General features: G+C 37.9%; 1 non-coding gene across 1 annotated transcript; it reads left to right on the plus strand.

Annotated features, from left to right (window-relative positions):
• The first annotated feature begins 44,760 nt into the window (after window positions 1-44,760).
• LOC129076259 (U2 spliceosomal RNA) lies at window positions 44,761-44,951 on the plus strand. The gene has a single exon (XR_008529726.1). It is a non-coding gene; the product is annotated as a U2 spliceosomal RNA (small nuclear RNA).
• Window positions 44,952-72,089: the final 27,138 nt, after the last annotated feature.

Raw genomic sequence — 72,089 nt, forward strand, 5'->3', positions numbered from 1 at the left:
GAATGGTATTTTTTTTTCTGATTTCTTCTTCTTCTATTGCATTGCTGGTATACAAAAATGCCTTTGATTTCTGAATGTTGACTTTCTATCCTGCTGTTTTGCCAAATTCACTTAATAGGTTAAGGAGTTTTTTGGTAGAGTCTACAGGGTTCTCTATGTACATTATCATGTCATCTGCAAACAAAGATAGCTTTACTTCCTCCTTTCCTATTTGGATGCCTTGTATCTCTTTCTTTTGTCTGACCTCTGTGGCTAGGATTTCCAATACGATGTTGAAAAGAAGCGGTGAGAGCGGACATCCTTGGCATTTTCCCGATCTTAGTGGGAAAGCTTTCAGTTTTTGCCCGTTGTGTATGATATTGGCTGTAGGTTTTTCATATATGGCCTTTATTATGTTGAGGAATGCCCCATTTATTCCCATTTTGCTGAGTGTTTTGATCATAAATGGGTGCTGTACCTTATCAAATGCTTTTTCTGCATCTATCAAGATGATCATGTGGTTTTTGTCTTTCTTTTATTTATGTGATGTATCACGTTTACTGATTTGCGTATATTGAACCATCCCTGCATGCCTGGGATGAATCCCACTTGATCATGGTGGATAATCTTTTGAATGTATTGCTGGATGTGGTTTGCCAATATTTTGTTGAGGATTTTGGCATTTATGTTCATCAGCGAAAGTGACCTGTAGTTTTCTTTCTTTGTAGGGTCTTTATCTGGTTTTGGGATCAGGGTGATGCTGGCCTCATAGAAAGAGTCTGGGAGGCTTCCTTCCTCTTGTAATTTTTGGAATAGTCTGAGAAGGACAGGCGTTAGCTCTTCCTTCAATGTTTTGTGAAATTCTCCTGTGAAACTGTCTGGCCCTGGGCTTTTGTGTACCGGGAGTTTCTTGATGACTGCTTCAATTTCCCCAGCTGTTATCGTTCTGTTCAAGCTCTGTTTCTTCCTCCTTCAGTGTTGGAAGATTATACTTTTCTAAAAATTTGTCCATTTCATCAAGATTTTCAAATTTCTTGGCATATAATTTTTCACAGTAGTTTCTGACGATCCTTTGTATTTCTGTGGTATCAGTTGTTATTTCTCCTCTTTTATTTCTGATATTATTAATTTGGGTCCTCTCCCTTTTTTTCTTGATGAGTCTGCTTAAAGGCTTGTCAATTTTATTTATCTTTTCAAAGAACCAGCTTCTGGATTGGTTGATCCTTTGAATTGTTCTTTTTGTCTCTATGTCATTCAGTTCTGCTCTAATCTTGACTATTCCCTTCCTTCTAATTGCTCTGGGATTTATTTGTTGTTGTTTCTCCAGTTGAAGTTGTAGTGTTAGGTCTTTTATTTGAAATGTTTCTATCTTTTTTAGGTAAGCCTGTATTGCTATGAACTTCCCTCTCAGGACTGCCTCTGCTATGTCCCATAGGTTTTGGACTGTTGTCTGTTCATTTTCATTTGTTTCCAGAAATTTTTTGATTGCTTCTCTTATCTCATTATTGACCCATTCATTGTTTAATAGTCTGATGTTCAGTCTACATGAGTTTGCAAGTTTTTCAAGTTTCTCTTTGAGGTTGATTTCTAGTTTCAAGTTCTTGTGGTCTGAGAGAAAGTTTGGTATTATTTCAATTTTCCTGAATTTGCTGAGGTTTGCTTGTGGTCTATCTTTGAAAAACTGCCATGAGCATTTGAAAAGAATGTGTATTTTTCTTCTTTGGGATGTAAGGTTCTATATATGCCAGTTAAGTCTCTTTGATTCAGTGTGTCATTCAGCACCACAATATGTTTATTAATGTTTTGTTTGGAAGATCTGTCCATTTTTGACAGTGGGGTGTTGAAATCCCCTACTATCAGTGTGTTGCTGTCTATATCTTTTTTGAAGCCATCCAACAATTTCCTGATAAACTTGGAGGCTCCTATATTGGGAGCATATTAGTTTACAATGTTGATGTCTTCTTGATAGATTCTTCCTTTAAGTATTATGAAGTGCTCCTCTGGGTCTCTTTTTATGGCCTTTGTTTTGAAATCTTCTTTGTCTGATACAGGTATGGCAACCCCTGCCTTTTTCTCATGCCCATTTGCTTGGAATATTTTTTCCATCCCTTTACTTTCAATCTGTGTAGGTCTCTTGCTCTGAGGTGGGTCTCTTGTAGGCAGCATATGTGTGTAGCCCTTTTTTCTTGATTAATGAGAAAACACCAACTAATAGTCATCTCACTGAAGAGTTTCATTTTACTTATTTCAATTTCTTGCACTAGATGTAGAAAAATACACTTCTTATTCTTAAGCATAATAGACATGTTGTTCCATCAGGCAGTGAAAAATAATCTCCAAAGGGTAGCAAGCCTATTTAGCATAAGATTGACTTATCTTTTTATTTAATGAAGCCCAATTAAATATGTTTCCTCAAGAGAAGGGCCATCTTCAGCCTCCTGCTTGATTGTTTTTTATTTACTATCAATCAGGTAATCAATGAATATTTATTAAGTCCTTATAATGGGCCCAATGCTATTTTAGGTGCTTGGAGTATTCAGAAGAGAAACATAGAACTTCGTGATTATCATAAAATCCTGATAGTCTGTAGTTTCTCCAAAGTATGTATCATTTGGATTGAGATCGGACATATTTTATGAATTTTAAAATATTTATGGAGACCTATGGATAGAGTATGAATAGAATTTTACAGGCAGAGAGAAGGAGGGGAGAAGAGCATGAATGCTGATTTGGAACCAGACAACGGGTGAAGTGATATTTTCCTCTTCATTTTACTTAAACTTTATTAATGCCTTCCTATTAAAAAGATCTCTTAAAAGTAGGTCACATGAGCAAATTGAATTTTCTCTTGATTACTACTGATTGGGCAAGACCACGTTCAGCTCATGTGTGGGACAAATGTGGAGTCTGCCCATCTTATGCTCTATTGTTTCAATTTCCCCTAGTCTATAATTGCTTTTGTCTGTTTTGGGGTCAATTGCTTATACTTGGTACAGATTTTAAAGTTGTTCTGAACTTTCTCTTCTATTCCTCATCTTTCTGTATTCTTCCAGTACACTTATTTTTATAAAATTTTATAAAACACTTACTCTAAACCAGGCTGTGTGCTAAGTGTTGTAAGTAAATATCAGAGATTATAATACATAGCCCCTCATAGTTCATTGTGCCACGGGGACAGTGAAAATCACATTAATAACTCTCAATCAAGACTACTGGTCAATGTCATCAGGAATACTAAATCATATTATTGTAAGTAATATGAGTTCTGTCTTCTTTAGATGGACACATGGTATTTTATTTCACCCATGCATTTTGTAGACCTCAATTATGCCAAATATTTTGGGGAAATAAAGTGTGTGTGTGTGTTCTGGTTGGCTATTGCATGGTCTCTAGTCTCTCCTATCAGCAGCCAATTAATCTATGGAAGGGCTGGAATGTCTTTGAATAATGAGCTGAAACCATGAATTCTGGTGTATTCTCTTTCAAAGGGCTTTGATGGTAGGGGATGGGTAGGAGGGAGGAAGTTAAGACAAAGCTGTTCTTCTTGGCCAAGGGCCATCTCTTTCACACCACACCTGAGATCGGTGGGAAGAATAGCAAATAATCTGAGTCATTGGCACCAATGTTCAAACAGGCCTTCCCATGAAAAAACTGTACTTTTTTCCTTGCAGAACTGAGGAGGATTAATCTCATTAGAATAAGTAGTTTCTTAATTCATCAAAAGTAGACTCTTCTGTGCTGACATTTAAGTCATAATAAAAATGAGATAAAATATTAAGCAGGAGATAGAATCTGGCTGTGTTGTGTTGATAACAGCCTTATGCAATGGATGGTGTGTGTCTTCAGAAAACAAGACCTGTAAACACGCCACACACTTGACATCATGACAATGAGGGAACTTTCAGAATATACCCCAGTCAGGAAAACTGACCCAGTTCTCTACCAGTCTCTTCAAACTAGTAAGTGTTACTTCATATTAGTGTCTACTAAGATATTGACAATACCCATAATGAAAGGGAATGTTTACAGTGGTGTATAGTTTATACAGTCACTTACTATTTGTATAAATGAAGAGAAGAGCCTGTGGAACAGTGGTGGAAAAAAGGTTGGCTGTGTTGTAGTGAAAAAATCCACTACCTGCTGAGTAAGTGTAGAGACAACAAGAGGCAATAAGCATGTTTTAGGATGACCTATTTTTTTCTGTTCTATTTGCAGATGGAATCTCTGTCACAGTGGTTCTCAATAAGAAGGTAAAGGGAATCACAATAGACCACCCCAAACTATATCACTTTGCATGAAGTATATTTTCAGCCGAAGGCAATTAAGAAGCAGCAAATTCAGGAAAAGCTCTTTGCCCACCACTATCTGCCCAAATGAGAGATATAATTTCCCTTAGTGAAGGTATTCCTTCTCCCCTATTCCATATTAGGACAACCCTTATCACTGGAGACAGAAAATTCTCACTGACATGTTTCTGTCCAAAAAACATTACTAAAACAACCCTTATCTACCATTAGTTTCTTCCATATATTTACCTCCCCACAATTTACCATGCCTAGAAGACCAATCCCTTTTCCTTTGTCTTGTTATTTCTTCACAATTTTTAGGGCCCAGGTACAGAAACTAAAAGAGTAAATAAAAAGACTGTTTCCTCCCCTACATGGGCAGGGAAGTGGTGTTGGAAATACAATTGACCCTTAAACAACTTGAATTTGAACTGCATGGGTCCACTTATACAAGGATTTCTTTCAGTAAATATCTTTAGTGTTTTCAGTCCGCAGTTGGGAGTCTTCAGATACAGAGGGCCAACTGTATGCACTGATCTGTGCCGTTTTATATTGCAGACTTGAGTACCTGCTGGGTTCCTAGACCAAATACCCTGCAGATACTGAGTGACAATTGTACTTAAGATACTTTTTGAAAAAGCCATGCATCCCTGAGTTTCCATGCATTGAGAACCATTGCTGTAAGAAAAACTCAAACCTTAGGGGTCAATTAGAGTTCTTTTGAGTGTCCAGAATCAATTGTTTCTGCTTGATGATTTACCCTGATTCTGCCACAGTGCTAGTGAACCAGACACTTTTTATCAGTTTTAGTTTAGCCAATACTGCACTTCACAACTTTATTTCAACAATTGGATATCTTTCTAGTTTCTTGACATATATTCTTGAAAAGACAGCTTCCCCCGAACCTACATTCTTCTAAAGGAGTGGTCCTCTAAATTCAAAGTAGTTTGGAATTAGGGGTACTCTGCCAGATAAAATAGAGGATGCCCTGTTATACTGATATTTAAGGTAAACCACAAATAATTTCAGTATAAGTATGTTGCATGCAATATTTGGAACATGTTCTAATAAAAATGATTTGTTTTTCATTTGAATATCAAACTGAATTGGACTTCCTGTATTTTTATTTCTAAATGTGACACTCCAACTTGAGAAATTTGTTAAAAATGTATATTTTTGGGTCCCACTCCCAGAATTCTAATTTGACATTATTGTGGTAGCAAATTTTTAACAAGTACATTCAGATAGGTATCTAAAGAATACATTTTATGAAGCCCTCACCTAATACTACAGACCTCTTTGCAGCCCTTGTTCCCTATTACTTCTGTAGCCTGGGGTCTTCCCCCAGAATGGTAGTCCTGTACCTGGGCTCTGCTCCAATTCCAGATAGCCCAAGCACTCAGTGCATATGTGCCTAGGCAAGGAAGCAAATCAATAGTGAAACATTTCTCAAGGCCCATAGCTCCAGTGAATAGAGAGGAATGGTGTGAATAATTTAAAATATTTTCACTTGATAATAATAATTATAAAATCAACAAGAATAATATGTTGTTAGACACATAGTAAATTATATATATATGTGTGTATATATATATATATAATCTCAATAAGGAAAGTACTGTTATTATATCCATTAAAAAAAAACCCTGAAGTACAGAGACTTTAAGTGATATATTCAAGGTCACATAGCAAGTAAGTGGCAGAGACAAGCAGTTTGATTTATTTGCAGTCATTAAATCAAATCCTTGGACGGCAGTGTTCAGTACAGTCCTATAAAATTGTGAAGTGAGAAGTTTGTTTTTCTTAATTCCTACCTCTATTGTGGCCACCTTATTTCCAGCCTCTAAGCATTTTTCTATATTCTCTAATTTCCTCCTCATCTCCTCATGTGCAGCAACCTAACTCAGCTCTGTTGGTTTCCCAAGCATCACTAAAATCCCAGGGCATAGTTATTAATAAGACACTTCTTTCTTTTCAAACTACTGCAACAATAGCTACTTTGCTGTGTGTGAGACAGAGAAGGAGACAGAGGTGGGTAGAGAGGGGGAGAGAGAAGGAGAGGTGGGTAGAGAGGGGGAGAGAGAAGGAGAGAGCGGGGGTGGTGGGGGGGGAGAGAGAGAGAGAGAGAGAGAGAGAGAGAGAGAGAGAGAGACTGTGTTCCTGTCCAGGACAAGATGGGAGACAGTACTTTCTTGGTAAATATAAGTAATTCCAAGGAAAACTGATGGTCAGTTTCTATTGTCAGAGTGAATCACATCCAACAGTTCATATAAGTGGAGTAAACAAGAGGCTTCACTCACAAAAAAATTGGAGGTAAAATTACCTATTGATTATAGAATCAAACCTGATGTTATTGGGCTAAAATATGTATCTCCTCTTTGGTCCCTGAAAACAGCCCCTGACTTAGAGGGTCTCTTTAGCTGCCCCTTTAACTAAATCAAACACTTCCTGCCTGTGAACTAATTAACACCTAAGCTCAGCTGAGTGTAATTGGCCTAGAATACAGAGCTGTGTTCAGTGTCTCTTGGGCTGGTTGCACAATAAGAGTTCAATGAAAGTTGCAGAACTACTTGTCAGCAGCAAGCTGAGAGGCTAAGAAATGCAGCTACTAATGAAATATGAAGGGTGGTAGAGTAGTAGAATGATTTTTAAAAAGAGCAACAGAAAAAATAAGTTGGTGAAGCTAAGCAGATTCGGTTTTTGAGTGTGGGTGTTCCACAGGAGACTGCTGGAAGTAATTCGTTTATTGATTCACCACCTCATCTAAAGGTTCCTGGGGGTTATATCTGTCCCTCTAGGCTGTCCATAGCCAATGACTGATTGGAGCAGTGGTACAAAATTCCTACCCCTTTGTCTCTAGGTAGGACATGCCCTTCAGAGCTATTTATACACACCAGGAACCATTTATATGATAAGTCTAGATTTCATCTGAAATCACATGTTTGCCCTTTCCTATCCTGTTTCTCTAATTCCCTCACATATTTCTCCTGAGAACATTCTTCAGTATGCACAATAAACCATTCTGGGGAATGAATCCTAAGGCAATGTCTAATGTCCACACTTTTGGCTGGCCAATTTCAACATATATTCTTTTTTGTACTTAAATGTCACAATAACAAAAACTTCCACATAACATAATTCAACTTTTTCCTGATATAAATGAAAAGATGCAAAGGGTGGCATTTCAAGTTCTGATAAATTACTACATCCAGTTCTTATGCCAGGATCTTAGGGTGACATATATTCACCCTCTGATTCCATCAAAACCCCATCTTGGTATTTTGTAAACTAGAGTTGATGTTGTAAAGTTAACCACCATATATAAGTAGAATGGGAAGGGGAAATGGCATATGTCACAATAAGAAACAAACTATAGGGACTTCTGGCCAAGATGGAGGCATAGGTAAATATTCTTTGCTCCCTTGAACAACAAAAAGGACAAGAGCAAATTGAAAAACAAAAATCAACCAGAAGTGCCAAAAATTCAAACAGTATGGAAGCCCAACAACCAAGGAGTTGGTTTTTTTTTTTAAATCATGTTTATTCTATTACAGTAGTCTCAATTTTTCACCCTTTGCTCTCCTCCACCCTTCCCACCACCCCCCACAGACAATTCCCACACTGTTCTCCATGTCCATGAGTCATTCATACATGTTCTTTATCTAGTCCCTTCCCCTTCTTATTTTTATTGTTCAAATACATTTGTCTCCATTTACCTGCCACCACTCTCCCCTGCCTCACCCACCTCCCTCCCTCAATCCCTCCCCACATTGGCTCCATCCATGTGTCCTTCATACATGTTCCTTGATTTGACCCTTCCTTTCTCCACTACCCCACTCCCTCCTTCTCTCTTGTTTCTGTTGTTTTTTTTTTTTTTTCAATGTCACTGGTAATATTTTCCTTGCTTATTTGTTTGTTGGTTAGGTTCCACTTATAGGTGAGATCATATGGCATTTGTCGTTCACCCTCTGGCTTATTTCACTTAGCATAATGCTCTCCAGTTCCATTGATGCTGTCGGGAAGTGTAGTAGCTCTTTCCGCTGCGTAGTATTCCATTGTGTAAATGCACCATAGGTTTTGATGCACTCATTTATTGATGGGCACTTAGATTGCTTCCAGCACTTGGCTATTGTAAATTGTACTGCCATGAACATTGGGGTGCAAAGGTTCTTTTGAATTTGTGTTTTGGGATGGATTCTTAGGGTATAAGCTCAGCAGTGGAATCACTGGGTCAAAATACAGTTCCATTTTTAGCTATTTGAGGAAATTCCAAACTGTTTTCCAGAGTGGCTGCACCAGTATGCATTCCCACCAACAGTGTACTAGGATTCCCTTTTCTCCACAACCTTGCCAGCACTCATTGTTTGTTGATCTGTTTATGACGGCCATTCTGACTGGTGTGAAGTGGTATTTCATTTTGGTTATAATTTGCATCTCTCTGATGGCTGGTGATGAAGAGCATCCTTTCATATGTCTCTGGGCCCTGAGTATGTCATCCTTGGAGAAGTGTCTGTTCAGGTCTTTTGCCCATTTTTTAATTGGGTTGTTTGTCTTCCTGGAGTGGAGTCGTGCAAGTTCCTTATATATTTTGGAGATCAAACTCCTGTCCAAAGTATCATTGGCAAACTATATTTTCCCATATAATTGGCTCCCTTTTCATTTTGCTGATGTTTTCTTCAGCTGTGCAGAAGTTTCTTCTTTTGATGAAGTCCCATTTGTTTATTCTTTCTTTTATGTGACTTGCTCTAGGGGACATATCGGTGAAAATATTGCTGCATGGGATACCTAAAAGTTTCCTGCCTATGTTCCCCTCCAGGACTTTTATGGTATTGTGACTTATATTTAAGTCTTTTATCCATCTTGAGTTGGTTTTTTGTATGGTGTCAGTTGGTGGTCGAATTTCAATTTTTTGCATGTAGCCATCCAGCTCTCCCAACACCATTTGTTGAAGAGTCTATTTTTTTGTTCATTTTATGCTTCTGCACCCCTCAAACAACCAAGTAGTTGAAGAAGAAATATTCATCCAGACTGGTTGGAGGGATGGATACAGGCAGCTGAAGCAGAGAGGACACGTGTCAAGGCGAAGGGTTGGGCAGGCAAGGCATTGGCTGTCAGACTGCATTGTCCCACATTTGTGAATGGCTAAGTTTGGAGGAACAACTGGGGAGCAAGATAGACTGGGCAATCCAGGGTTCCTGCATGGGAAACTAAGGCCTCAATACTTCTGGCTGTAAAAACCTGTGCAATTTGTGACAGGAGAAATTCCAGCCTCACAGGAGAGTTCATCTGAGAGACCCACAGGGTCCTAGAATGTACACAAACCCACCCACATGGAAATCAGCACCAGAAGGGCCTGATTTACCTGGAAGTAGCAGTGGAACTGACTAAAAGCAGGTTGAGAGCTGAGCAAGTGGTATTGTTACTTCTCTGATACCCTCCCCCACATACAGTGCCACAATGCAGAAAAGTTGGTTGCCCCACCTTGATGAATATCTAAGGCTCCATCTATTAGAACATAACAGGAGTGCCAAGACAAAGAACAGATCAAAACTCCAGAAAAAGAACTAAGCAACAAGGTGATAGCCAACCTATCAGATGCAGAGTTCAAAACACTGGTAGTCAGGATGCTCACAGAAATGATTGACTATGGATACAAAATAAAATAAGTGAAGGCTATGCAACATGAAATAACAAAAATATATAGGGAAGCAACAGGAAAGGGAAGGAAACCAGTACTCAAATCAGCAATTTGGAACAGAAGGAAGAAATAAACACATTCAAACAGAACAGAATGAAGAAACCTAAATTCAAAAAAATGAGGAGAGACTTAGAAACCTCTGAGACAACTTTAAACATTCCAACATCCAAATCATAAGGGTGCCAGAAGGACAAGAGGAAAAGCAAGAAATTTAAAACTTTTTTGAAAAAAATAATGAAGGAAAACTCCTGCAATCTGAAAGAAATAGACTTCCAGGAAGTCCAGGAAACACAGAGTCTCAAAGAAATTGGACACAAGGAGGAACACACCAAGACACATCATAATTAAATTACTCAAGATTAAAGATAAGGAGAAAATCTTAAAAACAGCAAGAGAAAAGGATACAGTTACCTACAAAGGAGTTCCCATAAGACTATCAGCTGATTTCTCCAAAGAAATTTGCAGGAAAGAAGGGGCTAGAAAGAAGTATTCAAAAGCATTAAAGGTAAGGACCTACTCCAAGATTATTCTATCCAGCAAAACTATCATTTAAAATGGAAAGGCAGAGAAAGTGCTTCTCAGATAAGGTAAAGTTAAAGGAGTTCATCATAACCAAGTCCTTATTATATGAAATGTTAAAGATACTTATCTAAGAAAAAGAAGATCTATGAACAGTAAAATGACAACAAACTCGCAACTATCAGCAACTGAACCTAAAAACAAAAAGTAAAAGAAACTAAGCAAACAAACAACTAAAACAGAAACAGAATCATAGTAATCAAGATCACATAGAGGATTATTGGCAGGAAAGGGGAGGAGGGAGAATGGGATGAAAATGTACAGGGAATAAGAAACATAAATTGTAAGTATAAAATAGACATGAGGGTGTTGAGAATAGTTAGGAAATCGAGAAGCCAAATATGTATGACCCGTGGACATGAACTAAGGAGTGGGGATTGCTGGTGGGAGGGAGAATTCAAGGAAAAGGGGGATAAAGGGGAGACAAAATGGGACAAATGTAATAGCATAATCAATAAAATATACTTAAGAAAGAATCTATAGGAAAATATTACAGTCCTCTTTCTGCAATTTTTCTTCTACTACTCAGTCCATATATCCTTTGCCTTTAATCAGTATCTAAGCTGATCAGGGTCTTATATCTCAGGCACAACCTAAACCTTCATTCCTGATGTATCACAGTCCTTTGTGGTCATGCCTGTAGGTGGTTACCCAAGTCTTTTAACTTTACCTCTAGAATGACAGCAGAAGGAGGTGCCTTGAAGGATTCTCTGGGTACCAGACATACTCCTCCCTCACCTCTTCACTCTATAATGGCAACCCATGTCACATGACTGAGTCTGAAATCCCCATCTTGGTTGTTGCTCCAGCGGAATGAGCATCCCCAAATAGACAGGTACATGTCTCTTATTCTTGGTAAGAGACACATTATTGTGTCTGGGGAGAAGAGGCATCTCTCCTTTTAGTACCTAAATGTCTAAACAGGCAAAAAAATACAATTTTGAGAGTGGCTATTAGATGTAATATTTAGAATAACCACTCCAAATTTCACCCCCTTGCTTCCTAAAATATTGGACATAAAATAAATAGCATTGTCTATGGGCCACTTGTTCAGAGAATTTGCCACATTCTATAGGATGGCACCTCCAACTTTCAGATGTTGACTCCTGGAGACTCTAATTGAATTTTTAATAGACCATTACACTGTTCTTCCAGGATTACTGCTTTGGGTTTATGCTGTTTGTGGTAATATCAGTGAGTTCTGTGAGTATTTGTTCATTGCCTTCCTTATTTCTCTGTAAAATGAGTTTCTTGCAAGGGATACAATGGCAGTGAAAAGAACATTCATTATGTCAGTCAGTGGTGGTGCTGGAAGAAGCATTGCAGGCCAGAAAAGAAAATCCATGTCAGAGTAAGTATCATTTCCCATGAGGACAAATGGTTCCCTCCTCCACAATGGAGGGCATCCAAACTAATTAACATGCTACCAAATGTCTATGGGAATTGGGGCCCAACTGGGGCCTTAGCATGGGCCTCTGCTGTTGGAAGTTTGGACCTTCAGCAGAGACAGTAGCCAAATCAGTCTTGGTGGGGAGAATTCCATGTGCTTCATGCCATGATAACCCCTGTATCATTACTCATGGGCACCTTATGGTTGAGCTCATGAGTTAGCACTGGGGGTCTAGGAAACAAGGTTGACTGACATCCATAATTGGGACATTTTGTTTACTTGATTATAGAGACATTTCTTTAGAGTGGTGGCCTTTCGGTGAGTCATCATATGGGACATAAATATTCTCATGAAATGGTAAAAATATTAGTCCTGTAAAGCTGAAATGATATTGGGAATCAGTGGTATACAATGAAATAATTTTTAAAAAACCTCCAAATAAATTTTAAAATATGGTTCATAGATCTATACTAATCCCCTTAAGAATAACAAAGTCAGGAAGTATTTGAGTGATGATTAATGATTGGGGCCTGACTGATGAGTTTAGGCCTCTGAAGAGAAGAAAGCTTTGAGAGGAGGTTCATCAGCAAAGAGGTAGAAAGAGCCTCGAACTTAGAATCTAAAAACTATGAATTTGACTTTCAGCTCTGTCATTTATGAGCTATGTGACCATAGGGAACGTGCCTGTCTTGGTTTTATCTTCCTTGTCTATAGAATAGGGTTAATAAGAGTTTCTTTTCCAACTTCATGCAATGTTAAGGTCTAAAATGAGATAATGCATTTGGAAACATTTATTAAACTATGATGTGAAATTCAAATATAAAATGAATTCTTATGTTATAAGGAGGACTTCCATGAACACTGTTTAACTTGGAGAGGAAAGAAAAAGGACCAGGCCAGATGCTGTGTCTCCCTTGGGACATGGACTAGGCTAGTACAGGCCCATGATTTCTAATTTCTTTAACCCTTAGTTTTATAACAAGAAGCCCATGGAGATGTCAGAAGAACCATAATCTGGAAGAGTCCATCTGAGAGAAGGCTTAAAGTCCATTTATGGCTGTGACTTTTTTTTTTGGTAAACATATTTTTTATTTATTTTTAATTTATATATCATGTTTATTCTATTGCAGTTGTTTCAATTTTTCCCCCTTTACCTATCCACCTATCCCACCCCCACCCCCTGCTCCCACAGTCAATTCCTACTCTGTCGTCCATGCCCATGGGTCATTCATACACATTCTTTGTCTAGTCCCTTCCCATTCTTTCCATGATTGTCCTCTTTCCATGATTGACCTCTTTCCCCATCCCCTCTGCTCAGTTTCAGTCTGTGCCATGTTTCCATGCCTGTGGTTTATTTTGATCATTATATCAAAATAGATGTTATTAGTTTTTTTTTAATCTATCTCAGTAAATGGAGGAAAAAATATGTATGCAAGCAGATAATGAGGAAGCCACAGAGAGTGTTTATTGCCCCTGGAGTTAAAAGAATTACCTTTTATAAAAAAGGTGATATCCTGAAACAACCCTTTTGTTTTCTCTACCTCAAATCTTAGAATATGTGTATGTCTCCTGACTACAGTGTGAGGTCAGTTATGAGCCTGCTTTCTTGGACTCATGTGGATGATCAACTTAAATAACCCACAAAATATAGTTCACCTTGGGGCTGTGAATGTGTAAGTAATTCAAACCCTGCACGTACCCCCACAAAAAATTAAAAACCCACAGTGCTATCCTATTATAGTGCAATGTGTATAAGTAGAATGGAAAGCAAAAGGTTCCAGGGAACAATGGAAATGAATGATCCTAGAGAAGAAGGGAGGCTGGATTAGAGGTGTTTAGACTATGGATGGGGTAAGGGAAAACATTACCTTTGGCTAAGACTACAGGGTTTGCTGCTATGATGGTACCTATAGGTAGTATTCCTTTCTAAAAACTACCTATATATAACTGTTAGTTACAGGTAATAATTCTTTATGTAATGCTTCATTCTACACAAATGCAAAGTGTGTGGGGCAGACACTTGTTTTGCTACTTTACTGAGTGTCTCTGACATGCTTTTCTCAAGGTCTTGGCCTCACAGAAGCTTACAGTGAAAGGAGCAGGCGACATTGTTACACATCTAAGATAACCACAGGGCAAAACAATGGGAGCTATTGAGTCAAAGTCCTCCATGTCCCTAACTTCAACACCTGCTTTTATATTCTTTGTTCCTTTTTTCCAAAAGAAAAGTCATATAATTATCAAGTGGTAGAGCCAGCATTCACCTGCAGGCTGCCCAGTTCCAGAGACTGAGTTTAGTGATGGCACAGTCTCTGCTTAGTAAAAAGTCTTCGGGTTATTTTCTCAAAATAGACCATCCCCGATTACCCATGTCTAACAAGCACCATTCATCCCCTTCACCTATACCTGAGTACTGGGGTGTTCTCATCATTTTTTAGACCTCTCCTGAAATTACATGGCAGGAAACCAGTATCAGGTATATCTAACTAAAGGCCGTTGGAGGTCAGCCCTGCAGGTTTTGTGTGTGTGGAATATTGAATTCTCAGTTATATCCCCTCTAATTCTATGTCCCACATCCTGGAGAATCATGAGGCATAGGGCATGAAGCAAACCACAGAGCTCCTGGGGATTTTGTCATTAGTTGTCAGGGCTGGAAGCTTTAATGTGTCTTCCAATAGACTAATAGGAGGTGATGAGGGCACTAAATTATTTTAAAAGACACTGAGGTATTTTTCTGACTGTCATTTGTACTGAGGCTAGTGTGCCTGCCATTTCAATATGCAAGGATTTGTTCAGCAAGTACCCTGCCGAGCAATGTGGTAGATGTTATGAGAGAAAAATCATTCCTGGCCCTCGCAGCTTTCAGTGTAGTTGAGAAGCCATGATACACACCTAATAGATCATTACAAAACACTTTGTCAATTTTGTCAATAATTACATATAATCTAGTACTAGTATAAAAGGTACTATGGAAAGTCAAAACAAAGAAATAATAGTAATAACAATAATACCACCTACTATTTATTGAGCACGAAAATTTGTGGCAGATATGTTCTAAATACTTAAAATTATTAACTCTTTTAATACTCCCAACAACTTTATTAAACATGATACTAGCTTTAGCACAGTATCAAAGATAAAGGAACAAGCACAGAGCAGAGAGGGAACTTCACCATGGTCACAACGTAGCAGGCAAGTAGCAGCACTTGCAGTTAAACCCAGGTGGTGCAGAACCATTGTTACCTAATGATCTATTCTGTCACCAGTTCAGTGAGAGTTGAAATAGACTTCATAAATGATGTGGGACTGTCTCCCAGCTCCAAAATCTGCAGTATACCAAGGCTTGAAGGATGGTATAAGTTTGGAAGATTAGGGAATATACTGAGTTTTAAAATAATACAATCATATTGCTTATAACCACTATCTTTTCAATGAATCCACACTAGAAAGTTTTCTTTGGCAATGCAGTGGATTGTTTGCATATGAAGAGTCATACTGAGACACTGTGATATAATAAGAAAAACATGGGCTTTGGAGTCAAACAAACCTGGGTTTGGGTCCTAAATCTGTCTTTATTAGCTGTATAACCTTGGAGTAATACTTAACATTTCTAAGTTAAAAACAAAATCACTGTGATTTTAACCAGCTCTTTTTTATTCCATAATTTGTAGGTGTCATGAGCTTTTTACCAGCATTACCTCATTTAAAACTCATGGGAACCGCACAAGCTATGAATTAGTATCCTGATTTTACAGATGAGGAAACTGTCCTAAGTCAAATTATTAGTAAGTAGTAAAACAAGGATCCCAGTCTTGATTTGTGGTTATGCCACTGTGAGATCCTGATATTTTTACTCAGCTAGATTGCCAGAGATAACTCAGTAAACATAGTAAACTGAGTAAACAGAGTTACTCAGTTTAATTTAGCAGAATATTGAAAAATATTATTAGTTGACACCAAATACTTTGCTGTTTTACTGCAATTTTACACAAATTAAAAGAAGACCATAAATAGCTGAATGGATAAGAAAGCAAGACCCATGTATATGCCATCTCAAAGAGACTCACCTCAGAATGAAAGATACATACAGACTAAAAGTAAAGGGATGGAAAAAGATATTTCATGTAAATGGAAAGAAAAAAAACTGGGGTAGCTGTACTTATATCTGACATAATAGACTTTAAAACAAAGAATATAGGAAGAGTAAAAGAAGGACACTACATAATGATGAAGGGAACAATCCAACAATAAGAAATAATGCTAGTAAACATTTATGCACCCAACATAGGAGCACCTAAATATGTAAAGCAAATTTTGATGGACATAAAGGAAGAGATTGAAAGAAATACAGTCTTAGTAGGGGATTTTAACATCCATTGACATCAATGGATAGATCCTCCAGGCAGAAAATCAACAAGGACAGAGTGGCCTTAAATGAAAGATTAGATCAAATAGATTTAATTGCTAACTTCAGAGCATTTCACACCAAAGCAACAGAATATAACTGTTTTCAAGTGCACATGGAACATTTTATAGAATATACCATACATTAGGACACAAAACAAGTCTCAATAAATTTGAGAAGATTGAAAACTATCAAACATATTCTCTGAACCATTGTTTTGAATTCAGTATATGATAGTTCCCTTGCCTCTATTTCATTTAGCTCTCTCTGTGGGGAGTCCCCTTTTCCACTCATTTGGGGGGGAACTTATTTTTCTTCCCATTTTTGTGAGAGTCTGTTAAGTACTTTTGTCCTTTTCTTTCTGGGCCTGTCTCTGATGATGTCAGTTGTTGAGCCTATATGACCTTGGGTTGTTTATTTGAGGCTTCCAGGAGTCTACTGTCTGTGTCTGTCTCCTGCTTGGAGCAGCTCTGTGACCCCTTCGGTCAGGGCTGGGCTATTTTTTGGGATCTCTCTGCATTCTCACACCGGCTCCTTGAGTGGGGCTCCTGGCGCGGCAGGATCCCTCACCTGCCTGGGCTCGCATGTGCTTGCCCAGACCAGGGGGCTTATTCGTGACCTCGCATACTCATCTGGCCCCCCTGGCTGGCGAGCTCCACGGCACTGGTCAGTTTAGGGTCTCCTATTGTGTGTTTTCCCCGCTTTTGGCTCTTTGGATGCGTTGCTTGCCCTCACCAAATGGGGACTATGGAAATGAGAAGAAGTCAGCTCCAGGACTCTTCGATTAATCCTGTCGCCGGTCTCTCCTCCAGGGACTCTGGACAGCGCTACTAATTTCGTGGGCCGCTCCGCAATCCCGGGTGGGTGGGTCAATTTATGCCTGCCCTTACTGCTCTGTGCACTCCCTCACAGGCTGTATTGGTGCCAATCTGTGGGAGGCCTTGCCGGCTGGTGCAAGCGTTCGCCAGCCCGCGCAAGTCACACACACACGCTCACCAACCCTCCCCGGTTACTTGGCAAAGTGTGCACACCTGCACTGGGTGTTTTTGGGGTGTCTATGTGTGCTTTTTGGCTTCTAGCTCTTTGGTGGTGTGGCCTCTTCCTGCGCAATGAAGACTACGGGAAGGAGGAGTCGGGACTCCCTGGTTCCTCCTCCCGTTCTTTCCCCAATGCCTCCATTTCTAGTCTCTCCTCAGGGGTCTCTGGGCAGTTCTGTGACCCCTTCGGCCTAGGATCCACCACCTGTGTGGCCTGCGTTTCAATCGCAGGCAGTCTGGTTCCTGCACGCCCCTCTTCTGCCTCTTTGGGGGCACGCCCTTCCAGCCCACAATGGAGACTACTGAACGGGGAGGGAGTCAGGGCTCCCTGGTTCCTCCTCCCGTTCTTTCCCTAATGCCTTCATTTCCAGACTCTCCTCAGGGGCCTCCAGGCAGTTCTGTGACCCCTTCCGCCAAGGATCCACCCCCTGTGTGGACTGTGTTTCAATCGCAGGCAGCCTGGTTCATGCGCGCCCCGCTTCTGCCTCTTTGGGGTCGCACCTTTCCAGACCACAATGGAGACTACAGAACGGGGAAGGAGTCGGGACTCCCCGGTTCCTCCTCCCATTCTTTCCCCAACGCCTCTGTCTCCAGTCTCTCCTCAAGGCTCTCCTAGCCAGTCTGCACTCAGCCCCCACAGCTCACAGGCATACAAGCAGTGTACGGAGTGCACAAAAGGCAGGTTAATTGATTCCCTTATGCCTGAGTGAGATGGGAGCTGCAGAGTGGGAGGTGCGTTATCACCCGGGCTCCACCGGCCACCGTGTCAGTTCTCTTCACAAAGTTTTCCTCACCAGTCTTTTCCCAGGCACCAGCCCACCCTGCTGCCACCTCCACCCAGAGATCAAGGAGGGCGGCTGCCACTACAATTTTTGCGTTGGCTCTTTAAATGTCTCTTTGCATCCCCAGCCACCTGTCTCTGGCAGAGAGAGCCCCTAAGCTTTCCGGGGTTGCGTTTTGTTTGTATTTTCTTGGTTTTAGCTGGTGTAGTTTAGGGGTCCCTGTTTATGATTCAGACCCCGTTCTTCTTCGGGGAAGCTAACTGGCTGTTTCAATGCCCCTCTGGTGCTAGTGCCCTTGGGCACTCAGTCCACCCTCTCTCAACTTCGCGACAGCATGGATGGAACTGGAAAGCATTATGCTAAGTGAAATAAGCCAAGGGGCGAAAGACAAATACCATATGATCTCACCTATAAGCGGAACCTAACCAACAATACAAAGATGCAAGGAAAATAAGATCAGCAACACTGAAAGGAAAAGAAATCAACAGAGACAAGAAGGAAGGAGGGGGGCGGGGAAAAGGAAGGGAAGGGGAAAATCAAGGATCATATAGCAAGGACTCATGGACAAAACCAAAGGGGAAGAGCTGAGGGAGGGAAGAAGGGAGGAGGCAAGGGAAAGTGGTGGGGGGTAGGCAGAGACAAATGTATTTGAAAAAATAAATTAAAATAAAATTAAAAAAAAACATATTCTCTGACGATAATATTATGAAACTAGAAATAAACCGCAAGAATAAAACTGAAAACGTACAAAGACATGGAAGCTGAATAACATGTTACTAAACAATAAAAGGGTTAACAGGGAGATCAAGGAAGAAATCAAAAGATACTTTGAAATGAATGAAAATGAGAACAAAACAACACAAATTCTGTGGGACACAAAGAAAGCAGTCTTAAGAGGGAAATTCATAGCATTACAGACCTATCTCAACGAACAAGAAAATGCTCAAATAAAAAACCTAACTTTAAATTTAAAGGAACTTGAAAAAAATATCAAACAAAGCCCTAAGTGAGTAGAAGGAAGGGAAAAAATAAAGATCAGAGCAGAAATAAACAAAATAGAGTAAAAAATTACAAAAGATCAATGAATTCAAGAGCTGGTTCTTTGAAAAGGTAAACAAGGTTGACAAACTCTTAACCAGGCTCATCAAGAAAAAAAGAGAGCTTTTCCACACAGCCGCAGACAGAGTCACATTGGAGATGAGTGTTGTATGGGCCAGGCGGCAGCACCTGCGGACTCGCCTCCACACTGTTCGAGGTGCAACAAAGTCTATGAGTTGAAGATGAATGAAAGTTGTTATAATGAATTTTTTCCAAAAGCTTAATCATAGAGGATGACTAACCCCCTAGGAGTACAACTGCATGTAGCAAGCATATAGGTAGCAGCAAATGAATGAATGTTCAAGTTCTTGGCTGTGGTATATAAAAATTCTTCATTGCCTCACGTATGGCATGCGACATTTTGGAGGGGAAAACAAAGAATTGGTCAAGAAGACATGAATTGAAGCAAATGATAAAAATAAATATTTTATTTCACATTGATCAACTTACAATAAGTTATGTAGAAGATTAAAGAAAGAAAAAAAGAGAGAGGACCCAAATAATTACAAGCAGAAATGAAAGAGGAGAATTAAGGACTGATGCTATTGCAATAAAATATTACAAACAACTATATGCTAAAAATTGGACAATCTGGATGATAGGAATAAATTCCTAGAACATAGTCTTACAAAACAAAATCAGGAAGAATCAGAAAATCTGAATACACGCATTACATCTAGTGAAATTGAAGCAGTAATCCAAAAAAATCTCAAGAAACAAAAGCTCTGGACTGGCAGCTTCACAGGTGAGTTATACCAAACATTTAGAAAAGATCTAATGCCTCCCCTTCTCAAACTATTCCAAAATATTCAAGAGGAATAATTCCAAGCTCATTTTATGAGGCCATTTTTATCCTAATTCCAAAATGAGATAAGACAGTACAAATAAAGAAAAGTATAGGCCAATGTCCCTGATGAACTTAGATGCTAAAATGCTCAACAAAATATTAACAAAAAGCAGATCCAACACTACATTAAAAAGATCATACACCATGGTCAAGTGGGATTTATTCCTGGGATATAAATGTGGTACAATATTTGCAAATAAATAAAAGTGATAAACCATATAAACAAAGTGAAGGGCAAAATACACACGATCATATCAATTATGCAAAAAAGGCATTTGATAAAATTCAGAATCCATTTTTGAAAAAAACTCTGAGCAAAATGAGAATAGAATAGACATACTTCAACATAATAAAGGTCATATATGACAAACCCAAGCCAACGTTATTCTCAATGGACAAAAAACACAAGTGTTTTTCTTAAGATCAGGAACAAGAGAAAGATGTCTGGTTTCACCACTCTTATTCAACATATTACTATAAGTTCTAGCCACAGCAATCAGAGAAGAAGAAATAAAAGGCATCCAAGTTCAAAAAGAAGAACTAAAACACTTATTATTTGCAGATGCATGATACTGTATATAGAGAACCCTAAAGATTTCAACAACAAAAAAGGTTAGAACTGATAAATAAAATCAGTAAATTAGCAAAACACAAGTTAATATCCAGAAATCAGTTGAATTTTTATATGCCAATAATGTACTATCAAAAAGGAAAGTTAAGGAAACAATCTCATTCATAATTGCTTCAAAAAGTATTAACCTAGAGATAAATTTAAAAAAAAACATAAAAGAACTGTACTCAGAAAATTATAAGACACTGAAGAAAGAATTTGAAGGAGATACAAAAAAGTGGAACCATATGCTGTATTCATGGAGAGGAAAAAGTAACATCATTGAAATGCTCATACTACTCAAAGCAATCTACAAATTCAATTTAGTTCCTATCAAGAATAAGTGATGTAGCCCTGGCAGGTGTAGCTCAGTGGATGGAGTGCCAGCCAGCGAACCAAAGGGTTGCTGGTTTGATTACCAGTCAAGGCCCATGCCTGGATTGTAGGCCAGGTCCCCAGTGCAAATCTCTGTGAGAGGCAACCAAACATTGGTATTTCCCTCCCTCCCATCCCCGCTTTCTAAGAATAAATAAATGAAATATTTAAAAAATAAATAAGTGGTATATTTCACAGAGCTGGACGAAATATTTCAAAAATTTAAATGGAGCCACAGAGGACCCTAAATAGCAACAGTAACCCTGAGAAAGAAAAAAACGTTGTGGGAGACTTCAAGTCAGCAGAGGAGTTAATGGAACTCACACTGAACTCCTCCCAGGACAAATCTACAATTACAACTAAATTCTGGAGAAATCACCAGGAAAACAGCTGAACAATAGCAAGGAAGGAGACTCAGACCCTCAGATGGACAGAGGAATCAGCTTTAGCACAACCTAACTGATAAGGAGTGCAGTAGAAACTTGAGAAGGCAGGCTGGGCACCCATGGGTAGCAGTGCCAGAGGGGTATTTAATGGCCAGCTCGATGTCCCTGAGAAGACTGGGGTCTGAAGAATAGGTAGGGATGTCCAGCTTACACCATCAGAGCCCAAAAATTACACAGGTAACAGACAGGTGCAAAAAGTGGCACGGTTTGTCTCTACCAGAGACAGGTGGCTGGAGATGCAAAGAGCTGATTAAAGGGCTAATGCATAAATTTGTATTGGCAGCAACATAGTCAAGGCTCTGGCAAAGGTGGAAGCAGAGTGGGATAGAACCACCTGAGGAGAGACTAGGGACAGAGGCTTTCAGGTGAGAACTGACAAAGTGGTCAGTGGGATCCCGGTGCTGACTCATCCCCCATACAGCAGCAGCCATCTTGCTCAGGCAGACCATGCCTCTGAGCGGCAGCATCTTGAGAGAACAAAATACCCCCAACCGCAGGAGGGACAGTGCCCTGCCCTGTGGTGCTCAAGCTTGACTGCTGAAGGCAGAGTGACTAGATTAACAAATGGAGGAGACATCCACAGACAGTAGATTCCTGGAATTCTCTAAAAAACTAAGTCCAGATGGGGTCAATGTCTGACATCATCAGAGGTAGATCCAGAAAGAAAAACAAAATGAGCCAACTTTTACCATAGAAGTTCACACCACAAAGTCAGAAAATCAAGACAGATCAATTTAAGAAGCACCGGCAAAAAAGAAGAGTCTCACAAAGAATGTGAAGACAAAGAAATACCCCCCAATAAAAGGAAAAGAAGGAATCCCCACAAAGAGAACTAAATGAAATAGAGGCAAGTAAACTATCAGATTGAGTTAAAAACAACAGTTCCAAAGAAACTCAGTCAACTCCGTGACCTCAAAGAGAATTATTAAAAACTACAGGGAAAATATGAGGAACTTATGGCATGCTATATCAGCATGAAAAAGGACATAGAAACTTTCAATAAGAGAAATGAAGAATACAATTTTCGCATTGAAGAACACAGTAGAAGGAATCAAAAGCAGGCTAGGTGAAGCAGAGGATTGAATCAGTGAACTGGAGGAAAAGGTAGAAAAAAGTTCCCAGAAGGAGCAAGAAAATGAAAAAAAAACACTAAAAAAGAATGAAGAGGCATTGAGGGAAATGCAGGACAACCTGAAACAGAATAATATTCATAAAATAGGGATACCAGTAGTAGAAGAAAAGGAGGAAGGGATAGAGAACTTGTTGGAAAAAGTAATGATGGAAACTTCCTTAACTGGAAGAGAGAAAAAAATCACACAAATCCAGGAAGCACAGAGGGTCTCATTCAAGAGGAACACAACGAGGCACACTACAATACACATCATCATTCAAATGGCACATAACAAAGACAGAGATTCTAAAGGCAGCAAGGGGGAAAGAGGTAGTAAAATACAAGGGAGAACCATTACAGCTAGCAGGTAACTTCTCAACAGAAACACTACAAGCCAGAAGGGAGTGGCAAGAAATATTCTAAGTAATGAAAAGCAAAGGCCTGCCACCAAGACTACTCTACATAGCAAGGCTCTCAAACAAAATGGAAGGTAAAATGTGGAGTTTTGCAGACAAAAGAAGCATAAAAGAATACATCTCCATGAAACCAGCACTGAAAAATATGCTACAGGGTCTGCCTTAAGGAGACTCAGAAAAAGAGAGAGAAAGAAGATACACAGATAGAAAAAGGAAAAACTGAATATGTACATATCAATTACTTTAAATGTAAATGGATTAAATGCCCCAATCAAAAGACATACAAAAGCTGAATGAATAAGAAAGCATGACCCACACAAATGCTGCCTACAAGAAACCCATCTCAGAAGAAAATACCTACACAGATTGAAAGTAAAGGGATGGAAAAAAAAATTCATGAAAATAGACAGGAAAGAAAAAAAAGCCAGGATAGCAGTACTTATATCAGGAAAAATAGATTTCAAAAGAAAGGCCATGACAAAGACCCAAAAGAACACTTATTAATCCTCAAAAGATGAATCTATCATGAAGACATAAACATTGTAAACCTATATGCCCCCAACATAGGAGCACCCAAATATATAAGGAAAATCTTGGAGGACTCCAAGAAAGATATAGATATCAACACACTGATAATAGGAGATTTTAACAAACCATTTTCAAAAATAGATAGATCTTCCAAACAAATCATCAACAAAGATATTTTGGAACTGAACATATTAGATCAAATGGACTTAACTGATATATATATATTGAACCTTTAATCCCAAAGAAGCAAAATCAATTATTTTCAAATACACATGGAACACTAAAGGCACGTGGAACTTTTTCAAAGATAGGCCACATGATAGGACACAAAACAAGCCTCAACCAATTCAATAAATTTGAAATTATAATAAGCATTTTCTTGGACCTCAAGGGCTTGAAACTAGAAACCAACCTAAAGGAAAAAACTGAAAATCATTCAAACTCATGGAGACTGAATAGCATGCTATTAAGCAGTGAATGGGTCAATAATGAGATCAAAGACGAAATAAAAAATTCTCTGGAAACGAATTAAAATGGAAAAGCACAAGTCCCAAACCTATGGGACATAGCAAAGGTGATCTTGAGAGGGAAATCCATAGCAATACAGGCCTACCTACAAAAGATAGAAACATTTCAAATAAACAACCTAACTCTACAGCTTCAAGACCTGGAAAAAAAAAAAAAACAAGCAAACAAAGTCCAGAGCAAGTGGAAGGAAGGAAATAATCGAGATCAGAGCAAAAGTGAATGACTAAAGAACAATTCAAAGGATCAACCAATCCAGTTAATGGTTTCTTAAAAAGATAAGCAAAATTGACAAGTCTTTAAGCACAGTCAACAAGAAAAAAAGGGAGATGACCCAAATAAACAATATCAGAAATGAAAGAGGAGAAATAACAACTGATACCACAGAAATACAAAGTATTGTAAGAAAATACTATGAACAATTATACGGCAAGAAATTTGAAAACCTCAATGAAACGAACAAGTTTCTAGAAAATATAACTTTCCAACAATGAGTGAAGAAGAAGCAGAAAGCCTGAACCGACAGATAACAGCAGGGGAAACTGAAACAGTAATCAGAAAACTTCAGGCACACAAAAGCTGTGGACCAGATGGTTTCACAGTCCAATTTTACAAAACATTTAAGGAAAAGATAACCGTTGTCCTTCTCAGACTATTCCAAAAAATCCAAGAAGAGGGAAGACACCCAAGCTCTTTTTTATGAGGCCAGCATCATCCTAATTCCAAAATCAGGTAAAGACACTACAAAGAAAAAAAACTACAGGCAAATATATCACTGATGAACTTAGATGCTAAAAGCTCAACACAAGGATGGCAAACAGCATCTAGCAATACATTAAAAAGATCATCCACCATGATCAAGTGGGATTCCCCCCAAGAATTCTAGGATGGTTAAGTATTCACAAATCAACAAACATAATATATCTCATAAACAAATGGAAAGACAAAAACCACATGATCATGTCAATAGATGCAGAAAACCATTTTTGAGATAGAGCACCCATTAATGAAAAAATACACAGCAAAGCGTGAATAAAGAGGACATACCTCAACGTAATAAAGACCACATATGTAAAGCCTACAGCCAGCATCATACTCAATGGGCAAAAACTAAAATCTTTCCCACTAAGATCAGGAACAACAAAAGGATGTCTGCTTTCACCACACCTATTCAACATGGTATTGGAAGTCCTAGTCATAGCAATCAGACAAGAAAAAGAAACAAAAGGCATCCAAATTGGAAAGGAGGAAGTCAAAATGTCATTGTTTGCAGATGTCATGATAGTATACAAAGGAAACCTTATAAACTCCACACACACACACACACACACACACGCACACACACACACAGAAACTACTAGAACTAATAAGTGAATTTGTCAATACAGCAAGATACAAACTCAGTACTCAGAAATCAAAGGGATTGTTGTACACCAAAAGATAAATATCAGAATCAGAAGCAAGGTAAAAAATCCTCTTTGCTATAGCTACAAGAAAAATAAAGAACCTGGGAAGAAACTTAACCATGGAAGTAAAAGACCTGTACTCAGAAAACTATACAACATTGAAGAAAGAAATTAAAGAAGACCCAAATAAATGGAAGCATATACCATGTATATGGTTTGGAAGAATTAACATCATCAAAATGCCCATACTTCCCAAAGCAATTTATAGATTCAACGTGATCCCTATTAAAATACCAATGATGTATTTCACAGAGATAGAACAAACATTTTAAAAATTTATATGGATTCATAAGTGACCCCAAATAACCACAGCAATTTTTAGAAAAAAAAAGAATAATGTAGGCGGGATCACAATACCTGAAAGCACACTATAGTTTAAGACCACTGTGTTCAAAACACCTGGTACTGGCATAAGAACAGACACATAGATCAATGGAACAGAACTGAGAGCCCAGATGTAAACTCTTATCTCTATGGTCAATTAATATTCAACAATGGGGACAGAAGCATAAAATGGAGTTAAAATAGCCTCTTCAACAAATGGTGTTAGGAGAGCTGGAGAGGTACATGCAAAAAGAAAAAAAAAGAAAAAAGAAATTTGATCATCAAATTATATCATACACATAAATAAACTCAAGATAGATAAAAGACTTAAATATAAATCATGACACCATAAAAGTCCTAGAGGAGAACATGGGCAGGAAACCTGCACATATCTCATGAAGTAATACTTTTACCAGCATGTCTTCTAGAGCAAGAGGCATAAAGGAAAGAATAAACAAATGTGTCTTCATCAAAATAAGAAGCTTCTGCATGGCTAAAGAAAACATCAGCAAGATAAAAAGGGAACCATCTGTATGAGAAAATATACTGGCCAATGACACCTTGGGAAAAAGTTTGATCTCCAAAATACATAAAAAACTTACATGACTCTACTCCCGGAAGACAAACAATCCAATTATAAAACTGGCAATGGGCCTGAACAGACACTTCTCAAGGAGGACATACACAGGGTCCAGTGACATATGAAAGGATGCTGAGCATCACTAATCATCACAGAAATGCCGATTAAAATCACAATGAGATACCACTTCACACTGGTCAGAAAGGCCATCATGAACAGATCAACAAACAGTGGGTGCTGGCAAGGCTATGGAGAAAAGGGAACCCTAGTACACTGCTGGTGGGAATGTACACTGGTGCAGCCACTGTGGAAAAGTGTTTTGAGTTTTCTCAAAAAGCTAAAAATGGAACTACCATTTTTAAAAAAAAAATAATCCAATCATTTATTTATTTTATTTTGATACTTATGTTTTGCATTATATATGAATTTTAGCATTTATTTTTGAGCATACAATGGGACAAGAAATAAGCGGAACCTAACCAACAAAACAAAGATGCAAGGAAAATAAGACCAGCAACACTAAAAAGAAAAGAAACCAACAGAGACAAGAGGGAAGGAGGGAGAGATGGGTGGGGGAAAAAGAAGGGAAGGAGCAAGTCAAGGAATATATAGCAAGGACTCATAGACAAAACCAAAGTGGGAAAAGTGGTGGGGAGAAGGCAGAGACAAATGTATTTGGAAAAATAAATTAATTAATTAAAAAAATTAAATAGCAAATAATTACAAAACATAAGAACAGATACAAGGTACAAGGAATTTGGTACAACGATACCTATTATTTTAGTCCAGGGTATTATTTTGCATATGGATATCATTATTGCTTTCAAGAGTTACACTTTTAATACTGAAGCATAAATAAAATAATTAAAAATATTTTCATATATACAGGATTATTATTACTCATGAAATATATGCACCCCTATTTTTCCCTAAAAAAAATTGAGCAATGAAGTGTGCATTACACAGCAAAATATGGTGTGTCTTTAAAATAGGTTTGTTGTACACAATATACACTTGGGTTTTATTTTTATTCCTGATAACAATCTGTCCTTTAATTTATGCTTTTAGACCTTTGATATTTTAAGTGATTTTTGTTATATTTGGATAATATCTATCTTTCTTATTGTTTCCTGTTCATTTTTTGTTGTTTTGTTTTATGTCTTCCTCCCTCTTTTGCCTGCTTTGGTTTTAGTTGGGCATTTTATGATTTCATTTGTATCCTCTCATAGCATATCAATTATATTTCTTAAAATTTTTGAGGAGTTACCTTTGAGTTTGGAACATACACTTACCACTAATTCAGGTCTTCTTTCAAACAACATTATACCACTTGATTGTTTGTACACATACTTTATAACAGAATACTCCTAATTCCTCCTTTCTATCTCCTATAACACTGCTATTATTTTATCACGTATCCATAAATTACAATCACATAATACTTTGTTACTATTAATATTTTGAACAAATGTTTCCTAATGGATTAATTAAAAACAAATAAATTAAAACACTTTATGTGACCTTTATTTATTTCTTCTCTAATCCTCTTCCTATTTCATGTAGATCCCTCTGAAACAATCTTTTAAAATTTTTGCCAGACAGGTCTACAGATATGTAATTTTATTAAATTTTGTTTATCTGAGAAAGTATGTTTCCCCATATTTGTTGAAGGATAATTTTGAAGAATACAGTTTTCCAATTTGGAGGTTTTTTCATTCAGTACTATAAATATTTCACTCCACTATCTTTTTGCTTCTATGGCTTCTGAACAGAAATCCAATGTAATTCTCGTCCTTATTCCTCTACAAGTAATGCTTCTTCCCCCTCTGACTGCTTCAAGATTTTCTCTGTGTCTTTGATTTTCTGCAGTTTGAATATAAGACTAGGTGCAATATGCCTACCATGTGCATACAAATTTATTCATTTATTTTTCAATTACAGTTAACACTCAATATTAATTTATTAGTTTAAAATAGCTTCAGGTGTATAGCACAGTGATTAGACAATAAGATAATTTATGAAGTGATCCCGCAATAATTTAAGTGCCCACCTGACATCATACATAGTGATTACAATATTGCCTATATTTCCTATGCTGCACTTTACATCCCTGTGACTATTTTTAAGTACTAATTTGTATTTCTTAATCCCTTCACCCCTTTTTATTCAGCCTTCCAAATCCTTCAGTGCTGAATCTGGCAATTCTCAGTTTTTTTTCTTTGTGTCTATGAGTCTGTTTCTCTTCTGTTTTGCTTATTTTGTTCTTTAGGTTAAACATATGTATGAAATCATATGGTATTTGTCTTTGTGTGGTATATTTCACTTAATATAAAACACTCTAGGTTGATTGATTTTGTTGCAAATGGTAAGATTTCATTCTTTTCTTAAAAAAAACACAGATTGATTTTATTTATTTTTTAAATGTCAAAATCCACCATAACATATTAAAAAATTAAATCTGATATACTGCCTCAGTAATTAAACCAACATAACACCAGCACAGAAATAATCAAGATCAATGAAATAAAGTGAACATTGTAGAAACAAATGTATATCTGTCTAACAATGTAATACATGATTAAATTGATATTTCAAATCAATGGGGAAAATAAGGCTTATACAACAAATAAGGTACAGGACAACTGTTACTGGAAACAAAACAAATGTAGAGACTTATTTCACACATTATACAAGAACTATTCAGATTAGTTAAAAAGCAATATGGAGAATCTAAGGACTTTTAGAAGAAAATACAAATAATATTTTCCTTACCCTGAAGTAAAATATTGAAACCCAGAAACAAAAAACATATTGACAATGTGACCATATTAAACATTTAACACTATATAGCGATATACATATAAAAAAATTAAAGGACAAGTAATAGAATGGGAAAGTATTTGCAAAACAACTCTAAAAGGGTTAATAGCTTTTTTTTATTTTTTGTTTTGTTTTTAGGAAAAATTCTACAAACATTTAATCAGGAAAGAGATAAAGAATACCAAAAGTCATATGAGCTTTTTGAAAATAATAGAAATAGGCAAGAAATATATAAAAAAACAGGTTTAATTTCAAAAAGTAAAGTAACAATTAAAATAATACATCAGTGTCCCAATCACATTAATAAGTATTAAAATATTGGTAATATCAAGTATTGGTGACTATGAAAGGAACTGGGTATTTGTAAACTCTTTTTTGTCATTTTCTTAAAGTAGTCCCTTTAGCGTATTTTGCCATGCTGGTTTGGTGGAGGTGTATTTTTTTATCCTTCTTTTGGCTGGGAAACTCCTTATTTTGCCTTCCATATTAACTGAGAGTACTGCTGGGCACAGTAGTCTTGGTTGCAGCCCTTTGCTTTTCACGACTTGGAATATTTCTTGCCATTCCCTTCTGGCTTGCACTGTTTCAGTTGAGAAGTCAGCTGCTGGCTGTACAAGGCTCCCTTATATGTTACTACCTCTTTCTCCCTTGTTTTCTTGAGGATTCCCTGTTTGTCTTTGCTGTTTGCTGTTTTAATGATGATGTGTCCTGGAGTAGGCCTCATTGGGTTCCTCTTGATTGGGACCCTCTCTGCTTCCTGTACTTGTGTGACTTTTTCTCTCCTCCAGTGAGGGAAGTTTTCCATTATTACTTTTTCAAACAGGTTCTCTAGCCTTACTTTATCCTCTTCTCCTTCTGGTATCCCTATTACACAGATACTATTATGTTTCAGGGTGCCCTGCATTTTCCTCAGAGTTTTTTCTTTATTTTTGAGTATTTTTTTCATTTTCTTGCTCTTTCTGGGAGCTTTTTCTACCTTATCCTCCAGCTTGCTGATTCACTCCTCTGCTTCATCTAGGCTGTTTTTGATTCCTTCTACTGTGTTCTTCAACTCAGAAATGGATTCTTCATTTCCTCTTGCCTCTTATTGACAGTTTCTTTGTCCTTTTTCATGCTGATATAGCTTGCAGTTAGTTCCTCGTAGTTTCCGTGTAGTTTTTGTAGTTCTCTCTAAGCGCACTGAGCACATTGAGCTTCCTTAGAACCATTGTTTTGAAGTCAATATCTGATAGTTTACTTGCCTCTATTTAACTTATTTCTCTTTCTGGGGATTCCTCCTGTCCCTTTGATTTTGGGAGTGTTTCTTTGTCTTCCCATTTTTTTGTCAGACTCTTCTTTTTTGCCTCTGCTTCTCATATTGATCTATCTTGATTTCCTCACTTTGTGGTATGAACTTCTATGGTAAGAGACTGTTGTTTTCTTCTTTCTGGATCTGCCTTTAATAATGTCAGATGTGGACCCTGTCTGACCTTAAACAGTCTGTCCAAGACTTCCAGGAATCTACTGGCTGTGGCTGTCTCCTTCATCTGTTAATCTAGTCACTCTGGGATCAGAAGGCTGGCTTATAGACACCTTAGGGTTTAGCAGAGTCCCTCCTGGGGGATGGGATACTGGGTCCTCTCATACTGCTGTCAGTCAGGATACTGGTCTGCCTGAGCAACATAGCTGCTTCCGCATGGGGAATGTGTCAGCACCAGATCTCGCCAGCTACTCTCTGAGTTCTCTCCACAAAGCCTCCTTCACCTGTTTCTCCTCAGACGTCTGTAGCCCCCTCTGCCCCAGTCATTTTTGAAGCCCAGGGTAAGTGGCTGCAAATTAAAACTTATGCATTGACCCTTTAAACAGCTCTTTGTGTTTCCAGGCTCCTGTCTCTGTCAGACAGCAACACTGCTGCTTTTCACAGCTGGCTGTTACCTGTGTACTTTTTGGGATCTTGTGCTGTAGGCTAGAGATCTCACTTATAGTTTAGACCCTGCTCTTCGCAGTGGGATCAAACTGGCCATTTAAATATCTTTCTGGTGCTGCTACCTGTGGGTGCCCCACCCACCTTCTCGAGTCTCTACAACACTCCTTACAAGTTAAGTTGTGCTAAAGCTGATTCTTCTGTCTGCCCGAGGTTATAATGCTCCTCTCTTGCTATTGTTCAGTTGTTTTTTCCTCTGCAGGTGGAAAACACAACTGAACAGGTGATTTTTCAGGTGATTCCTCTGCAACTTAGTTCTAATACCAGTTTGGTCCTGGGAGGAAGTCAGTGTGACTTCCACTTACTTTTCTGCCATCTTGATTCTCCCCAGATCTGCCTTTTGACCCAGGGATTCCACTTCAGGGACTACAGCCTAAGATTCCCAAAACTCCAATTCAAAAGAACCTATGTACTCCAGTGTTCATAGCAGCACAATTTACAATAACCTTTTGGGAAACGTCCGGCCTGTAACCCTGCCAACACGCTTGAGGGTCCCAAGGCTGGAGATAATCAGGAGGCCTTGTAGAAACAGGCTCCTGAGGAGAGTTGGCCTGTCCCTCCCCCAGCATGGGCATAACCCCTGCCTCTCTGCTTTACCATGGCTGGTCAATTAGCCCATGATGGGTAAGGAACCTCAAGCTGAGGTTTTCAACCTCAGACAGGTGTTGGCCTGAATTTGGCAGCAGATGAGAAACTGGGGGACATGGAGAAGGGGTGAAAAGGCCCCTATACCCCTTGACTTGTCTAGGACATGGCCGGAGTCCTCATTGTAGCCAAGAAGCAGTCTCCTTATCTCTTGGTGGTTCCTTCCCCCTCCTGGCTCAGGCTTGAAACAATGCAGGGGAAAAAACAGCCCTAAATAAGATCTGGCGGATCCTGGGTAATCAGGCCTGAAAATAAATTTTATAGAGTATGCTCTGTTCCTCACTCAAATTTCTAGTCAGCTCATGCTGCAAAGGACATTCACATTATTTACATCCCTTTCCTTGTCAAGACATTGCTTTATTTACACCTTTTACCGTATATCTTTAAGACACCTTTAAGTCTACTTCCCCCTTATCGATAGTCTCTATTGTTGATTCTTGTTACCTCTCAGACTGATTTCCTGTGACTTGTTTTCCTAAAGTATCTATTCTCTGTGAAACTTATCTTGTGAATGTAATAAGTATACGTATGCTTTCCTGTTATACCCCACTGATAAGATTTTCAATAAAAACCTTGGAATAAGGGGTAACAGGGCCTTTACCATTAGGGGGATGTGTCACAGCCTTCTCTGGTAGGAGAGAAGTGCCCCTGTCTGCTCTCCCTGCAAACAGGGAAGTGTTTGTACATTTGTGTTTGTGCCCCTCATCCGTTATGACTCTGAGACAGGCTCTGCAGGTTTCAGAGCCCTACTCCCACCTCAGCTGGCCTCAGATAGTTTCCTTCAGGTTTCAGGGAGCACTGCACTTGCTGCGGCGCTCCCCCGTGGTGGCGTGTCCTCTATAGCCAGCCGCGCAGTGTGACAATAGCCAAGTGCTGGAAGTAACCTAAGTGTACATCGGTAAATGAGTGAATAAAAAGACTATGGTACATTTACACAATGGAATACTAAGCAGCAGAAAGAAAGAAAGAAAGAGCTACTACCCTTCACAACAGCATGGATGGAACTGGAGAGCATTATGCTAAGTGAAATAAGTCAGGCAGTGAAAGACAAATACCATATGATATCACCTGTAAGTGGAACCTAATCAGCAAAGCAAACAAGCCTGGAAAATATAACCAGCAACATTTAAGAAAAAACAAACCAAAGGTAATGAGAGTGAAGGAGGAAGGCAGTAATAGTGAAAAGAAGGGGATGGGTAAAATCAAGAAAGTTGTATAAAGAACCCATAGACAAAGCCAAAGTAGGGAAGGATTGAGGGAGGGAGGTGGGGGTAGGTGGAGCAGGGGAAAGTGGTGGCAGGACAATGAAGACAAGTGTATTTGAACAACAGAAAAAGAAAGAAAAATGAAGTTGGAGGAATCACGCTTCCTAGTATCAAACTATACTACAGGGCCATAGTAAACAAAACAGCATGGGATGGACATAAAAACAGATACATAGATCAATGTAACAGATTAAAGAGCCTAGAAATAAAACCATGTTTTATGGTCCATTAATGTTTGACAAAGGAGGCAAAAATCTACAATGAGTTTAAGATAATGTATTCAATATATAGTGTTGGAGAAATTGGAGAGATAAGTGCAAAATATTAAACTAGACCACCTTCTTACACACACACACACACACACACACACACACACACACACACACGAATAAATTCAGCCCTTACTGGTGTGGCTCAGTGGATTAAGTGCTGGCCTGTGATCTAAAGGGTCTCTGGTTCGATTCCGAGTCAGGGCACATGCCTGGTTTGTTAACCAGTTCCCCACTTTGGTGTTTGCTGAGAGCAACTACACATTGAAGTTTTTCTCCATCTCTTTCTCCTTCCTTTCCACTTTGTCTAAAACTAAATAAATAAAATCCTTTAAAAAATAGATGATAAATTGAAAAAAGAATCAACTCAAAATGAATTAAGGACTTAAATGTTAGATTCAGGATAATCAAGATGGTGGAGGGGTGGAAGTCACACTGACCTCCTCCCAGGACCAATCTGGAATTACAACTAAATTGTGGAGAAATCACCTGGAACCAACAACTGAACAATAGCGAGAGAGTATCCTTGTAACCTTAGAGACAGGCTAAGCAGCTTTAGCATAATCTAACTGGTAAAGAGTATGGTAGAGACTCGAGAAGGCGGGAGGGGCATCCATAGGTGGCAGCACCAGAAAGATATTGAAAAGGCCAGTTGGGTCCCCTGAGAAGAGCGGAGTCTAAACCAAAAGCAGGAATCTAGCCTGTAGCACCACAGCCAAAAAGTACACAGAAAACAGCCAGCTGCGAAAAGCAGCATGGCTGCTCTCTGCCAGGGACAGGGGGCTGGAGATGCAAAGAGCCATTTAAAGGGCCAACGCATAAATTTTTATTTGCAGCCACTTACCCTGGTCTCTGGCAAAGGTGGGGCAGAGTGGGCTAAAGATGCCTGAGGAGAGATGGAGGAAGGAGGCTTTGGGGAGAGAACTGAGAGAGTAGCTGGTGGGATCTTCATGCTGACTCAAGCCCTTTGTGGGAGCAGCCTTCTTGCTCAGGCAGCTACCAATCCTGCTGAGCATCAGAGGACCCAATAGATCTACCCCCAGGTGGGATTCTGCCCTGCCTTGTGCTTTCTAAGCCTCCTGATGATTGCAGAGTGGCAGCCACAGATAGTGGATCACTGCCTAAAGGGGGCTCAGAGTGGTCTGGAGACACTTGAGGAGAGACTGGGGATGGAGGCTTAGGGGAGAGAATGAAGAGAGTAGCCTGCAGGATCCCAGGGCTGTCTCCTCCCCCATATGGCAGCAGCTTGAGAGGGCCTAATAACCCAGTCCCAAGGAGTGATTCCACCCCACCCTGAGCTGTCTGAGCTGGACTACTGAGTGCAGAACAACTAGATAAACAGCTGAAGGAGACAGCCACAGACAATAGATTCCTGGAAGTCATGAACAGACTGCCCAAGGTCAGACAGGGTCAACATCTGACAACATCAGAGGCAGATCCAGAAAGAAAAAAAAACAGTCGTCTCCTACCATAGAAGTTCATACCACAAAGAAAGGAAATCAAGACAGATCAATTTAAAAAGCAGAGGCAAAAAGAAAAGTCTCACAAATAATGGGGAGACAAATAAATACCCCTCAGTTGAAGGAAAAGGAGAAATCCCATGAAAGAGAACTAAATGAAATAGAGACAAGTAAAATATCAGATATTGAGTTCCAAACAACAGTTATAAGGAAGCTCAATGAGCTCAGTGAGCTCAGAGAGAATTACAGAATTCTGCAGAGAAACTATGAGGAACTTACTACAAACCATATCAGCATGAAAAAGGACATAGAAACTATCAATAAGAGACAAGAGGAAATGAAGAATACAATTTCTGAGTTGAGGAACACAGTAGAAGGAATCAAAAGCAGGCTAGATGAAGCCAAGGATCAAATCAGCAAGCTGGAGGACAAGGTAGAAAAAAGATTCCAGAAAGAGCAAGAAATGGAAAAAAAAAAGACTCAAAAAGAATCAAGAGGCATTGAGAGAAATGCTAGACAACTTGGAACATATTATATCTGTATAATAGGGATACCAGAAGGAGAAGAAGAGGAGAATGAGATAGAAAACCTGTTATGTAAAGTAATGATGGGAAACTTCCCTAAATTGAGGAGAGAAAAATCACACAAGTCCAGGAAGTACAGAGGGTCCCATTCAAGTGGAAGCCAATAAGGCCCATTCCAAGACACATTATTAAAATTGCAAATAGCAAAGACAGAGAATCCTAAAGAAAGCAAGGGAGAAAGAGGTAGTAATATATAAGGAAGCCTTGTACGGCCAGCAGCTGACTTCTCAACTGAAACAGTGCAAGCCAGAAGGGAATGGCAAGAAATATTCCAAGTAATGAAAAGCAAAGGGCTACAACCAAGACTGCTTTGCCCAGCAATACTCTCAGTTAAAATGGAAGGTGAAGAAAGGAGTTTCCCAGCAAAAAGAAGGATAAAAGAATACACCTCCATAAAACCAGCACTGAAAATATGCTAAAGAGACTGCTTTAAGAAGATGATGAAAAGAGTCTATGAATACCCAGTTCCTTTCACAGTTGCCAATACTTGATATTACCAATATTTTAAATATTTATTTATCTGATTGAGACAATGATGTTATTTTAATTGTTCCTTTATTATTTGTTGAAACTAAACTTGTTTTTATATATTTCTTGTCTATTTCTATTATTTAACAAAATCTTAAAATAAACTTTTGGTACTCTTAATTAATTTATTAATTAAAGGTTTGTAGAATTTTTTTCCTTAAATTAAAAGAAATAACTATTAACCATTTTTTAGATGTGCGGAAAATACTTTCCCCTTCTATTACTTGTACTTTAAAAATTTTAAATGTATATTACTATATCATATTCGATATTTAATATATTCATATTTCCAATATTTTACTTTATACCTTCTGTGTTTGAATATTTACCTTCAGGGTAAGAAAAATATTAGTTTGTATTTTCTCTGAAAACTCTTTAGATTCTCCATATTCATTTTTAACTCATCTGAATACTTCCTGTATAATGTGTGAGATAGGGCTCTATATTTGCTTTATTTCAAGTCATAGTGGTCCATGCACCTTATTTATTGAATAAGCCTTCTTTTACCCATTGATATGAAATATCAATTTAATCATGTATTCTGTTTTTAGATGGAGATATATATATATATCCTTTTCTAAAAAGCATATATATATATATACTTTTCTAGAAGGCTCATTTTATTTCCTTGATCTACTTGATTATTTCTGTGCTGGTGTTATTATTTGAATTGCTGAGACGTTGTCATTGTTTTAAATTTTTAATATATTTTAATTAATTAATTTATTTTCCCAAATACAGTTGGCTCCGCCTTCTCCTGACCACTTTCCCCTGTTCCCTCTTCCCTCTCCCTCCCTCAATCCTTCCGCACTTTGGTTTTGTCCATGAGTCCTTTATACATGTTCCTTGACTTGACCCCTCCCTTCCTTTTCCCCCACCCACCCCTCGTTCCTTCCCTCTTGTCTCAGTCGGTTTCTTTTCTTTCAGTATTGCTGGTCTTATTTCCCTTGCATCTTTGTTTCATTGGTTAGGTCCCGCTTATACGTGAGATCATATGGTATTTGTCCTTCACCCCCTGACTTATTTCACTTAGCATAATGCTCTGTGGTTCCATCCATGATGTTGCAAACTTTAGAAGTTCTTTTATTCTTTCTGTTGTGTAGTATTCCATTGGGTAAATGTGCTATAATTTTTTGATCCAATCATCTACTGATGGGCATTAAGGTTCCTTCCAACACTTGGCTAATGTAAATTGTGCTGCTATGAACATTGGGGTGCATAGGTTCTTTTGTATTGGCGTTTTGGTGTTCTCAAGGTATAGTCCCAGCAGGGGAATCGTTGGATCAAAAGGCAGTTCCATTTTCAGCTTTCTGAGGAAATTCCACACTGCTTTCCACAGTGGCTGCACCAGTCTGCATTCCCACCAACTGTGGACTAGGGTTCCCTTTTCTCCACAGCCTATCCAGTTCCTGTTGTTTGTGGATCTGTTTATGATGGCCATTCTGACCGGTGTGAGGTGGTATCTCATGGTGGTTTTGATCTGCATTTCTCTGATGGCTAGAGATGCCGAGCATCCTTTCAAATGCCTCTGGGCCCTCTGTATCTCTTCCTTGGAAAAGCGTCTGCCCAGGCCCTTTGCCCATTTTTTAATTGGATCATTTGTCTTCTTGGAGTAGAGTCAAGTGAGTTCTTTATATATTTGGGAGATCAAACTTCTATATGATGTATCACTGGCAAATATATTTTCCCATATGGTCGGCTCCTTTTTCATTTTGCTCATGTTTTCTTTTGCCATGCAGAAGTTTGTTAGTTTGATTAGGTCTCAGATGTTTATTCTTTCCTTTATGTCCCTGGCTTTAGGAGACATATCAGTGAAAAAATTGCTGCATGGGATATCTGAAAGTTTCCTGACAATGTTCACCTCTAGGACTTTTATGTTGTTGCGACTTCTATTTAAGTCTTTTATCCATCTTGAGTTTATTTTTGTGTATGGTGTCAGCTGATGATGCAATTTCAATTGTTTGCATGTAGCCGTTGAGCTCTCCCAACACCATTTGTTGAATAGTCTATTATTGCTCCATTTTATGCTTCTGCCCCCTATGTCAAACATTAGTTGCCCATACAGACCTGGGCTTATTTCTGGGCTTTCTATTCTGTTCCACTGGTCTATGTGTCTGTTCTTGTTCCAGTACCAGATTGTTCTGAGTGTAGTGCCTTTGTAATATAGTTTGATGTCCGGTATTGTGATCCCTCCTACTTTGTTTTTCTTTCTGGAAATTGCTGTGGCGGTTTGGGGTCCTTTATGGTTCCAAAGAAATTTTTGAAATATCTGTTCTATTTCTGTGAAATACGTCATTGGTATCTTATTAGGGATTGCGTTGAATCTATAAATTGCTTTGGGAAGTATGGATATTTTGATGATATTCGTCCAATCCAAGAGCACAATATAAGCTTCCATTTATTTGTGTCTTCCATAATCTCTTTCATCAATGTTGTATAGTTTTCTGCATATAGGTCTTTTACCTCTTTGATTAAATTTATCCCTAGGTAGTTTATTTTTCTTGTTGCTATATCAAATGTTTTTTTTTCTGATTTCTTCTTCTATTTCATTGCTGGTGTACAAAAATACCTTTGATTTCTCAATATTGACTTTGTATCCCGCTCTTTTGCCAAATTCACTTACTAGTTTGAGTAGTTTTTTGGTGTAGTCTACAGGGTTCTCAATGTACACTATCATGTCATCTGCAACAATGATAGTTTTATTTCTTCCTTTCGTATTTGGATGCCTTTTCTTTCTTTCTATTCTGAACGTTTTGGCTAAGACTTCCATTATCATGTTGAAGAGAAGTGGTGAAATTGGACATCCTTGTCGTGTTCCTGATCTTAGTGGGAAAGCTTTTCGTTTTTGTCCTTTGAGTATGATGTTGGCTGTAGGTATTTAATATATGGCCTTAATTACATTCAAGAATGCCTCATTTATTCCCTTTTTGCTGAGCATTTTGATCACGAATGAGTGCTGTACCTTATCGAATGCAGTTTCTGCATCTATCGAGATGAAGAGGTGTTTTTTGTCTTTACTTTTATTTATGTGATGTATTACGTTTATTGATTTGTGTATGTTGAATCATCCCTGCATCTCTGAGATGAATCCCACTTGATCATGGTGGGTAATCTTATTAATGTATTGCTGGAGGCAGTTTGCCAATATTTTGTTGAGGATTTTAGCATCTAAGTTCATCAGCAAAATTGGTCTGTAGTTTTCTTTCTTTGTAGGGTCTATATCTGGTTTTGATATCAGGGTAATGCTGACATCATAAAAAGAGTCTGGGAGTCTTTCCTCCTCTTGGATTTTTTGGAATAGTCTTAGAAAGACAGGGGTTAGCTCTTTTGTAAAATTCTCTTCTGAATCCGTCCATCCCAGGTCTTTCGTGTGCCTGGAGTTACTTGATTACTGCTTCAATTTTCCCAGCTTTTATCGGTCTGTTCAAGCTTTCTGTTTCTTCCTCCTTCAGTGTTGGAAGATTATACTTTTCTAGAAATTTGTCCATTTCATCAAGATTTTCAAACTTCTTATCATATAATTGTTCATAGTAGTTTCTGACAATCCTTTGTATTTCTGTGATATCAGTTGCTATTTCTCCTCTTTCATTTCTGATATGATTTGTTTGGGTCTTCTTTTTTTTCTTGTTCAGTCTGCTTAAAGGCTTGTTGATTTTATTTATCTTTTCAAAGAGCCAGCTCCGGGATTGGTTGAGCCTTTCAATAGTTCTTTTTGTCTCTACGTCATTCAGTTCTTCTCTAATCTTGACTATTTCCTTCCTTCTGCTTGCTCTGGGATTTATTTGTTGTTGTTTCTCCCATTCTTGAAGTTGTAGTGTTAGATCTTTTATTTGAAATGTTTCTATCTTTTTTAGGTAGGCCTGTATTGCTATGAACTTCCCTCTCAGGACTGCCTTTGCTTTGTCCCATAGGTTTTTGACTGTTGTATGTTCATTTTCATTTGTTTCCAGAATTTTTTTGATTTCTCCTCTTACCTCATTATTGACCCATTCATCGTTTAATAGTCTGTTGTTCAATCTTCATGAGTTTGCAAGATTTTGACGTTTCTCTCTGAAGTTGATTTCCAGCTTCAAGCCCTTGTAGTCCGGGAAAAAGCATGGTATTATTTCAATTTTCCTGAATATGCTGAGGCTTGCTTTGTGTCCTTTTGTGTCATCTATCTTTGATAAACTTTCATGTACCTTGGAAAAGTATGTGTATTTTGTTTCTTTGGGATGTAAGGTTCTATATATATCAATGAAGTCTGTTTGATTCAGTGCATTACTCAGCTCCACAGTATCCTTGTTGATTTTTTGTTCAGAAGATCTGTCCATTTTTGACAATGGAGTGTTAAAATTCTCTACTTCCAGTGTGTTAGTGTCTATATCTTTTTTGAAGTCATCCAAGATTTTTCTTATATATTTGGGTTCTCCTATGTTGGGTGCATATAAATTTATAATGTTTATGTCTTCTTGATAGATTCTTCCTTTAAGTATTATAAAGTGCCCCTCTGGGTCTCTGTATGGCCTTTGTTTTGAAATCTGTTTTGTCTTATATAAGTATCTGTATCCCTGCATTCTTCTCTTGCCCATTTGCTCAGAATATTTTTTCCATCCTTTTACTTTCAATCTGTGTAGGTCTTTTGCTCTGAGGTGGGTCTGTTGTAGGCAGCTTATGTGTGGGTCATGTTTTCTCATCCATTCAGCTATCCTGTGTCTTCTGATTGGGGCATTTAGGGCATTTACATTGAGAGTTATTACTGATAGAGACCTATTCATCTTTCCTCTTTTTACCAGTGTTTTTCTTTTTCTCATTCTTTTTCTTCATCTTCTTAAGCCTTTCCCTTTAGCATATCATATAGTGCTAGTTTGGTGGAGACGTAGACTTTTAGCTTTCCTTTTTCTGGGAAAGTCCTTATTTTTCCTTCTATTTCAATTGAAATCCTTCCTGGATAGAGCAGCCCTGGTTGTAGGCCCTTGCTTTTCATTACTTGGAATATTTCTTGCCATTCCCTTCTGGCTTGTAGTGTTTCTGTTGAGAAGTCAGCTCCTAGGCTTATCCGGGCTCCCTTGTATATTACTCCCTGTTTCTCCTTTGCTGCCTTTAGGATTTTCTCTTTGTCTTGATAGTTGTCATTTTATTGATGATGTGTCTTGTAATGGACCTCCTTGGGTCCGTCTTGAATGGGGCCCTCCATACTTCCTGGATCTATGCGACATTTTCTCTCTTCTAGTTGGGGAAATTTTCCATCATTAGATTTTCAAAGAGGCTCTCTATCCCTTCATCCTCTTCTTCTTCTGGTATCCCTATTATTTGGATATTATCGCATTTCACGTTGTCCTGCATTTCTCTAAATGTGTCGTAATTCTTTTTAGTCTTTTTTTCCATTTCTTGTTCTTTCTGGGAGGTTTTTTCTACCTTATCCTTCACTTGCTGATTTGATCCTTGGCTTCATGTAGCCTGCTTTTGATTCTTTCTACTGTGTTTTTCTAATCATAAATTATACTCTTCAGACGAGATCAGGCGAGTTCAGGGAGAAGAGGGAAGGTTTGGGGGGGAGCGGGGGAAAAGGAAGGGAAGGGGAAAGTCAAGGAACATATAGCAAGAACTTATGGATAAAACCAAAGGGGATGAGTTGAGGAAGGGAGGGAGGGAGGGAGGGGGCAAAGGAAAGTGGTGGGGGGAAGGCAGAGAAAAATATATTTGAAAAAATAAATTAATTTATAAAAATAAATAAAATAAAATAAAATAATAGAAATGGTATTCTTCATATCCTCTTGTTTCTTCTTCATAGTTTTATGTCCTTTTCCAGGTTGATACAGTTTGCTGAAAGATCCTGATAGTTTTTCTGCAGTTTCTAATAGTTATCTTTGAGCTGACTGAACTTCTTGAGCTTCCTTAGAGCCATTGTTTTGAATTCAGTATCTGATAATTCACTTGCCTCTATTTCTTTTCGCTCTCTCTGTGGGGATTCCTGCTTTTCCCTCATTTGTCGGGAACTTTTCTTTCTGCCCATTTTTGTGAGAGTCCATTTTATTTACTTATTCATTCATTCATTCATTCATTTATTTGCTTCTTCTTCAATTGATCCATCTAGATTTCCTGACTTTGTGGATTAAACTTCCATGGTAGTCGGTGGGTCTTTCTATTTATTTGTTTTTTTCTTTTCTTTTCTTTCTGGTTCTGCCTCTGATGGTGTCAGTTGTTGACCCTATCTGAACTTGGGCCATTTGTTTGAGCATTCCAGGAATCTACTCTCTGTGTCTGCCTCCTGTGATTGAAAATCCGTTCACACGTTCCTCATTTGTCAGGCTTAGGCACCACAGGGCGGAGCCGTGCCTCCTGATTGTGGGACTACCATCCCCTTATAAGCTCCTGACACTCAGGGGAGTAGTCCGCCTGAGCAAGATGGAGATTGTGGACTAGGGAAGATTTACCACCGGGAGTCCTCAACGCCTCTGTCTCCAGTCTCTCCTGGAAGGTCTCTGGGCAGCTCTGTGACCCCTTCTGCCAGGGATCCACTATTTCTGCGGACCACTCGGCACCGGCCAACACAAGCCCTCACCTGCAGTGCAGGTGTCAGTTCACGCGTGCCCTTGCTGGTCTGTGCACTTCCTTGCAGGCCCCATCGTTCCTGGCCTGCCCAAGCCCCTGCCAGCCCGCATGGTCGCGGGTCCGCACATGCCCTCACCAACCCTCGCTGGCAGATCATGTGTATGCATGTACCTGCACTGGGTGGTTTTGGTCTGCCTATTGTGTGCTTTTCAGCTTTTGGCTCTTTGAAGGCATGGCCTGCCTGTGCACAGTGGAGACTATGAAAAGGAGGAGGAGTTGGGTCTCCTCTGTTCCTCCTCCTGTTCTTTCCCTAACGCCTCCATTTCCTCCAGTCTCTCCTCAAGGCTCTCTATGCAGCTGTTTGTCCCCTTTGGCTAGGGATCCTCTATTTCTTCCATCCTGTCTTCTCTGAGCTCCCAGCTCACATGTGCACAATCTGTGTGCAGAGCACACAAAAAGCAGGTTAATTGATTCTCTTATGTCTGAGCGAGATGGTAGCTGCAGAGTGGGAGGTGAGTTATCACCACGGCTCCGCTGGCCAACGTTTCAGTTCTCTTCACAAAGTTTTCCTCACCAGTCTTTCCTCAGGCACCAGCCCACTCTGCTCCCACCTCTACCCAGAGATCAAGGAAGGCGGCTGACACTGCAAATTTTTGCGTTGGCCTTTTAAATGTCTCTTTGCATCCCGAGCTGCCTGTCTCTGGCAGAGAGTGCCCCTAAGCTTTTTGGGGTTGCATTTTGTCTGTGTGTTTTATTTATAAAAATAAATAAAATAAAATAAAATAAAATAATAGAAATGGTATTCTTCATATCCTCTTGTTTCTTCTTCATAGTTTTATGTCCTTTTCCAGGTTGATACAGTTTGCTGAAAGATCCTGATAGTTTTTCTGCAGTTTCTAATAGTTATCTTTGAGCTGACTGAACTTCTTGAGCTTCCTGGTTTGAGCTGCTGTAGTTTAGGGGTCCCTGTTTATGACTCAGACCCTTTTCCTTTCAGGGGAATCCAACTAGCCATTTCAATATCACTCTGGTGCTGGTGCCTGTGGGTGCCCAGCCCACCCTCATGAGACTTCACCACACTTCTCACCCATTCAGATGTGTGAAAGTTGATTCCACTGTCTGTCCACAGCTCCAAGGCTCCTCTCCCTCTATCGTTCTGTTGTTTTCAAGGTGATTTCTCCAGTATTCCAGTTTGGTCTTGGGAGGCGGTCCACATGACCCCCATTCACTCCTCTGCCATCTTTTTTTCTCTATTTTTAAAAATATTTTATAATTGACTTTCACATTTAAAAAAATAAAAAAATCAAACTACATTAAAGAAGAAAGAATGAATGAAGAAGAAAAAGAAAGAAAGAAAAGAAAGAAAGAGAGAAAGAAAGAAAGAAAGAAAGAAAAGAAAGAAGGAAAGGACTCCTGCCTTTTGCGATATCATGTATAGAACTGGAGAATATCATGCTAAGTGAAATAAGCCAGGTGGTGAAAGACAAATACCATATTATCGCACCTATACATAAAATTGATTCAACAAAATAAACTAAGAAACAAAATATACCACAAGTATGGAAACATGGAGCAGACTGAAAGTGACCAGTGGGAATGTGGATAGAGGACAATGGTAGAAAGAAAGAGAATGGACTAGACAAAGAAAATGTATGAATGAGTCATGGACATGGATAACAGAGTGGGAATTGACTGTGGGATTTGGGGGTGGGGGTGGGATGAGTGGAGGGGTCCAAAGGGGAAAAACTGAGACAAATGTAATAGAATAAACATGACTTAAAAATTGAAAAAAAAAAAAAGAAAATGTGAGCAAGAAAAATGGCAGTAATGTATACCTATCCAAAAAAATCATGAAAAATACATAATAAATAAATAAATAAACGTTAGATTGAAAATTATAAAAATCGTAGAAGCAAACATTGTAAAATCTTGAATGTTTCTCATACCAGCATATTTTCTCATATATCTCCTCAAGCAAGTGAAAAAATTGGACTACATCATACTAAAAAGTTCTTTCTTTTATTTCTAAAACAGCAAAGTATTTGTAGTATTTTTTATTTTATCTTTTAAATTAATTTATTTTTTCAAATACATTTGTCTCTGCCTTCTCCCACCACTTTCCCTTGCCCTCTCCCTCCCTCCCTCCCTCCCTCCCTCAACTCTTCCCCTTTGGTTTTGTCCGTGAGTCCTTGCTATATGTTCCTTGACTTTCTGCTTCCCTGCTTTTTACTGGCTAAGATCAAGTGTAGTATCTGTTCTTATCAGTTTAATAAGTTTTTACAGAGGAACAGAAGCCATCAACAAAATGAAAAGACAACTCACTGAATGGGAGAACATATTTGCCGATACATCTGATAAGAGGGTAATATCCAAAATATGTAAAGAACTTATACAACTCAATAACAAACAAAATCCAAACATTCGTAAAGATGAGCAAAATATCTGAATGGACAGTGGTCTGAAGAGGACATACATATGGCCAATAGGTAGTTGAAAAGATGCTAAATGTCACTAATCATCAGATAAATGTAAATTAAAACCACAGTGAGATATTACCTCACACCTGTCACAATGGCTATCATCAATAAATCAAAAAACAATTGCTGGTGAGGTTTTGGAGAAAAGAGAACCCTTGCACACTGTTGTTGGAAATGCAAATTGGTGCAACTGCTGTGGAAAGCAGTAGGGGGATATCTCAGAAAATTAAAAATGAAACTGTCTTACAACCCAGCAATTCCACTTCTGGGAATTTATTTGAAGAAACCCAAAACACTAATTTGAAGGAATATACACACCCATATGTTCATCGCAGCGTTGTTTACCATACACAAGGTTTAGAAGCAGCCCAAGTGTCTATCAGTAGATGAGTGGATAAAACATCTATGGTACATTCACATGATGAAATACTACTCAACCATAAAAGGAAGAAAATTTTACCCCTTGCAACAGCATGGATGAACCTGGAAAACATTTTGCTGAGGGTAATAAGCCAGTCAGAGAAAGAAATACCATACGATTTCACTATATGTGGAATCTTATGAACAAACTGAATGAACAAGCACAATAGAAACAGATTCATAGATAGAGATCAGGTTGACACAGCTCTGGGGAGTGTGGTGGGGTTGATGGATGTATTGAGCAAAAAAGAAAAAAAAGAGAGAAAGAAGTCATGGGTATGACAACAGTGTGGTTATTTGAGGAGACAAGGGTGGGTTGAGGTGAAAGAAGATATAAGGGAGATAAATGGTAATGAAAAAAAAACACAATAAAAATAATTTTTAAAAAGAGAACAAAATATTATATATATTTACTAAAGGTTATTATATATTTAAATATTAATGTGCATAGTCACATAAGTTATTATATAACCTTAGTATTATATTTTACTGTTAATTTGTAGAAATAATAAGCTATAATGCAATGGGGGAAGGGACTATCTCTGCTAGATGTTGTAAAGCTACAAGAGTTAAAACATGGTGGTATATGAAATAAACAAATCAGCAATAATAAAAATACATGACACTCAAATAGGTCCTTTTATAGAAACTACTAGGTATATAAGAAAATATGCATATTGTAGACACTCAACATTGTTCATTGAATGAATTAATGAATAAACAAATGAGGCATAACCAATCGGTGGGAGATGAAATGGTTATGAAAAAACTTCCTTTTATGTGCTGAACATATTTACACATATTATCACTCATAAGCTTTACAATAACCATATGAAGTATGATTCACTTTCCTTCTGTGGATGAGGAAATAGAATTCAAGAGAAATTAAGAAAACAGGCAAACCTACACAACTCATAAGTGACAAAGCCAGGACAGGAACACAGGTTTATCTGACCCCAAAGCCAGTCTTCCTCCTATAACATCACACTGTTTCAATATGAATGCCACTATGCAAACAATGTACTGTGTTGCAAAAGCAAGGTGCAAGGAGGACACAGCAAAATAGTAGCAATGCTGGTGTTAGAGAGGTTGATTTTGAATTTCCATTTTTGGCATTTTGTTATTGCTTATGTGTATAATTTAAAAAATCCCATTATAAACAAAGCAATAATGAACATCAGAGAAGGAGGGAGAGAGAGGGAGAGGGAGAAGGAAGAAGAGAGAGAGAGAATGAATTAAGGTGACAGAGAGTGATTGCTTTCTATCTATAAGAAATGTTCTTAAGGATGAAGGCTATGTCTCATTAAGTTGTTATATTAAACTTTCTAATAAAATCTCAACTTTTCCTTAAATGGCAAAAGATCTAGCCTTGTGCTTGTTTTTTTTCCCCAGAAAAGAATGTAATGAGTGTTTAGGGAAACGTGGCTTTATTGTCTGAGTCAGTTTCTCCACTGCCCAGGCTAGAGTCTCAGTATGTTATTCAGATGTTACAAAGACTAGAGTATATACCATAGCTAGCAGCAGGGAATTCTGGGAGTTAATAAAGATATCCTTTATAACAATTCCATTAGACAACAAATTTAACAATATCTCTTGTCCATATGCTTCCAAAAGAGACACTGAGAGATTGCTTTTCTTGCACACACAGACACACACACAGACACACACACACAAAAATAGATTCTCTCCAAAAACCTGTCCAACATTCATATGTGTTTACTCTGCCTGGCATAAGAGTAATTGGGTTCAAGTGGTTTACTCTTTGGTACTTTTTAGTACAAAAGTTTGAGGCAGAATTTCCACAAAGCAAGTTACCTTAATATCATCAGCAGCAGTAGTATCATCATAAAAATTTGTCGAGTACATCATAGGTGCCATAGCCTGTAATAATTGATTTACGTGTTATTTAAATTTCAAAATTCTTGTCAAGTAGGTACTATTATTATTATCATCATTACAAAGAGGGGAAAGTGGAAAGACTAAAGAACTTGCCCAAGAACACACAACAACTTGTTAGTATGTGGAGAGAAATCCCTTCTAACTTACCAAATAATAGAGATTGTTACCTAATTGCATCTGAATTCAACCTGGGAAGAGGATTTTCCCTCCTCCTCACCTGTCCACTGCCTGTATGATTTCATTTCATCCATAAAGAAAAGGCAGTGAAGGCATGGGGATTTAAGATTATGTTGCTGAGTGCTAGCTGGTCCCTATTGTCTGAAATACATCTGAGTTTAAAATAATTGCACACTTCTTGTCTGGTTCTAAGAGATGTTTTCCACAGATTGTTCTCTATGTATATCATGGTCTGTTTCATGTGTTCAAAAGATGAACCATCAATCATAATCCCTGACCTTGAGGCAGCTACCATCTAGACAAATGGTGATTATGTGTGAAGAGCATAACTGCTTGCATGGTAAAAATAACATGTGGAAAAAGTGCACAGATGCAACTCTAAATCCACTGAAGTAAAGAAAGATATTTTGCATAAATTGAAGGTTGTGAAAGAGTGAGTGTGATGGGGGTTACCTGTTTGGAAAGTTAGTACTCAAAGAGTTTTTGCACTAATTTTGACTTCATGAAGGTCATCTGCAGGAGCCATTTGGAAAACCAGAAAGGATGGAGTTGACATGGTGAGGAAAGGTGTGAAAGAAAATCTCTCGATATTGGGAATGTTGCAAGAAGGCTCAAAAGAAGAAATGGAAAGCCTGCATATGGAAGTATTCAGTGGAGAACACGTAGCTCTGAATTCACTGGATAAGCAAGAACTTGTTTGAAAGAAAGAAGATAGAAAGTGAGAAATTGTTGAGAAAGTTCTCTTACTCAGGGTGTGAAGTAGATATAGATACCAAATATTTTAGGGTAGAAGGAAACTAATGTGGACTGTACTGATCAATTGTATTATTGCCTCTGAATTCTCTTTGAAAGTAAAAGCCATCTTCTTATATTAAAAATAATTAACATTTATTGCAAACTTCCCATGTGCCAGAATCTAACTAAGTCCTTTGTATGTATTATCTTGTGTCATCCTCAAAACAGCTTCACAAAGTACAACCCCTAACAGATGGGAAATTTGAGGTCTATTAAGATTAAGTAACAAGTCCAAGTTCACACATATTGTAAGTGGTTGAGCTCATGGCTGCTTGACTCCAAGACACACATGGTCCATCTTTGGCAATGTACCAATCTTTCCATTCTTTGCAATATGAACCAGACCCCAAGAAACTGATATGGCTGGCGAGCAGGCTGGTAGCTCTCTGATGAGTCTTCTTGTAAAGAATGCATGCAATCATTTATTATTCCACATGCCTCTATTATTTATGCATTATAATTATAATAATTATAATTATTATGCACAGAAAGAGGAGAAGGAAGGGAACTAAAAAGGGCCTTCCAGCCATTAAGGCTCCACTATGCAGTTAATGCATTAATTAATCAATGGCTTCCCATTAGCTACAGGAAAATGTAAACATACAACTAGAAATTTCTGGGTACCACCCAGTCTCAGGTAAAAACAATAGTAAATATGGATGAGATAATCCCAGAATCCAGAAGTAAACCACACATATATAAAGTTTGTCCAAAAGGTATCCAGTCATGTCATATGAAAAAGAGAGACATATATTGAAGAAGACACAAGAACAAAAAACATTGTACATAGGACAGTGAAGCTCAGTCCCTTTCAAAAGTCACCTTGGAACCTCAAAGTTTTCCCATTCACAGTCAGCTACCCTGTAGTATTTTTCTGGTGTGAAATCTGTTCTTTCAAAGGTAATTTTAGTTTTGGGAAAAGCCAGAAGTTGCAGAGCACCAAATCTGGGCTGTAGCGGGGGCTGAGTCACCTGGGTGATTTGATGTTTTGCCAAAAAAAATCTGCACCAGACTTGATGCACGAGCAGGTGCCCTTTCGTGATCAATTTGCTGATCACCAGTTACCCATAGCTGTGGTCTTCTGAATCATCCAAATAGTTTCCATGGAAGAATGTCCAAGCTTAACACATAATTGGTTGCAGATTCATTGCTCTACTCAGTCAGTTTGAACACAACAGCCGCACAGTACACATGCTTACCCAATGGCATCTACTACTCCCCACTGACTAGTACAGTGAATTTGTCATTGTTCATGTATGTTCATTACAGTCCACTCTCCTTATCTGCCAAGTTACATCGATATTGCGCAAACCATTATCGTTATATGAATGTCTGGACTTTTTCCAGACAGACTTTGATAACTACCAGTAATTAGATTTAGGTCCTAACACAAAATCTAGTATGATATCATCTTGATATCCTTAATTACAGTTTAAAAGAACCTATTTTCCAAATAAGAACACATTCATTGGTATCAGGAGTTAGGACTTGAATACAATTCAAACAAATATAACCCCATAACAAGACACTTGTCAGCTCTGCTTTATTCCTTTTTCACCACCATCCTCTCCATCTACCTTTTCTTCTCCCTTTCCTTCTGTGTAAATTGCAAATGTGGTACTTCAACTCAAAATACTCCATTTGGCATCTCTTAAGAATAAATATTTCTTTTACATGACATTAAGAAATTTAACTTTAATTCAATAGTATCATCTATTATCCAGTTTGTATTTAATTCCTCCATTTCTCCTTAAACTTTCCTTTATAGTTTCTTTTTGACTCAAGATACAATTAAGGTCCCTTATTACATTTGGGTTGTAACATCTCTAGTTTTTTTTAATCTTAAATAGTCTCCTGCTATTTTTTTGTTAGTTTGTTTTTCATGATATTGATGGTTTCAGAGGACAGGTCAGTTCTATCATGTAGAGTATCCCACATTATGGAATATTTCTGATAGTTTCTTCATGATTATATTCAGGTTAAACATTTTTTTCTTGAACAAAAGATTTTTATTTTTATTTTATTATTGTTCCAGTACATTTGTCTCCATTTACCTGCCACCACTCTCCCCTTCCCCACCTACCCCTCAATCCTTCCTCACTTTGGCTTCATCCATGTGTCCTTCACACCTGTTCCTTGATCTGATGCATCCTCTTCCCCTTTCTGCTACCACTCACCCTCCCTCCATCCCATCCCTGTCGGTTTCTTCTTTATTTTAATGTTGTTAGTCATATTTTCCTTGCCTGCTTGCTTTGCTGGTTAGGTTCCACTTATAGGTGAGATCATATGGTATTTCTCTTCCATTATCTGGTTTATTTGACTTACCATAATGCTCTCCAGTTCCATCCATGCTGTCGCAAAGGGTAGTAGCTTGATCTTTCTTTCTGCAGCATAGTTTTCCATTGTGTAAATTAACCATAGATTTTGATCTGCTCATTTACTGATGGGCACTTAGGTTGCTTCCAGCAATTGGCTATTGTAAATTGTGCTGCTATGAACATTGAGGTGCATAGGTTCTTTTGAATTGGAGTTTTGGGATTCTTAGGATATAATCCCAGCAGTGGAATCACTGGGTCTAAAGGCAGTTCCATTTTTAGCTTTTGGAGGAAATTCCAAACTGTATTCCACAGTGGCTGCACGAGTCTGCATTCCCACGAAGGGTGTACTAGAGTTCCCTTTTCTCCAAACCTTGCCAGCACTTGTTGTTAGTTGATTTGTTTATGATGGCCCTTCTGACTGGTGTGAAATGGTATCTCACTATGGTTTTAATTTGTATTTCTCTGATGGCTATGATGATGAGCATCCCTTCCTGTGTCTCTGGGCCCTGTGTATGTCCTCTTTGGAGAAGCGTCTCTTCAGGTACTGTGCCCATTTTTTAATTGGGTTGTTTGTCTTCCTGGAGTGAAGTCGTGTGAGTTTTATATATATTTTGGAAATCAAACCCTTGTGTGAGGTATCAGTGGAAATTACATTTTCCCATAGGGTTGGCTCCCTTTTAATTTTGCTGATGTTTTCTTTAGCCATGCAGAAGCCTCTCATTTTGACAAAGTCCAAATTGTTTCTCCTTTTCACTATGTTCCTTTATCTAGGGGACATATCAGTGAAAATATTGCCGCGTGGGATATCTGAGAGTTTCCTGCCTATGTTCTCCTCTAGGACTTTTATGGTGTCACAACTTACATTTAAATCTTTTATCCATTTTGAGTTTAATTTTCTATATGTTGTCAGTTGGTGGTTGAATTTCAATTTTTTTGAATATAGCTATCCAGTGCTCCAAACACCATTTGTTGAAGAGGCTATTTTTACTTCATTTTATGCTTCTTCACACTTTGCAGAATATTAATTAACTATAGAGCCATGGGTTTATTTCTGGGCTCTCTATTCTGTTCCGTTTATCTATGTGTCTGTTCTCATGCTAATACCAGACTGTTCTGGTTATAGTAGCCTTGTAATATAGTTTGATGTCAGGTATGGTAATCCCTCCTACTTTGTTTTTCTTTCTCAAAATTGCTGCAGCTATTTGGGGTTGCTTATGATTCTGTATAAATTTTTGAAATGTTTGTTCTATGGCTGAAACACGGTCATTGGAATTTTAATAGGGATTGCGTTGAATCTATAAATTCCTTTAGAGAGTATGGACATTTTGATAATATTAATTCTTCCAATCCATGAACAAGTATATGCTTCCATTTATTTGTGTCTTCCTTAATTTCTTTCTTCAGTGTTATATAGTTTCCTGCGTACAGGGCTTTCACCTCCTTAGTTAAGTGTATTCCTAAGTGCTTTTTTTCTCTTGTAGCTATAGCAAAGGGGAATTTTTAACTTGTTTCTGATTCTGAAATTTCATTTTTGGTGTACAATAATGCCTTTGATTTCTGAATACTGACTTTGTATCCCGCTGTTTTGCCAAATTCACTTCTTAGGTCGAGTTGTTTCTAGGTGGAGTCTATGAGGTTTTCTATGAACACTATCATGTCATCTGCAAACAATGATAGTTTTGTTTCCTCCTTTCCGATTGACATGCTCTTTATTTCCTTTTCTTTTATGACTGCTGTGGCTGGAACTTCCTATACTATGTTGAATAGAAGTGGTGAAAACAGACTTCCTTGTGTTGTTCCCAAACTTAGAGGGAAAGCTTTTAGTTTTTGCCCTTTCAGTATGATACTGGCTGTAGGTTTTTCATATATGGCCTTCATTATGTTGAGGTATGCCCCCTTTACTCCCCCTCTGATGAGTGTTTTTGCCATAAATGGGAGCTGTACCTTATCAAATGCTTTTTCCACATCTATTGATATGATGATGTGATTTTTGTCTTTACCTTTGTTTATGTGATGTATCATGATTTTTGATTTGAGAATGCTGAACCATCCTTGAATCCCTGGGATGAATCTTGATCATGGTGGATGACCTTTTTCATTTATTGCCAGATATAGTTTGCCAATATTTTGTTAAGGATTTTAGCGTGTATGTTCATAAGCGATATTGACCTGTAGGGTTTTTTTTTTTTCTTTGTGGTGTCTTTATCTGGTTTTGGGATTAGGATTATGCTGGTGTCATAAAAATTGTTTTGGAATCTATCCTCTTCTTAGATATTTTGGAATTGTCTGAAAAGGACAAGGGTTAGCTCCTTTTTAAATGTTATGTAACATTCTCCTGTGAAACCATCCAGTCCATGGCTTTTGTGTGCCAGGAGTTTTTTTTTGTTGTTGTTTTGTTTTGTTTTGTTTTGTTTTTTTTACTGTTTCAATTACACCAGCTGTTATCGTTCTGTTCAGGCTTTCTGCTGCTTCTTCATTCAGTGTTGGAAGGTTATATTTTTCTAGAAATTTGTTCATTTCATCGAGGTTTTCAAATTTCTTGGCATATAATTGTTCATATTAATTTCTTACTATCTTTTGTATTTCTGTTATCAGGTGTTCTTTCTCCTCTTTCATTTCTTATATTATTTGTTTGGGTTCTTTTCCTTAGTTTCTGGATGAGTCTGCCTAAAGCCTTGTCAATTTTGTTGTTGTTGTTGTTTTTTTTAAACCAGCTCCTGGATTGGTTGATATTTCAAATTGTTCTGTTAGTCTCTATGTCATTCAATTCTACTCTGATCTTGATTATTTCCTAACTTCTACTCGTTCTGGGCTTTGTTTGTTGTTGTTTCTCCAGTTCTTGAAGATGGAGGGTTAGATCATTTATTTGAAATTCTTCTATCTTTTTTAGGTAGGCCTGTACTGCTATGAACTTCCTCCTCAGGACTGTCTTCCCTGTATCCCATAGATTTTGAACTGTCGTGTGTTCATTTTCATTTGTTTCCAGAAACTTTCTGATTTCTTTTTTGATATCATTATTGACCCATCCATTGTTTTATACCACGTTATTTGGTCTCCATAAGTTTGACTCTTTGTACGTGTTTTCCTTGAAGTTGGTTTCTATTTTCAAGCCCTTGTGGTCTGAGAAAATGTTTGTTATGATTTTGATTTTCCTGAATTTTTTAGGCTTTTTTGGGGGGTCCTATCCTGTGGTCTATCTTTTGAAATGTTCTGTGTACATATGAAAATAATGTGCGTTTTTCTCAATTGGGATGAAAGGTGCAATATATATCAGTTAAGTCTATTTGATCTAACATGTCTTTTAGTTCCACAATATCTTTGTTGATGTTTTGTTTTGAAATCTATCCATGTTGAGAGCGGAGTGTTAAAATCCCCTACTATCATTGTGTTACTCTCTATATTTTTCTTGAAGTCCTCCAAGATTTTCATGTATATTTGAGGGCTCCTATGTTGGGTGCATATAGGTTTTCAATGTTTATGTCTTCTTGATGAATTCTTCCTTTTACTATTATAATGTGTCTTTCTGGGTCTCTTTTTAAGAACTTTGTTTTGAAATATATTATGTCTTGTATAAGTATTGCTACCCTTGCTTCCCCCCCCCCCGTGTTTTTGTTTGGAATTTATTTTTTTCCATCATGTTATTTTCAGTCTGTGTAGGTCCTTTTTTCTGAGGTGGGTCTCTTGTAGGGAGCGTATGGGTGGTTAATGTTTTCTTATCCATTTCGCTATTCTATGTCTTTTGAATGGGGCATTTAATCCCTTTACATTTACAGTTATTATTGATAGATACTTTTTTCATTTTTTCATTTTGTATCTTTGTTACTCTCTTTCTCACTCTCTTCATCTTCTTGAAGCAGTCACTTTTGCAGATCTTGCAGTACTGGTTTGGTGGAGGCATATTCTTTTAGCCCTTTTTGTCTGGGAAACTCCTTATTTCACCTTCCATTTTAATTGAGAGCCTTGCTGAGTAGAACAGTTTTGGCTGCAGGAACTTGCTTTTCATTACTTGGAATATTTCTTCCCAATCCCTTCTGGCTTGTAGTGTTTCTGTTGAGAAGTCAGCTCTAGCCATACTGAAGCTCCCTTTTACGTTACTACCTCTTTCTCCCTTGCTGCCATTAGGATTCTCTCTTGTATTTTGTATATGCCATTTTAATGATGATGTGTCTTGGAGACAGCCTCATTGGGTTCCTCTTGAATGAGACTCTGTGCTTCCTGCACTTGTGTGACTTTTTATCTCTTCCAATTACGGAAGTTTTTGATCATTACTTTTTCAAACAGGTTCGCTACCCCTTCCTCATCCTCTCCTCCTTCTGTTATCCCTATTATACGGATATTATTACATTTCAGGTTGTCCTGCATTTCCCTGAATGCCTGTTCATTTTTTTAGTGTTTTTTTTAAATTTTATTGCTCTTTCTGGAAGCTTTTTTCTACCTTGTCCTCCAGCTCGCTGATTCGGTCCTCAGCATCATCGAACCTGCTTTTGATTCCTTCTACTGTGTTCTTCAATTCAGAAATTGTAATCCTCTTTTCTTGTTGCCTCTTATTGATAGTTTTTGTCTTTTTTCATGCTGATATGGTTTGCAATACGTTCCTCATAGTTTCCCTGTATTTTTTGGTAATTCTCTTTGAGCCCACTGAGCTCACTGAGCTTCTTTAGAAACGTTGTTTTGAACTCAGTGTCTGATAGTTTACTTGCCTCTATTCTATTTAGTTTTCTTTTTGGGAATCCTCATTTCCCTTTGTTTGGGGGGTGTTCCTTTGTTTTCCCATTATTTGTGAGGCTCTTCTTTTGGCGTCTCCCTTTGGCGTCTCCCTCGTAAATTGATCTGTCTTGATTTCCTGACTTTGTAGTGTGAAATTCTATGGTAGGAGACAGCTTTTTTTTTCTTTCTTTCTTTCTGGATCTGCCTCTGATGATGTCAGCTGTTAACCCTGTCTGATCTTAGGCAGTCTTTAAGACACTTCCAGGAATCTATTGTCTGAGTCTGTCTCCTCCAGTTGTTAATCTAGTCAATCTGCTTTCAGCACTCAGGGCTGCACAGAGTCACTCCTGTGGGCATGTTTGTTGGGCCCTTCATATTACTGCCACTCAGGGTATTGGTCTGTCTGAGAAAGATGTCTGTTTCTGTATGGGGAAGTAGTCAGCACCAGTATCTCCCCCACTACTCCCTCAGTTCTCTCTCTAATGCTTCTGTATTCAGACTCTCCTCAAGTGACTGTAGACCACTCTGCATCCTCTTTAACCAAGGATCTACTAATTGTGACTGTGGCCCTATACTCTGTAGTCAGAATTGCGGAACGCGGTGTCTGGACAGAGCCTCCTGGGGGCAGGGTTATTGTGTCTTTTCAGGCTGCTGCTGCTCACAGGAATGGTCTGCTTAAGTAACATGGCAGCTGCAGAATAGGGGCTGAGTCAGCACAAGGACCCTGCCTGCCACTTTCTCAGTCCTCTTCCCAAAGTATCTTTCCCCAGTCTCTCCTCAGGAGGCTCTGGCCCAATATGCTCCCGCCTCCGCTGGAGCACAAAGAAAGTGGGTGCCACTAGCAATTTTTGTGCTGGCTCTTTAAATGGCCCCTTGTGTCTCAGCCACCTGTTTCTGGCAGAGAACACCCCCATTCTTTTCACAGCTGGCTGTTTGTGTGCTTTTGGGGCTCTGGTGCTGTAAGATGCAGATCCCTGCCTATGGTTTAGACCCCACTTTTCTCAGTGGAGTCCAACTGGCAGTTTCAATATCCCTCTGGTGCTGGCACCCATGGGTGCCTAGCCCACCTTCTCCAGCCTCTACCACACTCCTTACCAGTTAGATTGTGGTAAAGCTGATTCCTCTGTCTGTCCAAGGTTTTAAGGGTCTTCTCTCACTATTGTTCAGTTGTTTTCCAGGTGATTTCTCCACAATTTAGTTGTAATTACAGATTGGTCCTGGGAGGAGGTAGTGTAACTTCCACTCAGTCCTCCGCCATCTTGAATCTTCAAACCCTTATATTCAGGTTAAAGATTTTGAAAAGGCTACTATACAAGTGATGTTTTGGGCTTCCATTGTATCACATAATGAGGCTCAGAAGGTTGGTTTGTTCCTATATTCACGATGCTGGGTCTGATCTTATGGTTATAGTGGAGGTCCATCTCTCTTCACTGTAAATGTGCCTTTCTTTCTTTATAATTAAAATTAACATTATAGTGATATCCTAAAACCTTTTCACTATTTCTCCCAACAACCTCTTACTCAACGATCTTAGCTTCCAATAATGGTCTATGCTTAGACTTGTTATTACACCAAGTGATGTAAAATGCTGATTTATTAATTCTATCATTTATCCTACATGTATTAGCTAATATTCTTCTATTAAAAAAAGAGATTCCTCCCTGGCTGGGTGGCTCCATTGTTTGTAGTGTCATCCTATACACTAAAAGGTTGTGGGTTCGATTCCCAGGTATGGCATATATATAAGTTGTGGGTTCCATCTCCAGTTAGGGTGCATATGGGAAGCAACTGATTGATGTTTCTCTCTCACATCAGTGTTTCTCTCTCTCTCTCTCTCTTTCTCCCCCTTCCCCCTTTCTCTCTCTAAAATCAATAAGCATCTTCAGGTGAGGATTATTATTTTTTTAAAGCTTCCATCCCTCCTCTCTCCTCTCCCCTTTCACTATGGACTCATTTTTTTTTTTTTGGCTGTCCAATGAGTTTTATTCCTTCTTGACATTCCTAGATTATTTTTTTTTATTTTATCATTTCCTGTTCTTTCAAAAACTTCTTTAGCTATATTGAAAATTAGGTCTTCTGGCAACATTTTTTCTTAGTTTGCCTTTATCTAGGAATGTCTTGACTGCATTTTAATTCCTGAAAGATATTTTTTTTCACAATATGGGGTTTATGGTTGACAGTTCTTTTAGCATGATAATAATCCTCTACCATTTTCTTCTGGCTCTATGGTTTCTGATTAAAAATCCGCTGTAATTTGATTTTTTTTTTTTTTTACCCTGGGCAAGGTGTAATTTCTCTCCTACTGCTTTCAATATTTTTTTTTTTATTTCTTTAGTTTTCAGTAGCCTGACTAAGGTGTGTTTGGCATAAATTTCTTTATGTTTATTTACTGCTAGCATATTGTTCCTTTATTTTGAATTTAGTGATCACTATAAAAATGCAAATCTTCATGAGAAGGGCACCCAATAAGATGTGTCATTAGTTTCAGACTTAACATAAAGAAACATATCACGCACTGTGTGATTGGTATGGTAGTCAAGCAAAGAGCACAGAAAGAGGAGGTGGAATCTAGGGAAAGGAAACTTCATAGGTTTTGCTGTTGGCCTTCAATACCTAGAGGTTTGACATTTAATCAGGACCTCAGATCTTGTGCTGATTGCTGTTGAAAAGAGAAATGTATTGGCACAGCCTCACCAGATCTCTCCCTCGCTGAGGTGTTTACCATGTTTATCCTCCTGAGGACAATGTTAGATCAATCAAAGTAAGTGGCCAAGTCCAGACATGCTGGGCTGGGAGTCTCTGTTCCATGTTATTTTATTAATACAATCAATTACACTTCCAAAATATGCATTATTATCAGGCTAACGTAGCAGTCCCTGATCACAATTCAGTGTTGAAGCAAGAAAAATATATATGGCATTCTGTATATGAAGTCTATACAGAAGATATCCAGACATGTAATATGAGAAATAGAGATATTTACTGAAGAATATACAAGAACAAGAAACTTTGTACATAGGACAATGACACCTCAGTCTCATTCAAAGTAAGCACCATAGGACCTCACACAGTTCTCCTAATTGCCATTAGCTGCTCCATCATATATTCCTGGTCTGAAATCTCTTCTCTTTCAAAGGTGATTTCAGTTTTGGGAAAATCCAGAAGTCACAGGGTGCCAAATATGGGCTGTAGGGGGACTGAGTCACCTGGGCGATTTGATGTTTTTGCCAAAAAACTCTGCAAGGGATGTGACGCACAAGCAGGTGCATTCTCATGATGAAGTTGCCAATCAGCAGTTGCCCATAGACTCAGCCTTCTGATTCATGAAAATATTTTCTGTGGAGAAATGTTCGAGCTTAATGCAAAATTTGATGTAGATTCGTTGCTCTACGCACTCAGTCCTTTTGAATGTGACAGTGCACATGCTCACTCAACGACATCTACTGCCCCCACTGACTAGTACAGTGAACTTGTCAATGTTCACACATGCGTATTCCAGTCCACTCTCCTTGCTTGCCAGGCTACATCAATGTCGCAAAAACTGTTCTCATTATATTAATGATGGATATACTTTTTTGGACAGACATCATATATATAGACTGGGAGTCTAGCCATTTCCAAGTCCTTGAGATTTGAATCTAAGCACTATCTTAGCAATTTAGGACTGAGACAAGTCTTTTGGAAATACCACCCAAATTGCAGTTCCTTTCTCCAGGAAAAAAATAATGTACTATATATTTTCATAGGTGGGAATTTTAATAAAGTTACTGTTCATTTGGAGAATGTAGACAAATTAGTTTTTCATGGCCCCTAGGCTAGTAAAATTACCACACATGTTAGTGTGTATTTTTTGTATGTGGTCTTAATTAACTCTCAGATGCATAAAGCAGTGGAGAATGTGTGGAAAGGTGGAACTTTGTATCTGCATCTGTGCTATGAGCTTCATTTCAGCTATCAGTTAGGGTACAAGTAATAAATGCACACTGAGAGCCCATTTTGTTCCAGGGGTGGTGGGGATGCAGAAATGGCTAGGACAGGGACATTGCCTTTAAAAAACTTATAGCATATCAGGGTCTATGAAATCTCTGATCATGGTGATAGCTATGATTAATGGTAATAGCTACCTTTAACTGAACATTTATAATTTGTCCCATTCTGTGTTTAATGTTTCACAAGCATTATCTTATTTACTTCCTCCAAGAAGTGAGACCATGGTCACACTGGCAAGATTCACAACCAGGTTTACCTGACTGTAAAACCTCAACTTTTAACCCCTTGACATAAATAATTAAACCAAAGACAGACCTGGTAGAAAGCTCAAAAAATCAACCAATTTAAGCATTTCTTAAAGTGGAAGAAGTTGGGAGAGGTATAAGCTAATTAGAAGGCCTAGAACCGAAGAATGATGGATGTCAGTGGTGAGGAGGCTAGCACTGTGCTCTGAAAATAGGCGCAGGAACAAAGCAAGCTAGCTTTCCTAACTTGCTAGCTAGGTCATCTTTTCCCAACTGACAAGGAGACTGGAATTTACATACTTTATAAATCACTGTTGAAAAAAAATTCAGACTTGAGATTGGCAGAGAGGACCTTCTACCTCATTTCTGTCTATTCTTTGAACAGTCGCTTATTAAGAAACTGTGGGCAAAACACTGTGCTAGGCATACTTAGAAATAGTAGAGACAAATAAGACACAGTCCCTATACTCGGAGCAATTACTTTCTGAGGAAGGAGTTAACTAAATTTTTTTGAAATTACCATGATAGTAAATTATTTAGGCTTTGGGAGCCATGTAGTCTGTGTCACAACTACTCAACTCTCCTATTGTAGTGAGAAATTAGCTATATTCAACAGAGAAACAAATGAGCCAATAAAAATTTATTTATAGAAATAAACAGCGTGTTTGACTTGACCTGTGGGCCAGAGTTTGCCATCCTTTTCTTAAGACCTGGTTCTTAATATTGGCTGCATTTTAGAATTACTTGGAAAGCTTTGAAAAATACCAATGCCTGGCTGGGTCTCACCTCCAGAGAATCTCATTTAATTGTTCTGACATAGGGCTTGATTCAGGACTCTTAGTTCGCAGATAATTTTAATGTGTTGATAATATTAAGAACCACTACTTGAAAGAGAAACAGTGTTATTAGCACTAGTACCAAACATGGGCCCAGAGAATGCAGAGGCAATAAACAATTATCTTCGACTAAGGAAATCAGGTTAGTCTTCCTGGAGGAGGTAGCACATAAGCTAGCAAATGAAGAAAAGGGCAATTAAAGCAATGGCAAGGTGTTGCTATTACTACTACCAGTAATCATATGTCAAGTGCTTATTTAGATGTTTTCTATGCATTTAGGCACTGAATCCTCACAACATCACTCTGAGATAGGTAATGTTATTGTTGTCATTTTATAGAAGAGAAAGCTAAGACCCAAAGACATTGAGAAACTTGTCATTGGTCAGTCATACTGCTAGGTAAGTGACTGAAGGTCCAAAATGCCAGTGTATACATATACGAGTTAGATTTGTGTCCTGCCTCTTACTTACTAGCTCTGGGTTCACAGAGAATTTCCTTAACTAGTCTAAACTGCAATATTCTTTTCTCCATGATAGAGATAATAATAAATGATCCCTAAGAGTTTTGTTGTGATAATTAAAAAAGAAAATGCACATAAATCAAAGAGCACAATGTCTTCCATGTAATAAGTAGTCAATAAATGGGAGTTTCTATTATTATTATTATTATTATTATTATTATTATAAAGCCAATGTAGGAACATAGGAAAAACTTCTAAGAAGGAAGAAGAATGAGCTTTAGTGTTATTTAAGGATTCCTGTTTGTCAAAACATCCCAACTACATTTTTAGTGTAGTGTGATTTGTACCATCAATTACAACTCAGGAAAGACAATAGCAACCTTCAGGGAAGGGTCTACAATAACTCTTCCCTTAGGGTGCTGATGAGACCCCAAAAGGCCAAAAAAATACTGCACAGTATTAAAAACACTTTTAGTAATAAAACAGAAAATATTATCTTGTTCAAATTTATTTTGTGTCCATACCTGGAACTCTGGGTAAATGTCTAATGATTGTCCTTCACTAAAGACAGAATAGAACTGGAGAAGGTTTGGAAAGGGCATGCAGGAGAGATTACTGGCCTAGATGGGTGAACTCATCAAAAAGATTAGGACTTTTCAGCCTGGGACACTTATCTGTGAAGGTCATGTAGTATAGTGGCCAAAAATATGGCCTTTTCTATCAAATATACCTGGATATGAATCCTAGCTCTGTGGTTTATTATCTTGCTAGCTTAGAAAAATTACTTTAACTCTATGAATTTACTTGTTTTCATCTGTAAAGTGAAAATATTAATAATGTCTTACTCAGAGTGCTATGGTCAACACTAGCCTTGTCTTTGGCACTCAGTGACTGTTATAATTACTTGGAGCCTTTAAAATCATATATTATGTTATCAGCATAAACACAGATTCTTTCATATTCTGGAACACTTGAATGGGGAAGGAGATACCTTTAAGCTATACATAGGTGAAGCTGATGCAAGTAAGGGGAAGTCTGATTTAAATGACAATTAGTAAATGTATGGTCTTCATTGATCCCATGAGATGTCACAGACTAAAAAGAGATTTAATAAAGAATGCATACATGATAGACTCACTAAAGAAATATGTTTGATATTTTTGTTAATCTTATGGTTAATATAAAAGAGAATATGCCTATCTTCCCACAAATGTTCCCTGGAGTCAGATTTTTGACTGAAAATTCCCTGAGGTTTATACTGTGGTGGTAGTTCTCAAATTTAAATGGATAACTGTTTTCTGAATTAATCAAACCATTATTTTAATCTTAATTTTTCCATGATAATGGTGGATAAGAACCATCAGAAGTCTTCAAAGTCCTTGTTGTCTCCTGACACTGAGTAAACACTGTAAATATCATTGAGCTATTGTTCCAAAGTACTCAATAGCTTTGAATGAAGAGCTACAGAAATATGAAGTCTTTGTGATAGTCAGAAACTTTTGTTAGAATCCTGACTCAACAGGCAAGGGCCTTCCCAATCAGATAATGCAGACACAGTGTATTTTTAGATGTGTCAAGGAATTTTATCCAACTCATTACAGACACAAATAAAATTTCAAAGTCCTGGAAGACAGATTTGTTTTGTAGTTCCTTTATAAACAGCTGTAAAGAACAAGTATTTCAAAAAGAGGCTATGTGAATATCAATTACTAGAGTGGCCTCTCTGCACTGAGTGTCTATAGGAGATGTAATTAGGTCAGTTTAGTTTCTCAGGAGCAATGTGAATTAAAGTGTTTCACTCTTCTATGAGGGATCAAATGGCTCCGGCATTAGAAAGATACTGTTTTCAAATTCTAACCCTGCCACTTATTAGCTGCATACTTTTAGGGCAGGTAAGTTAACTGATGTGAACTTTTCGTTTCATCATCTTTAATCAAATTTGTAATACCACCTGAGCATTAAATGCCATAAATGTATATTCCTTTTTTAAATAATGTGAAGTGAGTATCACTAACAAATTGAAGCACTAAGCACAGTGCCTGACAAAAAGTAATAATCCACCAACTATAAGTTCCCTTTCTCCAGATGTACACAGAGCCAGATTATATACTCAAAGAGATGGGCCTCCTATGCATAGAAAAAAGGAAATTGTGCACTGTCCTCCATTATGAAGGGTTACTACGAAGATAATGGTGTTAGTGAAATAGAGTAACAACTGACTTATCACTGAAATGGATAGGTAAGAGAGCTAGTGCCATGTAAAGTAGGTACTGAAAATCACTGGTCAAACAACAGGCTCACGTAGACCCAAGAATCCAAGTCTATATGAGGAAGTAATACCAATAATTTAGTGCATGAATGTTCAAAGTTATAGTTGCTATCAATGACTGGGAAATGTGGTCTGAGTACTAAGATGGTTCTGCTGACTCTACTAAGTGGTATAACTCCCTTCAAGTGCTTTTGTTTGTAAAATGTGGGCAGTAACTTTTGCATGAAGGCAACATTGAATATTCATGACACTATATTCCTTTGAAGATTTTTCCAATCTCTTGACCAAGTGAGGCCTGAACTTTGTAGGGAGGCACTGAAAGATGGTTACCAATGTAGAAGGATTTAGAGCTGTGACATAAGCTCCCAAGATTTCCCAGGGGTATGAGGTATTAGATTTTCACAAGATACTGGTATATCTTAAATTCTCTGTTTCCCTTCAGAGAAAACAATTGTTATAAGCAAGATGGGGCTGGGTGGAGAAGATTTTCCGGAGTCTAGAAAAGGGTGATATTTGTCTTACCATCATGGATAGAGGCAAGGGCAGTGACAGCATGTGTCCTACGTGTTGCCATCTGGAAAGAATGGAGGTGGTGAGAGTTAGGTCAATCATATACACCCCTCTCTATCTAAAGGTGTTTCTCATAGGCTTATGTCTATGTGTCTTCATCCATGGTAGTATATTATGGTGGTTAGACTAAGCTATGTAGTATTGTAAGAAGAAATTACTTATGGCAGGTACCATGGTAGGTGTGAGTGGAGGTAAGTGCAGGAAGTAAAACCCTTAGGTATTTAGTGATTTTATTACAGTTGTAGACAAATGGGACAGATAAAGAGGGAGACTATATGACTTTTGAGGCAAGATTCTCAGGGAGGACAACCTTCAGTGGATTCATTACAGTTCATATTGTGGTGCTGACTTTGCATGGTGAATACACTATTTTTTTTACAGTGTTCTCAGAGGTGATTATAATATGGAGGGCTTATACTATTAAAACTACAAAAAAAGCCAAACACCGATTTATTCATTTATAATAAGGATTAACTTCCAAGCAGGCTAAAACACTCGTGTCAGCTGATTAGCAAATTTTCTCCCATTGTAATGTTTTTATATAGGAAAGTACTACCTTTGAGAGCATGGAGTCAGAGTAAGGAAAGTTAGGTGACAACCTTAATGTCTAATGACACAATTTGGAATGGCCTGGTTCCTCCACCCCACTGTAGGTGGACCTACTAAATAATTGGCTTGTCAATATCCTCTCTCAGAATATAGAGAGACTACCAATGTCCTATGGCTCTTTAATTGCCCCCTTTTCTAGATTCCATGTAGACCCTTTTCTTATTAACAATTCCTTCTTAAGACATCATGACATGAGTAAATTCTATACTGATGTGTGGCATCAATCATACAGCAGATTTGTCTCCCTAACGCTACAATCTTGATTGTACCTGGAAGTTTCCCAACCCTTTGCAGTTACAGGATACACCTTTAAGTAAGTTACATCTTATCCATTTTCTGTAGATTTTAACTTGTTTCACTCTCAGAAAAATTAACTCATGTATATGTTCTGAAAATGCATCCATATAACTGCCTTAATGTTAAGTGATGAATTAATTCTAGTTGAAGTGGATGTTGTCACTATACATTTTTTAATTCTTATTCTATTACAGCTGTCCTAATTTTTCCCCATTTGCAATCCTCCACCCACCCCATCCCCCACTTCCACAGTCAATACCCACACCATTGTCCATGTCCATGGGCCATTCATACATGTTCTTTGACTACTCCCTTCTTCCTTTCACCATCATTCCCCTCTGGCCTACCCTCTGGCTGATGTCAGTCTGATCCATGTTTCTATCTCTCTGGTTTTATTTTGCTTGTTAGTTTATTTTGTTCATTAGATTCCTCGTATAAGTGAGATCACAGGGTATTTGTCTTTCACCAACTAGTTTATTTCACTCACCATAATATTCTCCAGTTCCATCCATGAGGTTGCAAAATGTTGGAGTTCCTTATTTCTTTCTGCTGTGTAGTATTGCATTCTGTAAATTAACCACAATTTTTGATCCACTCATCTATGGATGGGCACTTGGGCTGTTTCCAGCACGTGGCTATTGTAAATAGTGCTGCTATGAACACTGGGGTGCATAAGTTCTTTTGAATTGGTGTTTCAGAATTCTTAGAGTATATTCCCAAAAGTGGAACTGCTGGGTCAAAAGGCAGTTCCATTTTTAATTTTTTGGGGAAATTCCATACTGTTTTTTACAGTGGCTGCACCAGTCTGCATTCCCACCTACAGTGTACAAGGATTCATTTTTCTCCACATCCTTGCCAGTACACGTTGTTTGTTGATTTATTAATTATAGCCATTTTGACAGATGTGAGATGATATCTCATTGTGATTTTAATTTGCATCTTTCTGATGGCTAGTGACGTTGAGCATCTTTTCATGTCTATGGGCCATCTGTATGTCTTCCTCAAGGAAATGTCTCTTCAGGTCCTGTGTCCATTTTTTAATTTGATTGTTTGTCATCCTGGTGATGAGTCATATGAGTTCTTTATTTATTTTGTAAATTAAACCTTTTTCTATTGTGTCATTGGCAAATATGTTCTTCTATGCAGTCAGTTTCCCTTTCATTTTGATGGTGGTTTCTTCAGCCATGAATAAGCTTTTTAATTTGATGTAGTTCCATTTGTTTATTTTTTTTATTTCCCTTGCCTTAGAGATATATAGATAAAAATATTGCTGTGTGGGATATCTGAAATTTTGCTGCATATGTTTTTCACTAGGGATTTTAGAGTATCATGACATTTAAGTCTCTTAGAAATTTTTAGTCTATTCTGGTGCATGGTGTAAGTTGGTGGTCTGATTTCATTTTTTTTTTTTTTTGCATGTACCCATCCAGTTCTCCCAACACCATTTATTGAACAGATTATTTTTACTCCATTGTATGCTCATGCCACCTCTTAGAAATATTCATTGACCATAGAGACATGGTTTTTTTTTCTGGTCTCTCTATTCTGTTCCATTGATCTATATTTCTGTTCTTATACCAGTACCAGATTGTTTTGAATAAAGTAGACTTGTAGTATAGTTTATATCAGGTATTGTGATCCCTCCAACTTTATTTATCATTCTCAAGATTGCTGAGGCTATTCCAGGTCTTTTTTGGTTTCATATAAATTTTTGGAGTATTTGTTCTAGATCAGTGATATGTGTCATTGATATTTTAATAGGAGTGGTGTTGAATCTCTAGATTACATTGGGTAGTATGGACATTTAATGATGTTCATTCTTCCAATCCATGAACATGGTATATCCATTTATTTGTATCTTCCTTAGGTTCTTTCTTCTGTGTTTTCTAATTTCCTGAGTATAGGTCTTTCACCTCTTTGTTTAAATGTATTCCTAGGTACTTTATTTTTCTTGTTGTTGTAGTAAATGGAATTTTTCCCTAGTTTCTCTTTATGATGGTTTATTGTTGGTGTACAAAAGTGCCTTCAATTTATGAATATTGACTTTGTAAATGCTATTTTGCCAAGTTCACTTATTTTGTCGAGTAGTTTTTTGGTGGAGAGTATAGGATTTTTATGTACACTATCATGTCATCTGCAAATAATGACAGTTTTACACCTTCCTTCCCAATTTGGATGTGTTTTATTTCTTTTCTTTCTCTGATTATTGTTGTTAGAACTTCCATTACTACGTTATATGAGTGGTGAAAGCAGACACACTTGTTATGTTCCTGATCTTAAAGGAAACACTTTTAGTTTTTGCCCATTGAATATGATGTTGGCAGTAGGTTGCTCCTATATGGCCTCTATTATGTTGAGGAATGCTCCTTCTGTTCACACTTTGTTAAGTGTTTTTTTTTTTTTATCATAAATAGTTGCTTGATTTTATCAAATAATTTTTTGGTATCTGTTGATATAATCTTGTGGGTTTTGTCATTCATTTTGTTTATGTGGTGTATTACGTTTATTGATTTGCAAATATTATACCATCCTTGCATCCCTGAGATAAATCCTGCTTGATCATGACGTATGGTCTTTTTATGTATTGCTGGATCTGGATTGCCAATATATTTTTCAGGGATTTAGAATCTATATTTATCATGATGTTGCCCTATAATTTTCGTTTTGTGTGTTTACCTGGTTTTGGCATTAGGATAATACTGGCCTCATAGAAAGAGTTTGGGAGTCTTCCATCTTCTTGAATTTTGGGGGGATTGTTTGAGAAGAAAAGGCATTGGTTCTTTGAATGTTTGATAACATTCACCTGTGAAGTCATCCATTTCAGGGCTTTTGTGTACAGGGTGTTTTTGATTATTGCTTTGATTTTGCTAGATGTTATCAGCCTGTTCATGCTTTCTGCTTATTCTTGTTTCAGATTAGGAATATTGTATGATTCTAGTAATGTATCTATTTTGCCCAGGTTGTCCAATTTATTGGCATATAGTTGTTCACAGCACTTTCTTACTATCATTTCTGTTTCTGTGGTATTGGTGGTTACTTCTCCTCTGTAATTACTGATTATATTTATTTGGATACTCTCTCTTTTTCTTCTGATGACTCTGGTTAAAGATTTGTTAACTTTTGTTTGCCTTTTCACATAACCAGCTACTGGATTAATTGATCTTTTGAATTTAATATTTTGGTCTCTATTTCATTTAATTCTGCCCTGCTCTTGATTTCCTTCCTTCAACAAGCTCTGGACACTGTTTCTTGTTGTTTCTCTAGTTCTTTTAGCTGTAGGGTTAGGTTGTTTATATTAGATTTTTCTATCTTCTTTAGGTAGGCCTGTATTGCTATGAGCTTCCCTCTCAGGGTAGCCTTTGCTGTGTCCCATAGGTTTTGGGATGTTGTGTGTTAATTTTCATTAGTTTCCTGGTACTTTTTGATTTATATTTTTTATCTCATTGTTAACACATTCATTATTTAATAGTACGTTATTCAGTCTCCACTTAATTGAATGTTTTTGAGAGATTTTTTCCTTGAAGTTGGTTTCTAGTTTCAGGCCATCGTTATTTGGGAAGATGCTTGATATGATTTCAGTTTTCTTGAATTTGCTGAGGCTTCTTTTGTGTCCTACTATAAGGTCTATCTTTGAAAATATTCCAGGTATCTTTGAAAATAATATATATTTTGCTTCTGTCAGGTGAAATGCTCTGTAAATATTATTTAAGTCCATTCTAAGGTGTTATTGCATGTCACAACATCCTTGTTGATGTTTTGCCAGGGTGATTTATGCGTTGTTAAAAGTGGGGTGTTCAAATCACCTTTGATGACTGTATTGCTGTTGATCTCCTTCTTAAAGTCCTCCAAGATTTTCCTATGTATTTAGATGCCCCTATATTGGTTACATGTATGTTTACAATGGTATCTTCTTGTTGGACAACTCCCTTAAACATTATGTAGTGACCTTCTTTGTCTCTTGTTTTGCCTTTGTTTTGAAATCTGTTTTGTCTGATATAAGTATTGCTACCCCAGAGTTTTTTAAATATTAATTTGTTTGGAATATTTTTTCCATCCCTTCACTTTCAACCTGTGTATATCTTTGTTCTGAGGTGGGTCTCTTGTAGACAGCATATATGTGGGTCATGCTTTCTTATCCATTCAGCTACCCAATGTTATTTTATTGGAGCATTTAATCTATTTATGTTTAAGGTTTTTTGATAGGTACTTATTTATTACCAGATTTTCCCTTTGTGCCTGGGTTACCTCCCTTTCCACCCCACTTCTAAGTGGCAGATCCTGTCCTGTGGATCCTGCAATTTTCCACATATGAAATAACAAGTCATTACAGACATCAAGTGCTGTCAAGAAAATGGGATGGTTGCTGACTCACCCTCCATTCCACAATTCCATTTTGCTCAGGCAGATCACTCCCCTGAGAGGCAGTGGAGTGAAAAGACACAATACCTCTGTCCCCAGGAGGCTTTGTCCTGGCTTGGTGTTAGCCAGGACAGGGTGCTGAGTACACATCAGTAGTGACAGATAGTAGATCCTTGGCTAAAAGGGATGAAAGCTAGAGAAGCTTGAGGAGAATCTAGAGATGGAGGCATTTGGCAGAGAACTAAGGGTGTAGCCAGGGTGATCCAGGGGCTGACTCTTCCCCCATACAACAGCAGCAATTTTTCTCGGGCAGAATACTCCCCTGAGTAGAAGCGGTGTGAAAGGACACAATAACCCTGCCCACAGGAGGGACTCTGCCCCACCCTGTTGTGCCTAAGCCTGACTGCTGAGGACAGAGTTACTAGATTAACAACTGGAGGAGACAGCCACAGATGGTACATTCCTGGAAGTGTCTCAAACACTGCTAAGGTCAGACAGGGTCAACAGCTGACATCATCAGAGGTTGACCCAGAAAGAAAAAAAAAAAAAAAGGAATCTCCTACCATAGAAACTCACACCACAAAGTCAGGAAATCAAGGCAGATAAACTTAAGAAGCAAAAGCAAAAAGGAAGAGTTTCAAAAATAATGGGAAGAAAAAGAAACAACCCCTTATCAATGGGAAAGGAGGAATCCCAACAAAGAAAACTAAATGAAATAGAGGCAAGTAAACTGTCAGATATTTAGTTGAAAATAATGGTTCTAAGGAAGCTCAGTGAGCTAAAAGACAATTATGAAAAACTACAGGGAAACTATGAGGAACTTACTGAAAACAATATTATCATGAAAAAGGACATAGAAACTAACATTAAGAGGCAAGAAGAAATGAAAAATACAATGTCTGAATTGAAGAACACAGAAGAAGGAATCAAAATCAGGCTAGATGAAGCAGAAGATTGAATCAGCAAGCTGGAGGACAAGGTAGAAAAAAGTTTCCAGATACAGTAAAAAAATAAAAAAAAGACTCAAAATAATAAAGAGGCATTGAGGGAAACACAGGACACTCTGAAACATAATAGTATCCCTATAATAGGAATACCAGAAGGAGAAGAAGAGGAACAAGGGATAGAGAACCTGTTTGAAAAATAAATGATGGAAAACTTCCCTAATGATGGAAATAATAAACATCAGATCATAATTGAATGACATGGAGATAAAAGAATAATTCAAAGGATCAAACAATCCATGAGCTTGTTCTTTGAAAAGATGAACAACATCAACAAGATTTTAAGCAGACTCATCAAGAAAAAAAGTGAGAAGACCCAAATAAACAATATGAGACATGAAAGAGGAGAAATAACAACTGATACCACAGAAATACAAAGGATTATAATAAATTACTATGAACAATTATCTGCCAAAATATTTGAAAATCTTAATGAAATGGACAAATTTCTAGAAAAACATAACCTTTCAACAGTGAATGAAGAGGAAGCAGAAAGCCTGAATAGACCAATCACAGCTGGTGAAATTGAAACAGTAATCAAAAAATTCCCAGCACACAGAAGCCCTGGACTGGAGGGTTTTCACAGGAGAATTTTCCAAAACATTTAAGGAAGAATGAACACCAGACCTTCCAGACTATTCCAAAAAATCCAAGATGAGGGAAAACTCCCAAACTCCTTTGATGAGACCAGCATAATTCTAATCCCAAAATGAGTTAAAGACAGAGCAAAGAAAGAAAAGTACAGGCCAATATCTCTGATGTATACAGATGCTAAAATCCTCAACAAAATACTGGAAAATGACATCCAGCAATACATTAAAAAGATCATCCACCACAATCAAGTGGGATTCATCCCAGGGATGAAAGGATGGTTCAATATTTGGAAATGAGTAAACATGATACCTCACATAAATAATAAGAAAAACAAAAATCACTTGATCATGTTAATAGATGTGAAAAAAGCAATTGATAAGAAAGAGCACCCATTTATGGTAAAAACACTCAGCAGAGTGGAAATAATGGGGGCATACCTCAGCATAATAAAGGCCATATATGAAAAACCTGCAGCCAACAGCATAATCAATGGGCAAAAACTAAAAGCTTTCCCACTGAGATCAGAAACAAGACAAGGAAATCCGCTTTCTCCTTTTCTATTCAACATAGTATTGGAAGTCCTAGACACACTGGTCAGACATGAAAAGGAAATAAAAGGCATACAAATTGGAAATGAGGAAGTAAAACTGTCATTGTTTGCAAATGACATGATAGTGTACATATGAAACCCCATAGACTCCACAAAAAAAACTACTCAACCTAATAAGTGAATTTGGGAATACAGCAGGATGCAAAGACAATATTCAGAAATTGAAGGAATTTTTTGTACACCAAAAATGAAATATCAGAACCTGAAACCAGGAAAAAAAATCCCCTTTGTTATAACAACAAGAAAAATAAAGTACCTAGGAAAAAACTTAACCAAGGAAGTAAAAGATCTATATGCAGAAAACTATACTTCACTGAATAACAAAATTAAAGGAAGACACAAATAAATGGAAGTATATATGGTGTCCATGGATTGGAAGAGCTGACATCATCAAAATGTCCATACTACCCAAAGCAATTTATAGATTCAAGGCAATCCCTGGGGGGATGGGGGTAAAGGAAGGGAAGGGGAGGGTTGGGGAACGTGTATCAAGGTCCCATGGACAAAACCAAAGGGGAGGGATTGAGGGAGGGTGGGGAGAGGAGGCAGGGAAAAGTGGTGGGGGGAAGGCAGAGACAAATATTTTTGAAAAAAATAATAAAAAAATCAATGACGTATTTCAGAGACATAGAACAAAGATTTCAATTTTTTTTGATACCATAAATGACTCCTAATAGCTGCAGCAATTTTGAGAAAGAACAAAGTAGGAGAGATCACAATACCTGACATCAAACTGTATTACAAGGCCACTATAATCAAAACAGTCTGGTACTGGCATAAGAACAGACAAATAGATCAAGGGAACAGAATAGAGAGCACAGAAATAAATCCAGGTCTCTATGGTCAATTCATATTTATCAAAGTGTGAGGAAGCAAAAAATGGAGTAAAAATAGCCTCTTCAA

Source organism: Pteronotus mesoamericanus, unplaced genomic scaffold (assembly GCF_021234165.1).
Source record: "Pteronotus mesoamericanus isolate MK-2021 breed Mesoamerican mustached bat unplaced genomic scaffold, CSHL_Meso_final contig_58, whole genome shotgun sequence".
In the NCBI taxonomy this organism is placed as follows: domain Eukaryota; kingdom Metazoa; phylum Chordata; class Mammalia; order Chiroptera; family Mormoopidae; genus Pteronotus; species Pteronotus mesoamericanus.